This window comes from Spermophilus citellus (genome assembly GCF_964194105.1).
Source record: "Spermophilus citellus genome assembly, chromosome: 4".
Taxonomy (NCBI): domain Eukaryota; kingdom Metazoa; phylum Chordata; class Mammalia; order Rodentia; family Sciuridae; genus Spermophilus; species Spermophilus citellus.
The window spans coordinates 32,602,632-32,674,720 of NC_138185.1; the positions used below are offsets into that span (position 1 = coordinate 32,602,632).

The 72,089-nt window shown below is 38.2% G+C and overlaps 1 long non-coding RNA gene across 3 annotated transcripts; it reads left to right on the top strand.

Annotated features, from left to right (window-relative positions):
• Positions 1-1,270: 1,270 nt before the first annotated feature.
• Positions 1,271-44,420, top strand: LOC308648571. Of its 3 annotated transcripts, none has more exons than XR_014021857.1 (4): positions 1,271-1,509; positions 7,811-7,920; positions 43,276-43,383; positions 43,576-44,420. It is a non-coding gene; the product is annotated as an uncharacterized lncRNA (long non-coding RNA). The 3 variants fall into 3 exon arrangements; XR_014021858.1 differs by having other exon boundaries at positions 43,599-44,420; XR_014021859.1 differs by lacking the exons at positions 43,276-43,383; positions 43,576-44,420 and adding an exon at positions 9,519-9,789.
• The last annotated feature ends 27,669 nt before the right edge of the window (positions 44,421-72,089 follow it).

Consider the following 72,089-nt stretch of genomic DNA (forward strand, 5'->3'; position numbering starts at 1 on the left):
GGCAGGGAAAGAGAAATTTAAATATAATCAGGTCTGTGGCAAGTCACCCTAGGGTGGGCAGTGATGCCCTAGGATCATCAGCATGGGGAAAAAAATCAAAGAAAAAGGATGCAGAGAAGGAAGGAGAAGAGAGTAGAGAGAAATGGAAAGGAAAGAGGTAGTTTCCAGAAGGTCACATGGTAAACACAGAAGACGGTAAGGACTGAAACTCTCCTGCAGGCATTATGCGGAAGATGATGGACACCTTGCCTTCTGTGACTACTTCTCTTTCTCCTCAATTCTTCTGCATATCCTACACCCATGCATGTTCTGTACCCTTGCCTATTCTCCTACTCATCCTTCAAAACCCAATTTAATAGGCATTGCACCCCACAGGCAATCAATGCCTCAATGTCCCCCAGTCAAGCCATGTAGGTGCTTCTCCGTTTGATCCTATTGCTCTACATTCAACCTCTGTCACTTGCACAGGTTGTACCTACATGCCTCTCTGTCCTGCAATTTCTTCAAGATCATTTTGGTAGACTGATTTGCACTAAGGATTTAATTTTTTTTCCATGTCTCTCTCTATCCATTCCTTTCAGTAATGTCCTTTTGGACTTGGGCTTGACTATGTGTGAAATTTGGCCAATGGAATGGTAGCAAACTTGATTTCAGCAGAAGCTTCAAAGTGCTGGTACATTTTAACTTTTTAAAGACTCCTGCCACCATCAGCAGATGTGTCTGGGCTAATCTGCTGGAGGAAGAGAGGTTACCTGGCACAGAACCAGATCATCCTAATAAAGCCATCCCAGACTTGTCAGCCCCTAGCTTACTCAATAGCTGAATTCACATGCATTAAGTTTGGGTCTGGTTTGTTACACCAACAACTGATGCAATTACATATCATGTCTTCAACATTTTTTTTCCTTTTAGCTCCTTCACATTAAGCCAGTGCTTATCACACAATAAAAGTTCCACAAATGTATCTTAAATGAAAAAGACAAGATAGAATGAATATTGCAAAGCATTTCTCTCTCTCTTCTTCAACCAAACATCATGAATATGCCCAAGTTTCCCATGGACTCTTAACCCCTGCTGTCCCAGGAGCCTGCAGGGGTGGTTGTGGGAATTCCAGCATGCGCAGTGTGGTCTGAAATTCAGCAACAAGGCAGCGTGGCTTCCTTCTTGGCCTGCTGCCCCACGCGTGGTGAGCAGAGCAGCCACGCCAAAGTGGCAGCCGCAGTGTGGGAGCCCAGCTCTGCTGCCATAAATTACCCAGGGGCAGGAAGGAGCAGCGAGAGTCAGCGGTTTCAACTACCTAGTAGTTCGTTTTTGTTCTTGTTTTTCAGTTAGCAATCTGTAAAATTTATTGCAAAATTAAGCTCTCTGCTCCAGAGTCAATAATATTCCTGGTGCCAGGTGGTGTAATAATTCACAGAAAGGGCAGAAGTTGGAGGGAATGAGACTGATTTAGGAAGTAGACTTCCAAGGCCTATTTGCTGCTGCTTATTCCCTGCTGCTAAAGGTCAGGTAAGTAGAGGGCTAAGGTTACAGCCTCATAATATCCTTGGAGGGCTAGAATTTCTATTGGGTTTGAAATTTAAAACAAAAACTGTTTCTTTTGCGTGATGGATTCCTTGTATCCTTCCCACCTCTGTTTCCATTTTAGCATAAAAATAGAAACATTCAATTTCATATTTTGTTTCTGGCAGTGCAAGGAAGAGGCCTTTTAGAAAACTTGGCCTTAGGTAAACCTCCTATAGTGCTTTCTAATGCCCTAACATCAGTCTCTTTGATTTGGAGGGGCCATTCAAGATCCCTCTAACAACTTCTTCATTGACAGATGCAAACACCAAGTCTCAGTGTGGTTGAATTAAAGAGTGTTTAGGTCCTGCCTAGATATTTATCTGAGTCTAAAACCTGGATCTGAATCCCAGGTCATACGACAACTTCTTTACTTTACATTTTGCTTACTAAATGGACTTCAGTTTATCACTTTGATCTTTCTCAATTATGTGTGGCTCTTTAAAAATGTATCTGTCTCTTCCAATTATTTCTTAAAGAGTCTTAGATGTCTGATTGTCTAAAAGGGCCATACATAAAGCTATATTTCTGCTCCAGCTGTAAGGGGCAAGGTATTACCAACAATTTTCTTTCTAAAATTATCTTTGCAAATTATGTCCCTGAAGTGTGAATTTTTTTGGGGGGGGGTTACTAGGGGAATCTGATGTTTTTGATGATTAAAATGCTGTATTTAGTTATTCCCCATGGTTGCTTGAATTGCCTACAAAATCATCATTGCAAACTGAGTTGCAAGCTCAATATTTCTTGGTGGACATTTAGCAGTGACTTACACTCTCCAGGTTAAATGTGGATAGATATCGAGTTCAGCATCACCATGTGCTCTTTTAGATGGGATTTCTTTCTTTTCTTTATTTCTAAAAATAATTCTTAATTTTTATTGGTGTTGAAGTTTTGGTCACCAGGTTGGGACTGGCTATAAAACTCAGGTTAGAAGAAATTGCTTTGATCTTTTCAAAGTCAAGAAAGAATTTTACACCTGTCTGAGGAGCCCTTGACTGCAGGTGAAGAATGTACCTCCGGAGAAGTACCAATTAGGGCTAATTGTTCATGATCTCATTGATCCATCAGAGCTCTGAGTTTCTAATTGAATTTGCTATTGTCTTCCTAAAATGAAATTTTGTTGAGTTGCAAATTGTGGAGAAGCTGGATGTTTTTGTATCTGATCACAAGAACAGAATCAATATGATCACCCTTTCAAAGGGGGTTGTGAAAATCCACTCATCATTGTTACAGAATTCCTCTTCCATTACCCTTGTAAATCATAAGTGGCTCAGAGGTGCTGGTTCCCTGACACCTGGGAGGGAATGTCAGTCCCACCTCTCAAGAGCTGATGCTTTTTCACAGCTATTTGCTTTGGGGGTGGGATGGGAGGAGCCTAGATACCAAAACTTTGGGTAGCTTTGTAATATGACCTAAGACTGGGTAAGAGGAACTTGGCATTAGGCTTCACCAAGACCTTGAAACTTGGCCCAAAGTGATTAAAAATCAAGTGTGAGTCTTTTCAAGTGTACTAATTGTGCTTAAATTGTGGATAGACACTGAAAAAAATGACATTCTAGAAAGTCTCATCTTGTGTGAATTTTATATCAAAGCTAATTAAACACTTGTTCCATCTCAAGCTTTGAGTCAAAACTCAAGTGAATGAAGAGTTGAAGAACTAAACAAGTAGGCATAGCTGTCATCAATAAAATGGATACAAACTGCAGTGACATTTATTCTGATCTAGTAAAAATCAAATGCCTGAACTGAGCATTCTCTTTTTGATTCTTTTCACTAGGATGTTCAAAATATAACTGAAAGATTGTTTTCGTAAATTGGATATGATACTGACTGCAGATCTCAATCCATCTTGAAATAGGAATTGCCTACACTCAAACTTGTAATTCTGCCCTCCGTTTTTATATGTCTGTAGTGAGCACTATAATCTTCCATCAGAAGCAAAATTAAATGTCAGGCTATCACACCCTTATCCAAATGTTATTTAAAATTTCAAACTCAATCATCTTTCTTACCTTATACACAAAGACTCACTTTATTCTTCTATGTACCAAGTACCCTAGATGTTTAGTTTCAAGGTGGCCATCTTCTATCATCAAAAGCAGAAAGAAAATGGCAGCATTTCTTCAAATAGCCCTGGGAGTATACATAGTGCCAAGTTTTGTGCAATTAATTGTATGTGGGACAGATGTACAGGCAGAATATAAGGTGGGGCACATGTACCTTGAAAATAGACTGACTGAGCTCAAATTCCTGCTCTCCCACTTATGAGCTTATATAACCTTAGGCAAGTTATTTCAACTGTTGGAGCTCAGTTGGCTCATCTATAAAGTGGGATAATAATTTCACCCATCCCAAGGGAAGTGGGTTAAACAAATCAATGTATATAAAGCATTAACAGGGCTGGGGATGTGGCTCAAGTGGTAGCGCGCTCGCCTGGCATGCATGCGGCCCGGGTTCGATCCTCAGCACCACATACAAACAACGATGTTGTGTCCGCCGAGAACTAAAAAATAAATATTAAAAAAAAATTCTCTCTCTCTCTCTCTCTCTCTCTCTCTCTCTCTCTCTCTCTCTTTCTCCCCCCTCTCTCACTCTCTCTTTAAAAAAAAAAAAAAAAGCATTAACAGTAGTACCATGGTAATATTACCCTTATATACAGACATGTGCTTTCCCATAATTCCATTGATGTCCTAAGAATCCCATATTTGTGAGTCAAGTGGTTGGTCAGGAAGTCGTCTATCATTTATGCAGGATTCATCTAATTAAAATACTCCAAGTTGAAGTTGTCTAGCAGTCACATGCCACCCTCCCCTTGAAATCAAGAACCGGTTACTTGTAGTTTTAGACGTCTTCTACTTGTAAGGAACATATCAGGAAGCCCCCACCTAATACTTTTTTTTGTTGTTGTTTATTGTTTTGTTTTTGCTTTTGCTGAGAGTTAGATAATAAATACTTTTTTATTATCATCACAAAGGGAAAGGATGGAACAGGTTTAGTTAGGGAATAAATAGAAATCAAATAATTTTAGCTGACTCTTCTTCAACATCTGCTCACCCTTCACACACCCCTTAAAAGAGCAAAGTGCTACTTATCTAGTATTAGAGTTTGAATATGGTATGTCCCACAAAGGTTCATGTGTTAAAGGTTTCGTCTCTGCTGGTGGTTCTTTGGGAGGAGGGGCTTAGTTGCAGAAGTAGGTCACTGGGGGCCTGTCCTTGACTGTATGTCTTGTCCTTGAACCCTTTCCCTCTTTGCTCCTCTGCTGCCATGAGGTGTACAGCTTTCCTCTATCTCCGCCTCCTTCTGCTATTATGCATTGCCTTGCCAAGGGCCTAAAGAAACTGGGCCAAGCGACCATGGACTGAAACCTCTGAAACCACTAGCCACAAGAAGTTCTCCTTGAAAATGTTTTCTCTCTCTCTCTCTCTCTCTCTCTCTCTCTCTCTCTCTCTCTCTCTCTCTTTAATACAGTGATGAAGAGTTGACTAACACATCTGGACTCTTTCTTATTAGGGATAGATTTTATAGATTCTCTTGAAAGCTCATCTGAAATCCCATGGTCCTCAAGAGTAAGGTTTCTTGGTTTGGTGATTTGTTTCAGGCTGTATTATAAATCAGTACAGGTACAGTTTTCTTTGGCCCTATTTATGATTCTCATACAGACTGACTGATTCCTTAACTTGATGTTTAAAGAAGATTAAAAGGAGAGGGAAGGGAATAAAAGTAATGGAGAGTGAAGGGGAGGGACAGAAAGAAAAGATTAGATCAGAAAAGAAAAAGAAAGGAAAGAGAAGGACAGGGAATTCCTTCTATTCCTCCAGGCTCTACTCCCCAAGACAGATGAACTTTAACGAAGATGCATCTGTCCATCTATAGATCAGATAAATTCCCAGTTTTCTGTGTGGTGTGATTGTTATTCTTTTCATAAGGAGGAGAAATGATTTCTTAGTTCCCCCTTTTTTTCTTTTGAGGTGTGAACTTTTACATTTTGACCTAAAGCATTTTTTTTTTCCTTCTATGGTTCATGGCTTGATTCTGTGTCTTCATTTTGGAGTCTATTCTCCATAATTCAAATATAATTGTTTTTGTTTTTATTTCAATCCCTTTGGAAATTTCATCAATTTATTAGATAATAAGTTCAAGAATACTTGAAGTATACAGCAAAATAATTTGGAATAAGGTCTTGTTTATCCTAATTTGCTTTTCCTTACACACCATAAAGCTCAAAACTCACTGCAAAGGTGTCAAAAAATTACTGAGTATGAGAGCTCCACTCATTACTAATAAGCACTTGGGAGAGACTGTTAGCATGCATAAGATAAAAATAGAGTGTAAGAAAAAATATTTTTAAAAGGGTTTATCATGTCTTCCCCCAATAGATGTCTTCTCCAAAATTTCTTGATCTTTCTCATCTCCTCTTACTCTATGTGTTATCCTTTCTCAGAAATAAGAGAAAAATCCCCAGTGGCCACTGACTTGTCACCTGGAGCAAGGAAAGTTATTGGACAATATGCTTTTCCTCTACTTATATCTTGATTTTCTACAAACTGTCCCACCTAAATAGTCATAATAATTTAAGTGTGAAACATACCTGTAGAAAGTTCTCTACCTAGATTATTGGTGGAGTTTCTCTATATTTTATCATTGAAATCAGGGAATTTTGGAATAAAACAGAAAAAGCCACTGATAATTGTCCAGGACAGCATAAACTTATTATTCTATACAAATGAGACTGAATTATTAAGAAGTAACTGCAGTAATTAAAATTTTATTCTATGGTTGAGGTTTTGAAAAGGAGAAATAAAAATAGGCATTATTTTGTTGCTATAATATTTATACTGGGTGCTTTCTATCTATTAACTCTTTGCAGTGCCTCTATTAGATAGTGTCACTCTCATTTTATAGACAAGAAAACCAAGGCTCTAGGAAGCAGATGCATTTACTCATGGATGCAATATATGGTATGTAGGGGAAAGTATTGACTTTAGAGCAGTTAGAAATTATTAAAAAAAACTGACCAAAAGTAAATAAATTAATGAATGAGTGTGGGAGTGAATGAATGAATAAATAAACAAAATAATAAAAACAGATCAGAACATTTAACTTGTGAGATGAGGAGAGTCCTGTGCAAATGACCATCTGGTTTTGCAGAAATCTGCCAATTAAAAAAAGTTCATAGCTAATTTACATTTCCTGTACCTATTTTACTTTTACAACACCATAAAGATGATAGCAAGTCCCAGCAGGTAAGAAAAATCTCAAGACCATTACTGTGGGCAATTTCTATAAATGGAAAAATGTATATACTTTTCCAGTCATATACTTACATAGTTGAAAAGAGTTCTTATACTTTTATCTGGCAATTTCTTGTCTAATAATATATATTATTTGAAGCCTTTGTACCCCTTGTGTAGACCAGTTGTTGGATGCTGGCTGCCCTGGGGAGGAGCTGAGTCCTTTGGTTGGAGGATTTTCTCAGACAAGGGCAATCCCCACCCAGAGACTCAGGTAGCTGTGTGATGTTAAGCCAGTTACTTTATCCTGTTTATTAATCTTTTGGATTAATTCTTATCACCTTATGTACTGTACATAGCTATTGTGAAAATCAATGAAATGACACTGTATCTCAAAGTATCTCAAGATATAAACCTTAAATATCAGAGATGCTGTTGTCAGTCCTACAGACCTGGATGAATTATGCCTTCATGTAGAGTCGTTAGGACTTGTGAGGAGCTTTCAAAGTGAGGTCATTCAGGGATACACTCTGTCTTTGGAAATGTTCATAATAGCCAGCTGTGTTGAGTGGATTTCTTCTCTCTGTGTTCCATTAGGCACTATCTTTAGAAGGGTAAATATGGTGGTTGGTGAGTATCCATCACATACTGAGTGTGGCAAACAGACTCTTAAGATGGGTCCAATTAGCCCTATCCCTTGCCATCCTTGCCCATCTGTGATTCTCTTTCCTTAAGTGTAGGCAGAAATTGTGATTTGCTACAGACCAATAGAATATAGATGGGCTGGGGTTGTGGCTCAGCAGTAGAGTGCTCATCTAGCAGGTACGAGGCCCTGTGTTGGAGCCTCAGCACCACATAAAAATAAAGGTATTGTGTTTAACTACTTAAAAAAATATGGCAAAGATGATGGTTTGTCACTTCTATGATTTTGTTACATTAGATTGTATTGTGTTCTTTCTTGTTAGCTGACTCTTGTTAACTCACTTCCTTTCTGGGCTTGATGAAATTTGCAGTTATTGGAGAAAGCTGCACACGTCAAAGAACTGAGGCCAGCCATTGGCCAATAGCCAGCAAGAAAATGATGCCTTCAGATAGCCCACAGGCAACTGAAATCCAACAACAGGTGAGCCTAAAAGCACATCCTTCCCCAGTCACACCTGAGATGAGAACACAGCCCCAGCTGCCAAGCTGATTGTAAACTTGCAGAGGACCAAGTTAAGCCATGGATTTCTAACCAGCAGAAACTAAGATTCTAGGTAATCATTGTCTTAAGCTGCTCAGTTTGTGATAATATGGTTATGCAGAAATAGATAATGAATATTCTGAGTAATAGTAAAAATGAAAATAATAATAATAATAGTCACCATCTACTTTCTAATGTATACATTCCTGAGTAATTTCTCAGAAATGGGATTTTTATAAATTAACTCAATTATTTATTCACTCCAAATAGATGAGATGAAGTAAATATACTTTCTCGAATGACATGATATATGTAAATTGCCTGCACACAGTGGGCCTTAATGGATTCTAGTTAATTTGTTTGCAAGTTTTTTTTTTGTATTGATGAATATTAGTTATATAGAACAGTGGGTTTCATTGTGGTATATTCATACATATTATAATATGGAAGAGGCAAATGCAACTTAATTGAACAAACACACCCTTGATAGGCAAATGGCAGGGAAAGAATGTTTATTAATGGAACTGAGAGCAAAACTCTAGCAGAGGATGCTATAGCTCTTATTTCATTGTGATTAGATTCATCAACTTAGGTGGCCACTGATTAAATCAGTTTGCTTAGTGTAGCCAGGTCTTTACTAATGAAAGAGAGAAATGGTTTGGACATAAATTCTTTGAGGCTATTCAGATTTCTGAAAGGGCTCAGGGGATTCCATGTTCATGACTCTAATGTGCATGTTTCTTAGATGGAAATTTTTTTAATTCATTTAGTAAGTATTTATTAAATTCCTATTATAAGCCTGGTACTTGCTGTGATACTATATTTTTAATTTTATCAGAATATACAATTCTTCACTATTGGCTTTGTTTACCTGCTGTTTCATGATACTTTTTTTTAAAGTTAGAATTGTTTAAGTATTTAATCTAGAATAGCATACTATTCAGCAATACAAGGAATAAACTCAAGATATATAAAACCACCTGTATGAATCCCAATGCCATTTTGCTGAATGAAAACAGATGAAAGAGAAAACACATTTATGATTCCATTCATATAAAATTCTACAAAATTTTATAATAGTAGTTATAACTACTGTCTATGCTGTTGTAATTTCTTTGGGGGATTTTTTTTCTCAGGGGCGAGAACATTTTCATGTCCTACTTAAGAAGTCTGTCTCTGAACAAGGTATGCATTTACATTTGAAATTTAATGGGTATGTGAACATCTGAGTAGACTGATAAAATAACTCATCACAGGCAAAGAGTGGGCTTTGCAAACATAAATTCTTTCATTTCAAATGTTTTGGAATGTATTTGCATTTCCTTTCCTTCACATTGAAGATGTATGAAATTTTACATAAATCTTTTTTTTTTTTGAAGAGACAAAAATAATCCACCTGTTGTGACTATTTGATTTGAGAAATGGAATGATCTGAATGTCTGAGAAATAATTCTTGTTCATTATTTATGCTATTCGGAATTAATTTTTTCTTTTTCTTTTCTGATTTCCGTTTCTTTATCCTTCCCTTTTTGTTATAGGAAAATATCCCAAGATTTCTTCCAGTTTATTTGGTTTTCTGCAATATCTAACCTGATCTTCATTGTTTCCAGTGACTTTTGATTAGACAGTTTGATTTCTCATCTTCAAGAATTCCCTACTGTATCAAAGTGCTGCCCTTCCATGACTGCTGGCTTTTATTTTGTGGATGTAATACTCTTAGAGATATAATCAGGTGACAAATTGAAGATGTTTGGGATTTTCTCCCTTTCTTTCTCTGCTTTTTGTAGTGATACCGATTCTACTTTCTCAGGTGGGTCCTCTTGCTTCTAGGTCTGATGTATTTATGTGTTTTAGTGTGTTTTGTGAACACAGTTTATGTCTTCATTCTACTCTTGGTGAACTTTTGCACTTTTTCTGGTTTGGGGATATTGCAGTTATGGGGATATTTAAACATTTTTTCTGTTTCATACAAACTAACTTGTTTTGGTTAAATAAAAGAGAGTTGAATGCAGGTCATGTATATGCATGTCTTCAATTTTATTTTATTTTATTTTATTTTATTTTATTTTATTTTATTTTATTTTATTTTATTTTATTTTTCATGTCTTCAATTTTACTGGATAATGCCCAGGGGTTACCCAAACTAGTCGTACCATTTTATTGTCATACATTTTACATGCACAGTGGTGAATGTTTTTGATTGTAAGACTCAGCAGCAGAGGTAGTTAATACCCCTCCCATATACTCTGGCACTCACCATTTTCATGCATGACCAAATCAAGGGGCTCCTAACTGCAAGCACCTGTGACTCTTTGCCTGAGGGCTTTCTTTTGCCCTCAGCCCCTACTTAGCTCACAAGTGGAACACACTCAAAATGCTCAGAAATTAACCTTCTCTCCACCTGCCCCTGGAAGTTGCCCTCAACAAATTCCTAATTAAAATGATGTATAATAACTCCATATCTTTCTTCCCACCAGTAAAATGACTCTGATGTGCATCTATCATCTCTTAGGACTTTTTCAGAGGATAAAGCTCTCTATTTGCTTGTAATCATGACTTTCTCAACGATGACCATTTCCTGGCTTCCTTCTCTGTCCCCTACTTTCCTGCTTCTGTATTAGTATTTCATGACCTCCTCTTCCAGGTGAATTATTTGATCCATCACTGAAACTTCTCCACATTTATGGATTTAGCCTCCATTCTGCCTTCCCACACAGCCTTATGACCTTCCTTTTATTATAACACTTCTCATACTACATGGTATTCCATGATGAATATAAGCTCCATGTGGGCAGGGCCATGCTCACCTTTATGTTCTATCTCTAGTTAGTCTATCATGAGTTCCTGGTATGTAGCAGGCGTCTAGTATTTCCTAGAGGAATGACTGTTTATAATAGCATCAGGTGAGTAAAGAGAACCCATAATGGAAAAAAAAGCAGAGAAAGGTAAAGGTTAATATAAGAAGGTCAAAGTCATGGAGGATCTTAGAGGTGGAAAGAGCATGTGCAAAGACCCAGAAATGGGAATGTGACGGACTATTCTAGGGTAAGCCAATAGAACAGTGTACTCAGAGGAAAACACAGGAAGAGTGACAGGAGGCAAAGCAGAGTAGTTATAGATAAACATATTGTGATAAATGAATGAATAAATAAATGCATAATGAAGTTTGAATGAATACCTGTGGGAAGCAGAAAGGTGCAATGAAAATATTATGACTTTAGTGAGACAGACATATCTTCTCTTGACTCAGTTTCCTAATGTGTAAAATGAGAACATTAAAGCTTCATAGAGAGGAGTTGAGGATTGAAAGAGGGTATGTGTCAAGATCAGAATCTATGACCAAGTTAAAAAAAAATCCTTGATGAGAAATGATCAGGAGCAACAATCACAGCAGAGTTGGTAGTCATTCTGTTGGCAGAGGTAATATTAAAATACTCTGGTCATTTTGAGAGGAAAACATTACTTTTATAAACAATGGGAGGGTAAAGAGTAGCTACTAAGAGTAGCTGATTTTTGAGCTTAGTCATGAAAAATATGAAGAAATTATGAAAGCAAATCACCACCAAAAGAATGGCATTGCAGAAATTATACCCATAATAAATAAAGGGATTTCTTTTTTCCAACTGAATCACTTTGATTCCATAGCAAGTTTAGCAAGTGTCAAATATATTTCCTTAAATTAATTTAAATTGGAATCTATTACTTTCAACATAGTAATAGTTAATGTTCAGAGTTCACAACAAATATAGAAATCCATAAAGTAAGTCACAGTAGACCCTATAACAACAATCAGGAAATATGAAAAATATGTTTGATAATGTTGGGTCCAAATATTTAAGGAAAATTGCTCAGGAAATTAGAAATCTCTCTTTCCCACCCACCTTTTATCCTGTCTGCTTCCCATTCAATCTAATCTAACTATTAATGAGATTTTATAAGCTTCTTAATCAAACACCTTTGTTTTACAAGTGTGTCATTAATGTTATCACAGTGAATTCAGAGTTACCTGATGGATTTTGGAGCTTACCTGCAGTTAGGGACTCTTTGCCTTCTGACATTGACAGAGAATACTAAATTCAAACCATTTGAAATTTAAGTAGAACATAGAATAAAATATATATATTTCCTTAAATTTATTTAAGTTGGAGTGTGTGTGTGTGTGTGTGTGTGTGTGTGTGTGTGTGTGTATGTGTGTATTCTTTAGGGAGTCCATAATAAAACAACTCATGGCCTTTGGAATACATCATTATACTAGAAGTTTCAAAGATCTTACATCTATTACTACCTGTTGCTTACAAAATTCAAATTCACACATCAATGATAAAGAATTAGTTACACCAGTGATGGAAGATCTGAGGAACTGAACTTTGGATATTGTGGTAACCACAATATTAGCAACCACAGGATGCTATTACTACCCTGTTTGTTTGAGGAATAAAGAGAATACAGATATTATCAGAACTCAGGAACCAGGTTCACCAGTGGAAGCCAGAAGCATGGTGGAATTTCCTGATAGGAACTGAAATCATTGGAAGAGATAGAGCCACTATTCAGAATGTCATCGAAGGGAGGAAGATTAAGTTAGGATAGGGCTAAATACCTTGGTCTGCCCATTACCATCCCCTCTATTCTTAACTTCGTGCGTGCCATTGGTTAAACCCCCCAAAAGAGTATTTTGGAAGCTTGGGAGACAGTCCACAGGGGTCAGACCACCATGATTCAGAGCAAAGATCAGTAAACAGACTTGTGGACAACCCCAGGAGCAAAACACAAAGGAAGATCAATAGTCAAAGTGCAAGGACCTTAGAGAGAGAGACCTACTTTCTAGAATGCTGTTACTAAAACGTTTCAGCCCCAAATTCTAAGTCCATGTGCCTCATCAGTTTGATATTCAAGGGAGAAATCTAATTTGCTTCTACTCTCCATCCTGATATAATCAACCAAGGTAAAAAATAGGGATCAGTTCATAAAAATATGGTGGGTTGGCATTTAACCACTTGGAGTTTCATTTCAGAGGAAGAGGTAGGCATGTCCTGAAGGGCCATAGGCATCCACTCTGCACTTTGCCTGTCTCTGCTGGATTTTAGTTAGCTGGAATAGTCTGTAGCTCTATTAATTAATTAATTAATTAATTAATTAATTCTGGGTCTGTATTCTTAAGTGAGGTTGGTGTATTTGGGGCTTTAACCCAAATACATATCATTGTTCTGTTAGCAACATGTCATGAAGTGAATAGCTTTGAATATTTTTGAACAGTTGATGTAGGATAGGGATTATCTGTCTGTATAATTATATAACTGAACATACCAGTGAGTTATCTCATTAGAACCATATTTTGAAAACAAGTCTTGAATAACCTCTCATATTTATTCTCATTGTTTCTCTTCCATTGCCAAAATATTTTACCTCCTCAAAAACTTTTATTATACAAATATTTTCAAGTTTTCCTCGTGGCAGTGTGCATTCTCTCTTACATTTTAAATCTTCTCTCTCAGTTATTCTGTGCTCTCATTTCTCATTTTAGTGTGTTTTCTTTTTTGTCCTCCATTGGAATCTTCAAGGTTTGATCTTTATTAAGAGAATCTACAATTAAAAAGAATCCATTTTACTATTTATTTCTGCTTTCTGGATTACTACAAAATTAATGCACTGAGCTTTTCCTTTTGCCTAGGAATTTATTTGACACTATTATTTATTTTATTAATCAGAAATTTGTCAGGATGTGCCAAATACCTCAGTTTCTTTTTAATACATATTGTGAACTTTTAAAAATTTGTTTAGTTGGCCCCCTGTATCACATACAGCCCAAACACACTTTGAATGCTTGTGATTTCTTAGGTTTCATTTTTTAATGAACTTTTCCATTGAGAGATACGTTTTTTTTTTTTTTTAGAAAAAAAAAATTTTAAAGAGAGAGTGAGAGAGGAGAGAGAGAGAGAGAGAGAGAGAGAGAGAGAGAGAGAGAGAGAGAGAATTTTTTTTAAATATTTATTTTCTAGTTCTCGGGGGACACAACATCTTTGTTGGTATGTGGTATTGAGGATCGAACCCGGGCCGCATGCATGCCAGGCGAGCGCGCTACCGCTTGAGCCACATCCCCAGCCCGAGAGATACGTTTTATGCTACTGGTTGGATTGTTTTTCCTTAGTCACTTTTCATTTCTTTTTTTCTTGCCCTTGACATTGAAGTAATTTGTCCCAGTTTGCTCCATATTGACTGGCTGTCAGATGCATGGAATTGTTAGTGCCCAAAGTGGGAAAGTCCTGGGCAATCAGAGGTGATGTGGTTACTTTAACTGCTTGTCACCAATTCAGTTTTTCAGAACATCACGTTTGCATTTTAATCATTCCATTTTTCCAGTATAGGTTTTATTCATCTAATTTAAAACAAAACCCCAAACCGTCATATTCCTTTATTCTTTCAGTTTTATTTTTTTCTTGATACTCTCCTTTTTCATTCTGCCCTATAGTTTTTGGCTTCTGTTTAATTTTTCTCTCTATCTTCTGTTTGCACTTAACTTTTAACTAACAATCTTTTCTTCCATCTATTACAGATGCCCTCAGTTTTGTGTAAATGCTAATTTGGTTTTCCATGATAATGTTCTCCCTAGTAACAGTTCCTTCTGTATTCTGGCACCATATTGCTCATCATTTTTCATTATCAATGTTTTTGAGAGTTGTCACATTTTTAACTGCCTATTTAAACATTTGGATAAGAAATTTTAAAAATTCTTTTAAAGTGTTTGTAAATGTTTGACGGTTTTTGCAATTTCCAAATTGGAATCATAGAAGCTTTTTACAGATAGAAATGACATTTTAAAATTGCAAGTAGTTGAAGATATAATTCCTAAATGATAGAAATGTTTTTTGGGTCATGGTATCAAAAGGGTTAAAGTTAGGATGGGTTTCAGGTCAGGTTTAACCATAACTCCATTTATTCATAATTCTCTTGGCAGTTCCCTTACCTGTATTTAGATATTTTTTTTGGTTTTGCTTCCCTAATATTGGGAGGTTTGCATATTGAACTTTGAACATTAAGCCATACATGAAAAAAGACTGTTATGTCAAGCCCTTGAAAAAATGCCGTAAGCCGCATTCTACTTTTACAACCCCTAAATTTGTCTTAGTTTCTAGGAACAGAATCACTCAAATTTACCTCTGGGACTTTATCTACATTCAGTGCTTCTCATTCCTCATAACTGCTACCTAGGCAGGGCAGGGGCAGGTGAAGGGCTCCAGAGAGACAAACATGTTCAGAGTTATAGATTAGCCACATTTCCTCAAAAAGTATGAAGTATACAACAATGGTCAAGGCCATTCCTCCTTGTTCTGGAGCTTTTAGGTGGGTTGCACTTGAAAACCTTTATTAAAATGTTGCTTAGATGACAATACATCATTCTTTGATCTGGAAAACTCTTTGTCCCTAACTTTGACAAGTCAAGATTCAATTCTTCCTTTTTTGGGAAGGCACCCCTCTTTTAAGGGTCACATCTTGATCTCACCAAATCATGTAAAGATACAAGTCATATTACCCTTATTTCTGTATTTTTTTTTACTTTTGCATTTAAGCTACTTACTGCATTTGTCTTTATACCATTATTAGATCAACAGGGCATGACCCCATACAATGTTTTCAGTTCTAAAGCTTTACAGACTGTTTTATGTGAGTTATCCTCATCTTTCCTATGAAAGTGCATAGTACATAGGGTGTGAGTCTGATAGATACTTGCTTTAATCCCTGAACACCCCTGTGCATGTGGCATTTGCTAAATAAACTCCATCAAATAAAAGAAATAAAAATATTCCACTGGAATGGTAAAATGTGCTCCAATACAATCACTACCTACATAGGAATCTCAAATCTACTCTCTCATCTCCATCCAAATTACATACTCAGTCTTATCTCTTCCCTCTAATTACACCCCCTCTTGACCTGTAAATGATGGGAAGACCTCACTGACCTTTGCTGAACTGGTTTTAAGTTTCTCTCCTGTTTGCAAATCTAATGCACTGAGTGGTTTTTGGCTGAAAGCTGCTGGAGGGCTGGGTCAAGGTCTATATCCTTTGAGTTATAGTGCACATAGCATTATATTAAGCCCAATTTCGTTCATAAGAATTGGTTTATGATTATATGGTTATTTATTATTTATACAGTGTGATTATATAGTGTGTTCTGAACAAAGTCACATAAAGTGGAAGTACATAATATAAAGGAATGTACCTTTAAAAGACTGCATTAATGCAAACCTCATGTAAAAGAATAGAATACAGAGGGGCACTAAAATAGGAGAAATCAAATATATTTTAATATTTTGGAGGTAAAAATAAATTTCCCTTTTCATATACCCTGAATATGTACATATCTATATCATCATTGACCAAAAGTAAAGGATTATATTCAGTCTTGAATATTTTTTCATACTTAGAAAAAGTTAGCTGGCTCTTAAGCCTCATTCCTGAGACTAGTCTTGCATTTCAAACTGGAAAGATCTGTGTGTTTTTATTAAGGTTTTTACGTACTTCAGAATAATAAGTGGCGATTGTTGAGCTTGATGTCATCTCTTTCTTCTCCCATAACAACAGCACCACTGAGCAGCCCTTCCCATTCCTTCCCTCTCTTCGCCCCACAAGCCCCTCCTGAATTCTTCCCAGTGGTTTTAGAAAGGCAGGTCAACTGTGTCTTCTGCCATTTCCCCTAAAGGCACAATGCAGGGAAATAAAAATGAAACTCCATCACAATAAAGAAGTTAAACTAGGACCAAATGAAAACGAAATATCTGAATATCAGGATAGATGAGAAACTCCCGTTATTGAAGTAGTTCAAAGAAGATGTTAGCATTCTGAATCTAAGAGCGATGAATTCTCTTGCATTTCAAAGTACTAATAAGTATGTGTTAATCCAAACCAGAGGGAACCTTTTAAATACAAACTCAAATTCCAGTATTAGCTCTGGGTATTGGATGGGAAAATATTGATGATGTAATCTTACTGTAGAATTCTACCAATGTTTTTTTTTTTTTTTTTTGTAAACCAATTTTTATAAAAACTCCACTGAGAACAAAACTGGATTGGTAACCTAGTGGAACAGATAGCTCAGACTCAAATAAAATTGATAAAATACCCAGTGGCAAGGAGAGTGGTTAACACCCCAATGAACGTGGCAAGTACATGCTTAAATTCAAGTGATAGCAAAAGGCATGATCTTGATTATGTGCTTTTCTGTGACTCAAGTAAAAAAGAATACTGGATTAAACTTAATCTTATTTCCTCTGCAATAATCTTAATCCTACAAAATCTAGGGAATAGTTCAGGTGCAATTTAGTAATTAATTTTATTTTATTCCAAAAGCAGGCAATTAATCCCTAAACCAGACCAGCTGCTTTGCAAATGTTGATGTGAAACAATGGGGTATGCATATCCGACTCTGTTCTGGTTTTGTTTTGTCTCAAAGCCTATGATATAGATAAATAGGGTTCACATAGAGTTAATGGTTTGAGTGATATCTTCATGTGATTATCAGTCGGCTGATTCATTTGAGTGGTAGTAGGAGATGTGCATGTGGAAACCACAGGGTATTTTTATCTAAAGAATGCTCCGTATTAAATGGGGTGGTTGATTTTTTTTTTTTTCAATTTGAGTTGTATCAGAAGAAAACGAAGCAGAGTTTTGAGAGAGAAAGAGAAGTCTGTTGCCAGTCAAACGATAGCAACAAGGACTAGTATTTATCCAGCATTTACTTGTTCTAAACACTGTGTTTTACATGAATTATTCCTCATAGCCTGTGGCAGAAGAATGTTAGAATCATCAGTTTGCTGAAAAGGAAAATGAGTAATAGATTATCCAAGGTTACAGAGCTGGTACATGGCAGAGATGGGCTTCAGATCCACGGTGTCTGATTCCAGATCCTTTTCCTCTGATGAGCCACAGAGTCTGTTCTAGTAAAACGTCACTATCATTTCTAAACCAAGGAATATGCACCAACTTACACAAAGGCAGAAAGTCTGGCTGGGGTTCATCAGAAACTAAAATAGGAAACTGAAGAAACATTAGGAGCCCCAATCTTTCTTCCTAACTGGTATCTTTCTGAAGCTTTTTCTTCTATCTTGCTTCCTTCAATTGATTTCCTCTGCTTTCAAATTTCTATATTGTCATTAGTTTATAACAGTCTGTGTGTTTCTTAATTAATTAAAATACTCAAGAGACATCACTCCAATTGAGTCACCCTGACATTTATCAGTTTCTCCGGTAGATGATCACTTGTCTGATTAAGATGTCAATCTTGATCCATAAATTGGAGAGGGTAAGAGACACACAGACTACATTAGAGCAGCCGTGGACCAGGCTAACGTTAGAGATACAGCAGACATAGCGCAAACCCTCCTCAGGCCATTGGTCATAGGACTGCTGGGTGCCTTGCTTATGGGTAGCTTGGGGGTCACCCTTATAAAAGAGATGAGGACTTTATCCAAGGAAAAATACCTAATCTCCTAGTTCACTTCTTTGTGTATGATAGGGGCTTATTAAATGTTATTCCACCTGGACCTATAGCGACTTTTATTTAGTTAGTTTTGACAAGAGAGCAATATGTTTCCATTATCTGGCTCTTCACATTTGGATGCAAGAACTGGCCTTGAAGGTAAAAAGAGTATTCCTAAACCTCTCAGTGACAGGAGAAATTTCTCACTAGGATCATACCTAGGGATCCCAAAGGATCCAAGTATTGCAGTGGGATCCTCTCTTCTTCTATGCTCTGTTCCTGATTGAAGGTGGGGTGTCTATTAACATTCCTGCTGAGGCAGTACCTACTAGGAGCTGGGCAGAGTACTCAGGGGCACTCACCCTTCTTCCTTGCCCTCTGTCCTTTAGAAAAGGTTTCTCCACTTGTCAAGAGTTCTCTGACCTTTTAGAACCACCCAGCAAAAGTGAGAACCTAAAAGCTACCATTTACTTTTGCATGCAGTCTGGTAAAGTAATTCTTATGTAGTTTCGTTTTCTCTAAGGACAACATTATTTTGTTATACTTCAGAAAATTAGTCTCTACGTCTTCATATGGCATATTGTCATGCTGGCCGAAAAACACTAATATTATAGATCCTTAACATTCTTTATAGATAGTTGAAATGACAATACAACTCCTTTGCCAACCTCTGCTTAGGTGTCTGAGGCTGTCTTTAGAATGTGTAGGCTTGTCCGGCTGAAGAATCAAGAGTTTGCCCTTGCCTGCAATTAACTTAGTGCATGGAGTTTAAAGCCAGACCCGAGTTCCTTGCTATAGTACCTTCAGCTATCTCACAGGCCAGTGAAAACTCGGTTTTTACAAGAAAAAGTCAACTCTTAGCAAGGTTTGAACTAGGATCCTACGAAGCATGTTTTGCTATACTTCCAAAGCAAAGCAATGTAAGGAGACACTGTGGTAGTTGTTTTATTTTTTTCTCGAGTGGACTTATGTTTTCAGTGGCAGAAATCCATGAACCACGAAGATAAAATAATGCTAACTAGAGTGCGAAAGTAAAGAAAGCAAAATGGCTCCACAATTAGTAGCATTATATATGAGTGCTAAGTAACAGCAGATGTGTCTATGGGGAGTGAAGCATTCCTTGCGATCCATCAGAAACCCAAGCCCTCTGATACCACAAGCCACTGTGGTTATCTTGGGCTTGGAGGATGAGGGCTGAGTCCAGTGGGTGAGCAAATGGGGATGCTGTTGAAGGTGTTCCAATCTACCTGTGTCATCCTTCCCGCGCTGCACACCCGTGCTGAGTTAACAGGGTGATGTGCGCTGTAAAATCCGGTTCTGTGAAGACATGCACTAGCCATGAGTCATTAGCAAGCATGCGGAGCTAATTGGCAAAATACTCATAAAAGATTTTGAAGGTGGGTTAATTACAATTCATTACACCGTAAACTGTCCCCAGGCTATTGTTAAAAAATGCAGGAGTTTCAGGGCCCATTATTTTATGATTCATTTTGCCATGTTGTGAAAAACAGACTCTAAATCAAACTACATTTATTATAGGTCAGACCACAAAATCTTTATTGGTTTTTCCAGCATTCCACCCTTGTTATATGAATTCATATGGACTGCACATTTCTGTCAATTGGCAAGAAAGCATGAAATAAAATTTATGATATTTTCTTACCTTATCCTCAATTCAGCCTTAAAAATCACAAGATCTAATTGCTTCCCCTAACTTCCCAAGTTCATGAGAAAAATAAGTATTTCCAAATCAATCCCAAAGTTCTGATGATTGAAAGCAACTAAAGGGTAATGAAGTCAGTCTATCTTCTCAGAGAAGCATTTTGAAGAATGACCTAAACAGCAACATCCAGTTGAAATGTATCAAAGCTCTCCCTCTGTCCCAGTCTACCTAGAAAAATGACTAGAATGTTCTTTACATTTGAGGGATAATTTGAAGTTCATTGGCTTCCAAAGCATTCATCTTGTTCTTATCCCCATCTTTGAAAGCATCTTTCTTTTTGCTTTTAACAAATCAACGAAACAAAACAAGAAACCCCAGCATTTATTTCTTTTAAAAAACAAAACAAAACAAAACAAAACTGTGATACAATTGTGTGCCTCCTGTGATTACCGTGAACAGACTTGGTCAGAATCATGTAAGGTTTCATAAGTAGTCATTCTGTGCCATTATATGTAATTGTTTGTTGATTAATGCTTTCAATTATGTCGATTTTCACTATGTGACCCAAACCACCTTGACACAGACAGCCTGGTATACTCATTACTGGGGATGAGCAAAGAACAAAATGCAAGGTTCACTTCCAGCCCTCAAGAGTTCAGCAGCTCATTTGAACCTTATCTGAACTATCAAAAGTTTTGACTCTGCAGAAACCCATGTTTGGGGAAGGGGTGGGAATGTGTGGTTGGAGGAAGGCTTCAGGGTGGAGTGGAAGAAGGGGGGATGTTGGAAATTATGCAAGAACTAGTTTTCTTGTGAGTGATCCTGTACTTCCTGATTCTGGTCGGGCCAGAAATACCACAAAAGTCTTTCTTGAAACTTCCAAGATCTTTGGAAGGCCTTCCTCTAAGCAGTTTGCCACTTCTGAGTTGCCTGGGTTTTAGCCAGGGCTAGAGACAGAAGTATGTGCAAGGAGAAGCAGTGTAATGGAGTTACCTGGATACTTGAGGACTGTCAAAGGAGGTTTACCTCCAATAGAACAAAACCTGAGTGGCTTGGCCAGAGTCAATGATCTTAACCAGTCCTGTCCATCACAGAAAGAAGGAACTGGAAGGCAACATTAGAAATCATTAAAGCAGCCCACTTATTTTACAGAGGAATTCAGGATATCCAAATAAGCCATGTGACAGTGCCAAGCCAGATGTGGAGCTGTGGGAGAACTAAAGAGGCACAGGCAGAGGAGGCTAGAGAGGAAGAAGTTGCATCTAGCAGCCTTTCAAAGGTTTCAGTCCTATTAGTGGTATGCCCTTGGCCAAGTCACTTTACTTCTGTGCCCTCTTTGTATCATTTCAACCACAAAATGCCAAATTAAATATTTCTGTAGGAGTAAAGTGCTAAGAAAAGGGTAATTTGGAAGCAAGCAAGACCTAGCTGGATGAAAGCAGGGCTGAATTGGGAGGAGAAAGAATGGTACCTAAGCAAGTAGGGGTGATAAACAGAGAAGAGAACCTTGAGTGGAAACAGAGGAAACAAATGAGAAGTGTTTATTTTGTGCAGAGTAGCAGCTGATAATGATAAAAAAAAAAACAGTTTGGGGAAGAAGTAATGCCTAATGCCGTTTGATGCAGTTTCAAAAGAAACCATAATATCTGTATGTTTTGTGAAATAAACAAAAAAAAGAGATAAGCATGAAAGAAAGAAGGTCTCAAAAGAGGGAGAAACTAAACAAATTCGTTTGTTTAACTCTTCTTCATAGGACAAAAATTTCCTCTATCAGTGATCAGATTTTCTCTTGCAAATAAGCTATTGTTTAAAGAGTTTTCTGAGGGGAAAACAGTGCTGATGGATGAATTTGCAAGAAATCAAGAAAACTAGCAATGCTTTAATAAATTAATTTAGTAGGACTCTTGTAAGAGAGTCATACTACAACTACAAGGCCTTGTGCAAGTAAAGTTCTGAAGTGGATATCCTGTGTAAAATACAAATAGAATTTGCATTGTGGCCATTCTGATTGATGGGTAACTTTGACACCCAAAATCTCAGCACTGTGCTCTCTGAAGGAAGAGGAACCAGCTCTTTCATAGGCAATGATGATATCTATGCTCCAGTTAGGATTATGGTCTCTTCACCAAGGTTTTTGGTAATGGGGAGTGGGGTGGGGGGCGTCAAGGTCCAAGATCCAGTCACTTTTTATTCTGTTCCACAGGAACATTGACCCCCACCCCCACCCCAGGAATCTGATTATAGTGGAGGAGCTGGGGAAAAGCAACAATAATCAGTAGTTCAAAAATATAAACACTAGGAACAATTCTTGGAAGAATATTCAGGAAAACAGAAGCAATTAACAAGCAAGAGGCATGATATGGAATCATGGATGCTGATCAATGCAAAACAGTGGCCAAATAGGAGATGATGTTGACACTGGGCTGATGAATGACCTTTCCCCTGTTGATTTACTAGCTGCATAGTGGGTACAGGAGAGAGTGGATCCCTGGGCCTTTGACATTGATAGTTCTGAGATGCCTCTCTTTGACAGGTATGAGGATAATGTCTTTTTTTTTTTTTTTTTTTTTTTTTTTTACCCTGCATTAAGTGACAAGATGATCTTTATTTATTTATTTAGGCACTAGGGATTGAACCTGAGGGTGCTTAACCACTGAGCAATATCTCCAGCTCCTTTTTAATTTTTCCTTTTTTTTTTTTTGTTAATTTTGAGGCAGGGTCTCACTAGGTTACTTATATCTCACTAATCTGCTGAAGCTGGCTTTGAACCTGTGATCCTCCTGCTTCAGTCTCCTGAGCTGCTGAGATTACAGGTGTGTGTCACCATGCCCAGTGACAAGATGATCTTTTCTTTCTTTTTTACCTGAACTCTCCCTAGTTGCTGCTGCATCATTCCTTCCTCAACAAACTTTTAGGCTGAGGTGTGGAAGGTTTCAGCCAGGAGCTGACTTGCTCTCTGCTGGGGATGCCTTGGTATAATAGAGAAGCCTGCTAATTTCAGAGCCAAGTTCACAAAAGCGGTTGGCTCTCAACTTGTTGTTCCAGAGAGCCAAGAGAGTAGAGCTGATGATGGCCCTGGCTGGTGGGAGCCAAAGCCAGGCACCTGTCAAACCCTGCCTTGCCCAGCTTCTCTCTGCCCTGCTCTGTTGATTGCCTGCTCTAAGAAAAGCAGTCCATGCCGCAGACTTTATCCCTCCAAAGAAAGCCATCTGCCATCAATCCCTTACATTTCTTCTCTGGCAAACATTTTGATCTCGAAGCAAGTTTATTTCTCTCTTTGCAGAAGGGTGAAAAAAATGCCCCAAAGGGAAGACTGTGATATCTTTATTTTTTCCTGAAATGATGATATTGAACACAACATACCCATTCTTGCTTTGGGAAAGAGGGGAGGCAGGTGGTTCTCAACTGTGTATGTGAGGGAAGAGAGGTGAATATGCATCTTGTTTGGTGAATCTTGAGAAACTTGAACTCTATATTTGAATTAAAGATTTAGCTAACACAATGCTCCACAGGAAAGGACATTGAAAAACTAACCTTAAATCTACCTTTATGAACTGAAATTACAGGACTGGGATGAAGAGGTTAAGGCTTTCCCTGCCTGGGGAATCTTTGCCACAGGCTTGGTCCTTTGGCTTAGCACATCTGTGCCAGCTGGGGAATCTTAAGTACTAAGTTCAGGTAGATTCTGTTCTGAACACACTAGGACCTTCTGCAAGCTTTTTCCCTTTGTAGGGTTTTGATGCAAATGAGAGGGCTAGACCTCACCTCCAAAATGCCATGATTTCAATGGATTTGTCCATATTTACCAGGGTCATCGTCCCTCACCTAAAACCTATGAACCAAGGAAACCTGTTTTGAGTTACTTTCTATCTTCCCACAGGAGACAAAAAGAACATGATGTTATGAAGAGGGCAGGGAATAGGTCTTGTTTTTAGAAGATAGCCCTGAGATGACAGTAGCATGCATGGCCGGCACATTCCTTCGCCATAACCACAAAGAGCCTGCATATATTTGTTGTTGTTGTTGTTAATTGCAAACTTTTCTAACAATCTGCCCTTTAGAAATGATTGCCCCTCTCTGAGGATCAGATCACAGTCCAGCCCATTCTCAGACAAAATTAAATGAAGAATGCTGAGCCTGGAATCTATGATTAAGATGCCTGACTAAGTAAAGATGACCGTGTACTTTCTCAAATGGGTCAGCTATGGCCCTGGGTATCCAAAACAAGATGGCACGTGACTCACACTGGCTCAGCAGCCTCTCTCAAGCAGGATTTACAGCTGGATTTAGGGCTAAATGTTGGAGGTAAATCGAAAGGAGTAGAAAGGGGCTGGGGAGGGAACCAGAAGGGAAGGGAATTTCCATCAAAGCTTTTCAGAAGCAGAAATCCATTCTACCTTTGTCGATGACTGTGGTTTGCTAGGATCAAGATCAAAGGAATCACCGTGGGCAGAGCCATGACAAATGCAAGGCTCAGTCTGGTGAAACCTAGCATTAGCCCCTCTCTTAGGCTGCGTCTAGACTGGAAGTGAGTGCTTGTGCCAGATGAGGCTGAGCATATAGTCAGGGTGCTCCTTCATGAGGAGGCAAAAGGGGTTTAAAACCCATATTGATTCCTGCAGGATAGGCCCCAGCCAGGGGCAGCAAGGCACAACACAGGTACTGCTGTGATCATTTTGTGGGAAAATGAGAAAAAAATGGATAACCACGGAGTCAGGTGACAAATAGAGACAAAGAACTTTTTTTTTTTTTTGGTAAAATCCAACTTCCCTGACTCATGTGTTTTTCCCTCTTTCTCACGGATGCCTTCCAAAGCCTACTCTAAAACTTTACTAAAATGTGGTTTATTTGCAGGCCTAAGACATTCAGAGAAATTTGAATGGTTATTTATTTATTTATTTTTTTTTGTGTGGCCCCTGTGGCTCCTCAAAGCTTCAACTCATGTTCTCAGACAAACCAAGTAGCAGGTGAGGGATTATTCTGGAATCTTAATAGGTAACACCACCTTCCACATTGTCCGCTACACAATATGTTAGCATTAAGCACTATTTAAGTCTGTATTTGCCTCTTGAGAATATCAAATAGAAAACAAAACAAAAAAACACCAAGGGGAAAAAGTAGGTATACTAGACACTTTTCAAGCATTTAGGTGCACACATGATCTTCTTGTGTGGCATTTGCCTTGATCTAGTTTGGTGAACATGGAGTGTTTTCAAAATATTCTAAGAGGGAAGTTAGAAGAACTGAGAGTCAGGGCAGACTTCAATGCTGCTTCTGGCACTAGCTTGCACCCTTCGAATCAAATCTCATTTTCCTTTTCTAGGAAATCATTTTAAATTAGGAGTACGGGGAGGGTGGGCAAGGTAAATGTTTACTAACCCCACAAGTGATGGTCACCAGACACAATGAATTGCAGCCTTGAAAAATGATGGCTATGGCTATCATCCAGAAAGGATCTTGATCTAGTGCTAAATAAAATGGCAAATACAAGATTGGGTACTAAGTTTACATCTTTGCAAAATGATGTATAAGGGAGGAAGACCACAAGGAAACATTGCAAATTAGAGTAAGGTTACAGTAGGATAATTTTTTCATGTATTTTCATATTTTATATAATATTATTAGTGATGTCATTTTTATAGACCTAAGTATAAATAAATAACTCTGGGAATTGAAAAAGAGAGATCCTCCCAATCTCCACCCCCACGAAGATATTTGTCACTTACTGAAGTCTTGAACAAGTTCTCAACTCTGAATTTCAGTTTCCTTAACATTAAGAAGACCATAAAGATCTTATAAGTATTAAGAATTCACTTTATGCAAGATAGCCTAAGCATTTTCACTTGTACTAACACATTTAATCCTCAGTATAATCCAAAAAGTGGGTCTTATTATTATTCACACTTTATATTAAGGAAACTGAGGCACAGAACCCTTAAACTAGATCAGGTAACTGTGAGTTGAGAATCTAAAAGCAAATCAATAGAGACATTCACATCCCATTGCATGGCAGTGGAGTTAGACAACTTAAAGACATGGTTACACAATTGAATCTTATTTCCTGGGAAAGCCCCAATTACAGAGCTGGACCATCATATATACCAGATCTACTTCTTCCGTGGATTCATTCGTTTTGAAAGCTGATGGTAAATCTATTAACTTATGAAGGTGAAGACTGAACATCTGGGTGCTAAGAATATCAAGGTATAATTCATCATTTAGCTGCTTATTTCATTAGAGTTAGTTAACTGGGATTAGTGACCATAAAATTGGGGTTATCAAGGTTGCTTTTGAGATGCATATGGCTAAATTTAGAAATGTATGTTTTTGTCTAAAGCAGTCATTTTGAACATGTTTTGATGTTGCCTCATTTTCCTAAACACCTAGGACTCAAAGGAAACTCAAACACACCATCTCCAGAAAATTTTCTTTAATCTTTCTCTCTTCCATCAGGTTTTCCTCCAAGAACTTAGATGACAGAGATGTGGGAAGTGGCACTATACCTGGAAAGCAAAAATCTACATAGTTATGACTCCTTTTCTTACAAAATATTTTATGTGAGCTAGTTGGTGTCCCTGGACTCTTTAGAGCTCCCTTCCATGGGTTGCCTAGGTCTGCTTTCTGCAGTAGACACTGTTTGCTTATAAGCCACATGTTGCCAAGATAACTCTTAATACGAAAAGGTTTAGCTTCAGTGGAATTTGAAAATCTTTTTTTTTCCTTCTGGTTTATCACCAGCATTTATAAAAACCAGACCTAGTGAGAGTACTAAGTATGGGGACCCATGCATGATCTTGATATCGGGAAAATTTAGCCTGTCCGGATTATTACAAAATCAGAACAGTGAGAATATTCATAGGAATCTGCAAATCTAAGGGATTAGGAATGAATTTTGGCTACTGATATTTTCTTACATGCTGGCTCACATAGAAGCTGAATACCCTCTACTGAATTGGGCATCTTTTGGGCATTTTTGTATGGATACCACTTCTAACAGACCATGTGAACTGGGGCAAGTTATTTAACATCTGTGATCCTCTTAGCTCTCTGGAAATGGAGTGGATTCTGTCAATTCAACACCAACCTTCTTCCCTGGGAAAATCCTAAAATAAGGTTTAATTATTCTTATTCAAATAGAAATATTGTTACTATTAGCTATTTAAAAACACTATGCTATAGCCGGGTGTGGAGGTGTGCACACCTGTAATCCCAGAGACTCCAGAGGCTGAGGCAGGAAGATTGCAAATTCTAGGCCTTAGCAAATTAGTGAGATCTTGTCTCAAAATAAAAAAAGGGCTGGGGATGTGGCTCAATTTTGGAGTAATCTTGATTTCAATCCCTGTAACAAAAAACAACAACAACAAAACGAAAGCAGGCAAGCTTTATTGTGCACCTGTCATTTAAAAAGGGAACCAGAAAATTGATAGTGATGTTTTGGAAGGTGGGGCTGGTTGTTCCCTAGAATGTCTCTGGGGTTCAAGTTCATAATGCCATAGTTATGCTTCTGGTGCATCCCTCTATTTTCTTTGGCAGGTTTTATAGTGTAAAACAAGAATGTAGGTGATCAGTTATGTAAAACCTCATACTGGGATACCACTCAGAAGTTAGGAAGAAGTAAACTCTAGCAAAGGGCCACAAGTGAAAACCATACCAAGTGTAAGTCTTGCTGAGTGGACACTATTCTATGAAGTTTCTCAGTGATTTGAAAAGCCCACTTCCTCTTTCCTTCAGATTCGCTACCTTTAGGTTGACCTCCCCATACATTGTATGATCCCATTCATTTCTAAACGACTAAAGCAAAGGCTGGCACCCTCTCAGGACCAGCTTGCTAAGTGGTTATTTATTCTCCATAATTTAAGGCTTCCTTTGCCAGAAGTCAGAATCCTTCTCCTCCCTCAGAGCACTTTGAATGCAGATCCTCAATGTCAGCCTGGGGCGAGGGAAGACTGGGGGAATATAATTGTGAACAGTTTGTGAACAGTTTCCTGTGGAAGATTCTGACACCTGGAAAAGGTGCATTGATCTTCACGCCACTCTTCAGAGATAATAGAAAGGGGAGGTTGGTGGTTTGGGAGCACCTCTGCCTTAAGAAATAGAAGAAAGGTAAAAAAGAAAAAAAGAAAAAGGAAAGAAAGCAGTTACTTGAGTAACAGACCTAGAAGAAATGAAGCACTGGGAAAGAAAAGAAGATGCAGGACCTGTTTTTCTTTTTCCCTTCTCTTATCATCACTGTTCATTCAACATGTAACTATGCAGGTAAACCACCAAGGAACGAGAACATTTTTGAATGAACAAATGAATGAATGAATCATAAGTCAGTGTTTCCTAAATCCAGCTCATTTATACAATCATCTGGAAACACTTTTTATAATACAGATTCCTTAATGACCACCCTGGAGTTTTTGATTCTTTAGATCACAAATGGAGTCCCAAAATCTACAGTTTCAAGTTGTTTCCTGAGTGATTCTCCTCATCAGCCAGGTTTGGAGACCCCAGACCTATAGTACAACTATCATCTAGGCTGTGTCTCTTCTCTTTCCTTGGAGATTGGGCCCTGCTTTCCCTTTATTTTGTAGATTGATATTAATTCCCTCATTGATCAGACTAACCAATTGGCCTTTCTGCCATCTATTTGTAAGAACATTTTGTAAGAATTTATATCTTATACTCTTTCAATTAAAATAATCAGAAGGCCCCTCCTCCTGTTCTGTCTCAACTGCTATGGAATTGCTGAATCACAAACAAACCAACAGGCCCCTTGCTTGGCTTGATTGTTCATTTTTGGTTAGAAAAGTGGATGCTTCTGAAATTTATTTATTTTTCTTGTACCAGGGATTGAACTCAGGGGCATTTAACCATTAAGCCACATCCCCAGCCAGCCCTTTTTATGTTTTGCATTTTGAGACAGGGTCTTGCTAAGTTGCTTAGGGTCTTCCTGAGTTGCTAAGACTACTCTAAAACTTGTGAACCTCCTGCCTCAGCCTCCGGAGCTGTTAGGATTACAGAAATGCATCTCTATGTCTGACTTATGAATTTTTTTTTAATTGCCAGAATGCATTTTCCTTTTTATTGTTTAGTCATTTACACTTATCCAACAAGTTTGTACTTAGCATCTCCAGCTTACTGGGAACTCTGGAGATACAGAGATGAAAGATGTAAGGAATTCACAGACCGGTGGTAAGTTAGATAAAAAATGATTTTTTTTCAGTTAGATATGGTACAAATGAGTATAACTTAGGAAAGTTGGGGTGTTTATTGGATCAGGGGGAGGATAAGTTGATGAAACAAGTCTAACTCAAAACTTGGTTGATGAGGAAGGGCTCATATACCATGTCGATAGCCATAGTGATGACATTTGAAGAACTTTAGAGAACTAAAAGCAAAACTATGTGTGTGTTCCATGGAGAGAGGGGTAGGTGATGAGACTGGGGGTGTAGGCAAGGATTGTATTATGAAGAAAATTGAATGTCTTCCTAAAATTTTGGATTAAAGAATGGAAATTCCATCTAGGACTTGAGCATGGGATAGATACAAACAATAACAACCTCAACATATGTTTGAAAAAATGTGCCTTCATGGTTGTGGGTGCAATCACCTGAATTTTTCCAAAGCAGACTGAGTGCCAAGGACCTGTGTGAAGTCATAGCCAGAAGATCTATAGAGGGGACAAAAGTTAAAAACTGCAGCAGGAGAAGGAATTGGTGATCCATCGTTTTGCTTGTGTGTGACAGGCATAGCCATGATAAAGTGGGAGGACATTGGAATGATTCTTACACTTGAAACCTTGACCACCTAGCAAATGGTGGTGTGATTCATGGAAATAGCTGCTTGATTCATTTAATCCATGTTCCTGTGACATCCAAAGAAAAAGAAAATGCTGGCAGCCTCCGAAGGTGAGGATCCTGATGGAAACACGTGAACAAGTGGCGTTTTTTTTTTTTTTTTTCAAAGTTCTTATCAAGGTTGAAAAATCTTCTAAGCACACATGAAAGAAACAACAGGGCCAAGACTACTTTGAACTTACTGCACATGATTCCTTTCATATAAAATGTAATTGACAAACACTAATTAAGTCTCCCAGCTTCTCTTTGAAGTAATGTAGGAAATATGTACAGGTGGGTAAACTGAGGCCCCAGGAACTGGAAGGAGAGCCCGAGGATATATGAGGGCAGGTGTAGCATTTGGAAGGACCCTCATATGAGGCCCCTGTTTCTCTGATGAGGCCAGACATAACGTGCTTGTTTCCAAGAAGAGGTCTTCTATCAAGTTCTATGGACCAGGCAGAATGAGGGAGACGGGTAATTTACTCCAAAGGCCAATTTCTCTAACCTTGAACCTGGCAGCCTGAAGCCTCAGAACACGCCCTGCATATTCTTAATTCAGATCTACCATCTGCTTCCTGAAATATTTATTCTCTATTGTATCTCTTCTCATGTTTGCTTTGTCCTCATAACTGGCTGGTGGTAGGAGAGACAGAAGGTGAGAATGTGTGACTTAATGACTGAAAGAAGTAACTTGGGTCATTTTTGTCCCTGATTTTTGCCTTTTTAATATTTTTTAAATTATTTTTTTCAGCTTGGATTCTTTGGTTTAGCATGCACAGATGTTTATTACATAGCATGTGTGGGCACATGGGGAGTTGAACTGTGATACAGGTCCCTCAGCAATTTTGGCCAAGTCCATGGGGGCACTCTGAAAGTAAAATGGTCCTTCCCTGCTATTCTCCGTTGGTTACTTCCACAGATCCATCACTGGGTCACCGGGCAGGGAAGGGCCTATGGAATTCATCCCTGAAGAAGCTGAGGCTGAAGGCTGCACACAGTATCCATTATGAAGAACATCTTCCATTCCTAAATTAGATGCATTCAGACAGATGGACCTTGATCAGTGGGATCTGCTGCTTAACTATTGATTCATCCTACTTGATCCATTAGTTATTCAATAAATATATATTTTGCTGCTACAATGCAGGAAATTTTCTTAGGTACTATAATAATGTGAGATAGAAAAAAATCTCTTTGCTCAGGAAACTCTTAGTCAAATGAGGATGATACAAAATAAATAGAAAAGCATAGAACACAAAATCAGTTAAAAATGGGTAAACGCTTGAGGCAATAAATGAATCAGGTAGAGAGAGAGGAGATGAAAAGTAAATAAACACACACCCATATTTTTTTTTTTGAGAGGAATCAAAGATGGGAACTACTTTATTCTCATCCAATAAGATAAGAAATTTTCCTAATAATCCAGCAAAATACACACATAATTATCAATGTAGGAGGATAAAAGGTTAAGAAACATATTTGAAATTTAGAGAGAGCAACTAAAATGTTATTTTCAGAATATAATCAACTTTCTTTCCGGAAAAGGGAGTGAAATACTTAAAAATATAATTTCTCAGAGAAAAGAACATAATTTTAGAAAGGAAGATATGAAATTAGCTGGATCATAAATAATAAGCATTCTGTACAACACATCAGTACTATCAGGTAAATATATTTAGTCCTCCTTTACTGACTTTTTATTTTAATTTATTTTTTGAACCCATTCTGTCTTTCTTGTTAGAGAATTTTTTTTCACAAAAATTTCTCAAATATAGGTTTGATTGCAAACATTCAGTTGCCCTACTGAGTTTGATAGACCCTTGAAAATTCTGTCTCAGTTAACATTTCCAAGGAATCCATTCAGAGGTGAGTGACATCTTAGACATTCTGCTCATTAGTGTGGCTAACCATTGGTTTTCTATTTCATTTACTACATTTTCCTTTTTCTCTCTGATTTAGCTCTCCGAAACCATTCCGGGAGTTTGCATGAAAGGGGCTATATCATAAATGCTTTTAAGGACTATGTGATTTATACATACAGCACTCATGATTCATGTTTCAAATGGCCATGTTGGTGGATTTTTTTTATTAAATTCCTGATTTATGTGAAATAGATAAACACACGGATCATTCAGAACAAGGGTGTCTATGTCTGGGGGTGGGGAGGGGAAGACAGGAGGGATTTGGATGCATGAATAACTCCCTATTGGTCCTAATGGGATTTACACAGGAAGACTCCTGTATTCCAAGACACAATCCTCTTTCTTTCTCACATGTGGTTAACTATGTTATTGATATCATAACTTTAATTTCCGAGCCTTAAATCGATACATGTTTTAGATGTCCCCCTTAAGGAATAAAGCATAAAAGAATATGCCTTTTTTTCTTCTCCCTCTTCCCACGTTGTACTTGGCAAATAACCTTGACATTCGAAAATGTCTTATCTACCTCTGTCTGATTTTAGATAGCTTGAGGGCTTCAGGTTGGTCTTTCTCTGTGTTAGGAACAGTTTCTTAGGTTTAAGCAGAATTTGCCACCATCTCAGCAGAACATGAGAATGCTTCTTCACAATGAGAGCATTTCATAAAAGATGATCCTTCAACAGGGTTTCCTGCAATAGTAATGAAACCTTTTCAAGCTCCCTCCCAGCTGAAGAAAGGAACTTTCACCCTGCTCAGAGGCGGAGTTGTGTGAGAAAGCGTGCATGTGCGTGTTTCAAATAACCAAACCAATAAGTTCTATTTCTCTCCTTATTATAATCAAGGGAACAACCATTCTAATAAAATCGTGTTCAACAGTTCCTCTATAAACTCCCTCCCTCATCTTAGCTCCACCTGGTATAATATAAAATGTAATATAATTTGGAGGCATTTTTAATAAAACTTTTTTCAGATGACTCTATGTGGCAACACAATTCATTTATAGCTTCCTATTAGTTTGCCTTTATAGAAGTTTTAGACTTTTCTATCTCATGAGGTAAAAAAGTCACTTTTTTTTTTCACAACCACCATGTATGTATTCCTATTGATTTTCTCTGTTTTCTTAGTAGTTTAAATATAAGAATTTAGCTTGCTCATACCACTGTGATCTTAAGATTGGCATTATATATGGGTCTTACCTGCCCTGTTTTTTTTTTTTTTAAATTATAAGGCTGTGTGCTAACGCTACTATTTATGAAGGTAGAAAAAGTAGAAGGAGCTATTTTATAATTATGATTTGTTTTTATTAAAATAGCTGCAGTATTAATCTTTGTTATCCTCAGGGTCAAGATAGGGTCATTTACTCAAAGTGACTTCTTGTGTAGGTCAGATGTTTTAAGGATTTGAGTGTCTTCATGAGAAGAAGGACTGGTGTGGAGCATCACAACAGCATGAGAGAGGGGACTATCCAAATGAAGAAGGATCACTTTCAGCAACTGGCTAACACCCACTGTCAACATTTTGACATCTAACTCCTTCCATTCTTTAAAGGCATGGTATCATGCAAAAGAGGGGAAATGTGTTCTCTATGCAGGCTCTTTGCTTCTTAGATTTTCCACCAATTCTGCTTTTAGCCTCACCTTAGTGAGGCTGGATTTGCATGAATGGTACCACTGCATCTGTTTGACTCATGACCATGCTTCACATTCCTCAATATTGGGCTTCGCATCCTTCTCCTTAGATTTGAGGCCCTTTATAGATGTTAGCCAGCAGAGCTGAGTCCCAACTCAATGTTATTAAAGACACCCTCCACCCCCACAAATCTATGCAATCGGTGGCTCAAGATGCATCCACAGTACTGCCTACTTAGTTTTTGGTATTCAGTACAAAATGCAATAGCAATCCTCTGGTTTGAAATTAGTAAGCATTTAAAAATAGTGAGCACAGCATTAAGCCAAACACGGGGTCTTTATAAATGTAAGATATAATATGACTATACAGGTAACACACCCATGAAGCTAGCCCTGACCTCGGGTACCCCTGGATATGAGAGAAAGAGTAAGGCTGAAAATAGGAATTCTGGTTAAAGTCTGTCTATGGAGAAGTTAGACACCAAATTGTCATTTCTGCTCTATACAGTGGGCTTTCCCCCCCTCTTTCTTTAAGAAAGATGAAGTTGTTTATCATTCAGGATTATGGCTTTGAATATACTCCTGATTTCTGGGCATAAACTTATTTCTCTAATCTCCAGATTTCTTATTTCTAAAATAATGAAATCCAAGATACCTACAAATTGAATTTAATATTCCTAAAACTGTTCAAAAACAAGAAGAAGCTTTCAGAAGTGATCATCATGGGTTTTGAGGTGACCTCCTGGAAAATTTTGGGAATGAAGAAGTTCTTATAATAACCAATCATTAACATTTCTCTCTAATAATGGTTATGGTTTCTCTCAAAATATAGCAATGTAGAAATAGGTAATGGCAATTTGGGAAACTCTGAGATAAGGCAAATCTAAAATGAATGGAGGCTCAGGCATTAAAAGCTATGTGATCATGAGTAACCATTTACTGATGTGCTCAGTAACAGTACTTGCATCAGAGGATTGCTGATGGAATAAATAAGATGGTACATGAATGTCCCTTCTCAGGATGCTTGTAAAATACTATGCATTCAGAAAATGCAACTGGATATGGAAGAGGAAGAAAGAGGAGGAAGAAGAGGAGAGGCTGATGATGGAAGTCATAGTTGTCAAAAAGGTGGGGGGTGAGTTGAGACCAATCTGTGCTGTACTACATGTGAGAACCCTTGACCAATAACTTAACCTCTCACTTTTGGTGTCAGTCAGTTGTGAGTAACAAACTACTCCAAAACTCCGTCACTTCAAAGAATTGATTTATTCTTGCTCATGTGATTGTGCAAGATTCAGTCAGTTTAGGTTGAGTGATTATGCTTCCAGTTTCAGATCTAATTGGCCTGACCACTGACTGTCAGCTAGACAGTTACCATTTCAATACTCCTTTTAGATTAGTGGTCTGGCTAGAGCATACTTTTCATGGCAATGGTGGAAGCATAAGAGAAAGACTCTTGGTGAAAATCCATTTCAAATTCTGCTGACATAAGGCTGTGAACATTCTCTTGGTCAAAGCAAGTCACATAACTGAGGCTACAGACAACAGACAGCTGCAGGAAGCATACTCTAATAGGAGATTGTATGGCCAATGTGTGGATACATAGAAGAAATAGAACTAGGGCCAATAATTGATTCCTTACATGTAATATGGGATTGTCTTTTTCTTTTCTTTTATAAAATGAAGTACTTGAGACTGGATAATTTTATAAGGAAGAGAAGTTTATTTAGATCATAGTTCTGGAGTTTCTGAGACATGATAGTGGCATGAACTCTGCTCTGGTGAGCTCCTCATGACAGATGGCATCACAAAGGTGGGAGTTATATGAAAGACAGCACATCATGTGACAGGCAGCCAAAGGGGTTGAAGAGTAGTCGTGCTTGTCCTTTTATAAGGTAACTCTCAAGAGAACTAACCAAGGGTCCCATAAGAACTGTTAATCCCTTCTGAGTCCTATGTTCTCTACGACTTTAGGCCCCACCTTTTAAAGGTCCCATCACCTGTTAACATTGCCACAATGTGGATCAAGCTTCCAGCCCATGAACCCTTGGGGGACAAACCACATCCAAATCATAGCAGGGGGTTAATAAAATGACGGCCTCAAGTCAGTAGACATGAGGATTAAATGAGATAATCCATGCAAAGCATTTAGCACAGTGTAGGCCCATGATTAGCACTTAATAAACGGCAGCTGTGTTTGTAACGATGACTCTGGCCACTAATAAGAGATTTTTTTCAGAAGAGAAAAGCAGATGTAGGCAAAGGGAGTTGGAAAAGTGAAGCTCTTCACCAGGCCTTAGAAGATGAACAGAACTTTCATGAAAAGAAGGGGGAAAGTGTTCCTGGATGGGGAAAAATAAAAGCAAAATGCCCAAAGGCAAAATCATGTGCTTAAATCATGGAGTGTGTTAGGAGTTTTAGGTGAACTCACCATTCTTTATTTCCATTCACTGTTCTTTTAAAATCCTTGAAGTGACTTGTCCTTCCCAGCCCTGCTGTTTGTTTGGAAAGAGAACAGAACATGTGCATATAATAAACCAGCTGTCAACCTGTGTGCTCTGCTAGGGACTTCCTCCAGCATTTCCCTTCTCTGGGCAGGTGCTGCTTCCCATGGATCTGCTTCCATCCTGAATGGAAAGATTGTCCACAGAACTCCAGGATGCCAGAAATTATGAAAAAAATTCCTTGAGGGCTCAATTCCACCTTGCATGCTCTCAAGAATAGTTAGTGCTTAGACGCAAAGCCCCAGGGAGGGTTCTGGGTCTCTGACTTCTGTGGTCCTCCATGAGCAGTGAGGATTTAAGGACCCTGTGAGCAATTCATATGGTAAGCTCTTCCATTCAAGCTTCTTGCATGTATCATGTCCAGTTTTCCCAGCCCCCACCATTGGGGCAGGCCACTGCCTTGATTGCACCATGAGGTACTGATTAACTCCCAGGGCCAGGTTGTCCAGGCAGGTTAGCATCCCCCTCAATAGTCACAGCCTGATGAATGACAAGGGGCTTCTCTCCCCTCCTATGGAACATAGGTGCACTCTGTGGGTGTTCTTATGAAGACAAACCTTTAGAAAAATCATACATAGAATATAGTCAAGCTTGGCACCAGAGCTTGGACTTCTTCCACCTTTAACACTGTCCTCTCGTCTTCCCTCTCCTGTCGTTCTTCCCTACCTGAAGAAGCCCGATGGAAGAAGTCCAAGCTCTGGGCCCAGCTTGACTATATTCTACGTATGGCCACCAGCAGTTATTAACAAATTTGCAGTGTTGCGGATAATGTGGTGTGCCACACAGAGTCCCCTCTGCAGATCTGAGGCACTCAGTCCCCTAGTTGCTGGGAATGAGCTGCTGGCTGCTGATGCCTCTCAACTTTGTACCTCTCTGATCACTGTCCTCAGGTCTAGAGAGCTCTATGTCCAGGGTTGTTTTGCCTTTCTGGGGACTGCCCACATCCACGACTAGTAGATATCTGGGTATGAAGGACAACAGCTCCTTGCCTCAAAGCAAGACAGCTTCAGAGCTGCCCTTGGGGTTGGCTTTGGCTTTTGTTACGATTCATGCCTCACTTGGTCTAAGTCCTTTACTCCTCAACATGTGCTCATCCTGATAACACTCTAGTAATTTCTCAATTTCCCTAGAAACCTGACCTAAGACATCTACGTGGGCTAGGCATGGCTCTTGGCACTTTTCAGACCATGCCACATTTAATTCTGTTTCTAATTTACCTTCTTTGTGCCTATGTCTTCAGTAACTTTTCTACATCAGACACTTTCAAGTTTCTACCTCCAATGCACACCTGTTTTTGAGACTTTCTCAAATGTAATATGCTCAAAACTGAATATGTGACTCCTTTCACCATCTTGGTTCTCTCCAGTATTCTTCCCATCACTGAGTAGCACCAGTCCAGTTGGGAAAACCAGAAATAAAAGAAACATTTTTGACACCTCTACCTCTCTCCATTTGTTCCCTTGTCTAAGTAAGTTATCTTCAGATATAACAGATTAAGCTTGTAAAATATCTTTCAGATTAATTTACCTTACTTGACCCCACTGATGATGAAAGATTCCAGGAATTCTTCCCAGACCTTCTTTTAGAAGTTTCAACAAGTACTTAGACTTATATGAACAGAATTTGATAGCTGTGCCATATTCCCTCAGTTATGGATTCATTATAACATCTCTACAATTAAGACTGACTGAAATGATTCCCAGCCTCACCCTCAGTCATCCTGTCCTGCTCAACACTGGGTTGATCTCCTGAGATTTTATGCAGACCCTAACTCAAATGTTGCTTTCTTAACTTTCTTGTTCCCACAGATCATATGAGGACCCCATTATATATTTTCATATCACCTGGTACTTCCTTGAGTATTATCACAATTACAATTAATTGGCTTCAACATTGTCTCTGCTGTGTTATAAAGGTAACCCCTACAAGGGCAGGACCTCTATGTTGTATTCATTACTCTATTTCTGATGCTTGACTAAGAACATTCCCATAGTTAGTGCTCAATCAATATCAACAAATACATGTTGATTCCTTTGTTACTTAGTGGGAAGTTAGTTGTACACTCTTATTGCCTGGGGTTAGAAAGCTGGACTGTCACTTGTATCTGGATCAGGAAATTGGTAGGGAAACGAGTTTGATAACTTGTTATTTGCATGGGATCTTAATCCTCAAAACAATAGGTTTCTCTAATAAAACAATAAGTTACTGGAAATGTGGAGTTTTCAAAACAAACTCTTGCTGTCAACCTTTACACTTTTGTTATTACAGGTGTGACCTTCCCAGCTGTTCTATAATATTTTAAATATGCTTGAAATTATTCATTTACTATTTTAAGTAACTTTCTGAACACCATTGTTGTTTTAAAAATATTTTAGTTAAATCGTTGTTAATACACTAATTATTATTTTGCAGAACTATGTTCCTCCAAGAGTTCTTGTTAGACTCTCATGAGTGCCATTAATGATCATGGTTACTCATTTCCAAAAAGTGATCCTTCAGGAAAATGTTCAGAATCAATTATCTGTATTTATCTAAATAAAGGACACTATTTACTAACTATATTATTCAAAAGTGGCACCTCTTCTATGTCCTTTGTCGTAATTTCCAAATGTGGATTGAACAATTCCCACACTGGAAAGCAAAATGAAACTCTGGACTTGTCTGACATATTTTGTCCTTGTCTATTAATTGCTCAACTGACCTTGTAACTAGCTTCCTCTCTTTGATCTGATGCTTTCTTATTTCATGCTTGCAGATGTTTTACAATGTTCCAATATTTCCCCCCTTGGGTAAACGAAATTCTTTGCAGTGGTTACTGACATAGTTTGCTTGGTCATATGGCTGAATTTGAAAACTTTTTCTAACAGGAGCAACATTTTGGTTGAGGATGAGAAGATTCATCAGGATATGCAATAATTTGAGATGTTCTTTGGATTGCCTGGTTAATGAGTTAACATATATTTTTCTGCAGAAAGGAATTGCTGTGTATATGCTGTAAAACCCGACCTTTCAACTTCATAATGAATATTTTTACAAAGCAAAACTGGTTGTTTTTTTTAATTTTTTTTAAAAGAGAGAGAGAGAGAGAGAGAGAGAGAGAGAGAGAGAATTTTATTTATTTTTTAGTTTTTTCGGTGGACACAACATCTTTGTTTGTATGTGGTGCTGAGGATCGAACCCGGGCCACACGCATGCCAGGCGAGCGCGCTACCACTTGAGCCACATCTCCAGCCCCGCAAAACTGTTTTAATATACTTAAAGAAACACCAGGTTTTTAAAGATTTAGAAAATTGAATTTAAAAAAGTAAGTGTCCCAGGGGCTGGGGATGTGGCTCAAGTGGTAGCACGCTAGCCTGGCATGCACAGGGCACTGGGTTCGATCCTCAGCACCACATAAAATAAAAAAATAAAGATGTTGTGTCCACCAAAAACTGAAAAGTAAAAGAAAAATTCTCTCTCTCTTTAAAAAAAAAATCCTGCCCCAGAACTCACTCAATGCTGTGAGTAGGCATTAATAATTCCCCCATGATGGTCAGCCTTCATGATCTAAATACCTGATAATGGCCTCACCACCATAGAGGAATTAAAGTTCCAACATATGAAATTTAGGGAGACACCCTTAAACTAAAGCATGGTACCAAAGAACAGTTATTAAATTCTTGAAACTGTTAAAGAAGGCATTCGGATTCAATGTCATTATAACTTCAGTTATTATACATTTTTAAATGGCTGGGAAAAAATCACCTTCTACTTATTTTCTGTATCAAAATGGACCCTGGTCAGTGTCTCTTGACACAGCTTGTGTCTGCTGGGGGCAAACGTTCCACTCTTCACCTGTCTGGAAGGCCTGCTGTTCAATGGATGAATTGGGAACTCAGATCTGTGCTTTAAATGCAATCCTGGCCTTGGCATTTAATGGCTTTGATTCTGGCACTTCACCTTCATGAAGTTTAGCTTCCTCCTCTCCTACTAATAAGAATAACTACACCTAATTCTTCAGATACCTGTGTAGATTACATAAAATAATGCAAGAAAGTATACCTTGTTATAAATCTTTAATCAATGTTAACTTTTGATAGTCTTTGAATAAGCTCCATAGACTTTGAATAAGCTCTCTTGGTTGGCCCTCAGCCATTATATCTCTTGATGCAACATTATAGACAGAAAGCGGTATAATATTAGCTTTAGGAAGTCTGCGTTTGCTAGTGTCAGGGTCCTGGTCACATAGCACTTGGGTTTCTCAGAAGTAAAATAACTGGGACCAGATTTGCAGCTTCTGCCAATAGAAACAAACCACTTTAACTTCATTAGCACAAGTTTGCAAATAGGTTTTCAAGCCGGCAGGGCAGTAAAAATCCTATTCAGCTTGGGGCTATTTTGCATTATCTCTAAGGGATACTTTCTCCCTGGAGTGGCCACCTGCACCTCATAACCTGAGAGGGTCTCTCTGCTGAGTCCTGAAGTGTCTACACAGCTGCTGCAGGCAGACCCACGTTCCTTGCATTTGGTATCACAAAGGGAGCTCAAAGTCCAGGGTAGATCTTTGCTGTCATTTTCTCAATTTCTTGCCTGTTTCTTCTCAGGCTTCCCCCAAATTTTCATTAGTCCTCAAACTGGAAGCCAAGAAGCAAAACACAACCAGAATATGCAGTAGTCTTTCTAATTAAACTTTTTTTTTTGTAGTTGTAGATAGACAGAATGCCTTTATTTTATTTGTTTATTTTTTATGTGGTACTGAGGACTGAACCCAATGCCTCACGCATGCAAGGCAAGCACTCTGCCACTGACCTACAGCCCCAGCCCTAATGAAACTTTTTATCAGGGGTAATTATGGATTCGCAGACAATTGTTAGAAATGACACAAAGAAATTCCATGTACTACTTACCTTTTTTCTTCCAACAGTGACCTCTTCTAAATCTCAAGAATAGTATCCAGAATGTTGACATTGATACAGTCAAGATTCAAAATAATTCCATCACCGAAGGATTCCTCTTTTTGACCTTTGATAACATATCCTCTTTTAATTTAATTCTCTTCCTTGACTCTGATTCCAGGAAAGTACTAATCTGTTTTTCATTTCTATAATTCTGTCATTTCAAGAATGTAATTTAAATGGAATCGTATAGCATGTACCAATGTTGTCTTTTTCTCATTCAGCATCATGCTCCAGAGATTCATGCAAAATATCATGTGCATCAAGATTTCATTCTTTTTTACTATTTAAGTAGTAATTCACAATATGGGTATACCATTGTTTTTTTTTAACTGTTCATTCATCTGTGTTGTTTCCATATTTTTCAGATAATATGAATAGATTTGCTGTAAATGGTTACATACAAAATTGTGTGACCCTGAGTTTTTATTTTGCTGCAATAAATGCCCAGAGTGCAATTGCTAGGTTGTATTGGAATTGCATGTTTAGTGTTTAGAGAAACTGCCCAACTATTTTCTAAAGTGACTGTACCACATATATTTTACCAGCACGCTATCGGAATGTAGTCTACTGCACCCTCACTAGTATTTAGTGTCATCACTATTTTTCATTTTAGCTATTCTGATAGACGAGTAGTGATATCTCATTGTGGCCTTCATTTGCATTTTCTTAATGGCTAATGGTGTTGAGTGTCTTTTGCAATCATCTTTTGCAGGTGGTATAATTTAAGAGCTGGAAAGAGCCAGAGGGGGATCCACTTCAATAATTAAGCCCCGAATTTATTTATTTGGATGAGAGTCAGTTCTAAAAGAGAAAACACACGTTTCAATTTGAGTTCATGTCTCCTGAATCTAAGACCAGTGATTTCTAAACAGACCCCACCAGGGCTGCTTTGTTTGATCTGTTTGATTTGGATGATAAGATAGAGCTGTTTGATGGCTGGTTAAGAATGTGTACTAGTGATGCAGTGACACTCCTGCATAGTATCTGGCAAACTAGTACTTACTGCAAATACAATAAATCACTAAATATTTTTGCATACATGCATATGCAAATACATTCATATCTAGTCATGTGCCACATGACATTTGGGTCAACAACAAACCACATATATGATAGTGGTTCCCTAAGATTATATTGAAGCTGAGAATCTGGGTTCAGTGGTGCATGCCTGTAATCCCAGTTTCTCAGGAGGCTGAGGATTACAAGTTCAAGGCCAGCCTTGGGAAACTTAGCAAGACCCTATCTCAAAATAAAAAGTAAAAAAGCCTGGGAAAGTAGCTCAGTAACAGATCACCACTTAGCTCAATCCTCAATACTATGGAGGGGGGAATTATACCGGAGCTAAAAAATGCCTATTGGCAAGTAATTTTTCCCTGCCTTTTTAGTGTTTAGATATTTTTAGATGCACAAGTTTTTACCTTTGTGCTACAATTGCCTATATAGTCAACACAATAGCATGGTGTACAGGCTTGTAGTTTACTAATAATAGATTTTACCATATAACCTATGTGCATAGCAGGTCATGTTTTTTAGGTTATATAGGTACACTCCACAATGTTTTCTCAATGACAATAACTACCTGACAAAGTATTTCTCAGAGTGAATCTTCATTGTTACATGATTATATATGCAAATTTCTGTGTGCATTTGTGTGTGTGTGTGTAACCTTTCACAGCAGGAAAATAACTAAGAAAAATCTTATCATTTCAAGTTAATAAGTTTATTTTATTTTATTTTTGTGGTACTAGGGATTGAGCCCAGGGGTGCTTAACTACTGAGCCACATCCACAGAATTTTTTTAATTTTTTTAAAATTTTGAGACAGGGTCTTGCCAAGTTGCTTAGGGCCTTGCTATGTTGCTAAGACTGGCTTTGAAATTGCAATCCTCCTACATCAGCCTCTCCATATGCTGGGATTACAGGTGTGCACCACCATGCCCAGCTTAATATCTAATTTTCGTAGGCATCCCTTTAAGTACTATCAAAAAAGAAAAACTCCATCACATATCTCTTCACAGGAGATATCAGGAAGCACAAAACATTACCTCACATGTCATGCACAAAATCTGATGCTAAGCAATCAGATACTAATAAATTAAGAAAACATTTATAACAAAAAGTGTTTATACTCTTCAAAATTATCCAAGTCATGGAATTCCAAGAAGAACAGATACACTTCAACATTAAATGTCGAGAGCCCTCTGTGGGCTATATGTGTACTATGTTAGTACAACACAGGTTAATGAATGGGAGAATCTGGTGTCTGGGAACTTCCAGTGGACATTTCTTCTGTTTGACTGCCCAGACACACTGTGAACCCTATTCTGCTCTGTCCCACACAGCACTGGAGATTGGGCCACCTGCTATAACCACCTAGCCACACTATCCCTCTGAGATGGGTGTGACCTACCAAGACACCAGTCAATATGCTGACTGCAAGACACAATGAAGTAAGACACCACCCCTAAAATCTTATCCCTGACTTTGATGTACCCCCTTAAATAAATTATGGGAGACATTTTCTAATTATCTAGTCCAGCTCCTGTGTGGACTGGACCTATCAGGGGCTCCAACTTTTTGAAACTATCTTTCCAACTTTGTCTTTTGTTCTTCACTAACTATTCTAGACTTTAATTTCTTAGGTGGTTTACACCCTCTTTGGCAGGAAGAAGAAACCCCTAACAAGATGCTGGCCGCCTTCCCATAATTAAAGAGACCTGAAGAGAATTTATTTGGAAGAAGACTGATGAGAAACAAAGGTCATGTGTAATTGAGACATCTAAAACTTCAAAGATGCTATATGAAAAATTGAGACAATTGAAGAAATTAGAATATGGATTACAAATTAATTACATCTTAAGTTTCCTGGTTTTCATCATTGTATTGTGCTTTGATCTTTGTATGAGTGGTACATTGGCACAAAGTTCTTGATTTTAGCAAATCAGTACTAAATTATTCATGTAATGTAATGTATGCAATGTATTCTCAAAAGTTTTAAGACATAAAAATGTGTGTGTGTGTGTGTGTGTGTGTGTGTGTGTGTGTGTGTGTGTTTAGAAAGACAGGAAATCATAAGGCAAATGGAGCAAAAGATAAATAACTGGTATATCTGGATAAAGGGTACATGAAAGTTTTTTGTGGTATTCTTGTCTGTAAGTTTGGATTTATGATAAACCAAAAAATCCCCTTATTCTCAAAAAAAGAAAAAGAAAAAGGAAAAAGGAAAAATAAAAATTGTTCAATCCATGCTGTAGGTCCTAGTATAGAATAATTACTGGAGTGTGTAAGAAGTTCAATGTCCTGATTTGCATATAGGAAACCAGCTTGAAGAAATGGACTATCTATTCAGTTGCTGCTTGGGAAGGTGATGAAGGAGGTGTGTTTTTTTTTTTAATTTTTAATTTTTTTATTTATATATGATAGCAGAATGGATTACAATTCTTATTACACATAAAGAGCACAATTTTTCATCTCTCTGGTTGTATACACAGTATATTCACACCAATTCGTGTCTTCATACCTGTACTTTGGATAATAGATGATCATTTTCTAATGGGAGTCCTGTGGTCCTGCTTGAACTCCTGCCAAACTCACACTCAGGGTAGGGATAAGGAAAGCTGATGGCGCTCTTTAATGATGGGGAAGGAAAAAGAAATGAGCTGAGCTGGTCATTGCAAACCTTTCTGGGAGGTCAGGGGAAGGGTCAAAGTTTACCTGCATATTGTGATTTCTTATCCTGGACCCCCTAAGGGATATCATGTATTTTTGGTTTTGCTAAGTGACTCACCCATGCTGTGCAGACCCATATTACAGGTGGATGAAAGAAATTAAGAAATGTGCTTAAGACAAAAAGGAGTGAACAATGCATATAACTGATTCAGAAGGAAGGTGACTTACTTGGCCAGTACAATATGCATTTGTGATCTGGAATAAGATATTAAGTAAACCAAGGAGATGTAACCTCAAGAGAGACGTGGCATTTGCTGCATTTAGACTTATGGAACAGTTAACTAAACCTTTCAAATAGTGATGCTACACTCAGAATTTCTTCAACACACAGTCAGCCCTCAGTACATGCTCCTAGACCACAGGTTGGGAGACACCCAGTAACTGGGGTTGGAGGGTAATTGTTCTTTAGGTACTTGCCTGAGAGCAGGTCTCTGGTACTAAACTTGAGGGCTAGCGAAAGTGACTCAGCATCTGACTGTTTTAGTAGAACTTTCCTGTGTTTTACCCTTTACCTCTCACAGAATATCTCCACCCCAAGGTTATTAGAAGAAGAAAGTATGGAATCCTCTTTCTAGATTTAAATCAGTGCCAATCAGGGCTCTTTTCAGCCCAAGGTGAGGCCAAAATTCCCAGCTATGCTCTCCACAAGCACCTACTGAAAGTAAAGGCCAGGAAGACGTGTCCTTAAAACAAACAACAATTGTGTTGCCACTACTTGAATATAGGATATTATTATACACTGGTATCTCATCTCCACTGAATGCAGAGATATTCTAAATCCATTGGGAGGAACAATGAATTATCAACTTTCAATCAATTATTCGATATTTATTGAGTGTTTACTATATGCCAGACACAATGCTTATCCGCAGTTCTATAATCTTGACCAGTGTATACACGGTTCTGGTGTTTGTGGTTCAAAGGCTGGAGGGGAAATAGATATGAAGGAACATGTGGCATGTATTTTAAAGGAGAAGCCCCAAGAGACAGGAGGTGGAAGATCAGGACTCTGACTTGAAGACCAAGGATGCTTTCTGGAAGAAGTGAAATACAAATCCTGAGTGGGGTATAAATGGACAGAGAGCTTCTTTGGTACAGAGAACAGGAATAAAATTATAATTATAGGACCTGAAAGAAAGATTCACTATTATAGAAACATAGCGAGAGCACTTATGTTGCAGGAAGTCAAAACCTTCCTTCTCTAGCTGGGCACAGGGTAATCTCAGCTACTTGGTGGGCTGAGGCAGGAGGATCACAAGTTTGATGTTAGCCTCAGCCACTTAGGGAGACCCTGTCTTGAAATAACAGACAAAAAGGGCTGGAGATGTGTAGCTCAGTGGTAAAGTGCCCTTGGGTCCAACCTAGTACAAAAACAAAAAATAAACAGAAAAACAAAACATTCTCTCTCCCAACCACAACACACACACACACCATTCGTCCATTCCAATTTCCAAGAAATCTCATTAATAGGAATCTTCCATAATACATCTTGAAATTATTCATCCTATAACCTTCTTAGCTCCAGGAAGTGTTCAGATTCACGATCTGAGGCAGAGGCACCAGTCCTGAGTATTGTTTGTAGATTCCTGGCTGATTCTAAAGTCCAGTCAAATTAGAGACTCATGGATTCAGAGGCGCTTTAAACCCCTCTTTGACCCTTGATGTTGGTTAAGATAGAAAAGAAGCCAGCTCTGGCACCAGGGGAGGGGATGGTAGCAGATGTGCCTCTGGCTCCTGGGGTTTATGAAATAGCTTACAGAAGCAACCGACACCCACCTGAGCAATGTGAGGAATGTCCAGAGGGTCCAGGGACATGTCATTATTTGGGGTCTTTGAGCATCTGTATCTGGCCATGGATTTAACTTTGAGCATCTGTATCTGGCCATGGAAAGATTCAGGAGCTCACGGTTGGAGAGGTCAGTGCTGACTTTCTCAGGGTTGTTGTTGAGGAAGGAGTGGCAGTAGAGGGTGTGAGCCACAGAGAATTCCCTGCTGCGACCATCTTCTGATAGGAAGCAGTGTGGCAAAGCTGCTATTCCGCTAAATTCATTCCTTGATAACAATTATGTTTGTTCCTGCGTGGCCTGAAGCAAAACTAGCAGATGTAATAGCTGCTGAAAAAAAAAATTAACTGGCATGATGACTGATTTATAGCTTCGTCATAACATAAATTCTAACAGGAGATGGAGGGAATGGCTTTTTGGAAGCACTGCTTCTCTGCAGAAGTGCAAAGCTCTTGCCCCTTCTCCAACTATTGTTAAATTTGCTAAAGGTAAGGCCTGTGGTATATGTAAACATCGCCCCTGCCCCAAAGAAAAAAACGGATTATTCAGATACTAGAGTCAAGAGAGTCAGATGTTGGCCTAAGGCGTTAAGTTCATGTCCCTGACAGGCTCGGAGCTTGTCAAAACTGCTCTTCAATCGCCTGGCTAATAGCATGGTGTGTTTCAGTTACTGAACCGGTCACGTAATTAGAAGCATACTCCTCTGGCTGGGAAGAAATCTGCTGGTACACTCTAAATTAAAGAAAACCGACTAGTCGTGCCAGGTTATATAATTTAATGAAGAATCTGTAGAAGGAGCCCTTTAAAAAGTGTGATGGTACATTCATTTTTTGGTATACTATTAAGCACTCAAGCTGAACATTTCTCTTTTAAATTCCCAGCCAAGGTTTGCTATTGAGTCAATGAATTCAATGCAGACTTCTAAAAGGGCTATTTGCAGGACAGGGCAGAGTCCACCCTGACCAAAGTACGTGAGGTTTATTTGCTCTTTGCTTTCTTGGATCTCAGAAAACCATCGCTGATGTCCAACGTGGGAAGTGAACATTTCTGCTTCCTCCTTGTAAGCCACAGTTTCTCTCTCTCTCTCTCTCTCTCTCTCTCTCTCTTTTTCTCCTTACCTCTTCTCTATTTGTTCTTTAAACAACAGAAAATCTGGTGGTAATTCCGTCTGACATTATTGAGTCCAAACAGCACCTCCTCCTCCTTGTTCTTCCTCTCTGGCCACTCCTTTATTTTTCCTCTCCCCGGCCCCCCTTTCATCTGGCTTCTCCACCCAAAAAGCCAAGGGAAGTGAGGTAACAATAACTTTGTTGCATTTCACCTGGCCCACCCAGAGAAAATCTATTTCTAGGCAAATGCGGAAAACCCAAACCTCGGGGAACTCAACCGGCCCTTTAATCTTACGTCCTCTGTGCGCTGCAGAGCCTAATGTTTAATTTGAAAAACAACCTGAAAATAGCATGAAAGGAAACGTGGAATTTGCATAGCTATATATATGTTTAAGATAGTCGTTTTGGAAAATAGAGTGTTTGAAAGCTGACCCTTTACTTGAAGTTGCCGGAATTTTATGGACTCCTCTGAGATAAGGCGTGTAATTTGCAGAGGAGTGATGGTTGCTTTTCCACACCGTAGTCTTGGTGTTAAGGAGATAGATGTCAAACCCTGTCATTTGGGAAAACTGAATGCTGATATTCAGAGCTCTTCTTCCGACCAAAGCTAAAGTAACAAAGATGTGATTTATTTCTAATAATCAGTGCATGGTTCCAATTTTGAAAAATCATCAAAATCTTGTTTTCTGTTGGTTTCCTTCTTTTATCTTCCTGTCAACTCTCTCTCTCTCTCTCTCTCTCTCTCTCTCTCTCTCTCTCTCTCTCTCTCTCTTTCTCTCTCTCTCTCTTTGACATATTCATGGCCTCCCACCACTTCTTCCTTTTCGAAAATCTTTTTTGGTGTCTCCTTTCAAAGTTTAAATTTGCATTAAAACCTTACTTTTTACAGGAAGGCATTAGTTTGGTTAATTCTAACCCAGCTGCCTGCAGATGGATATTTTTCACCATAAAATCCTTTGGAGACTGACTTCCATTTCCAAAGCTCTAAATTTTGTAGCTGGAAAAGTCTAACAAAAATCGCCATCATTTCAGGCTTCCTGATGTTTCTATCATATTTATAGTATCTTTTAGAACAATTAGTGACAGGTGCTGGGAGTTTAGGTGTGAAGCATCAGCTCCTTATTTAGTGAGGGATGCCCTACAGAGTAGGAGGCAAGATACAGAGAGTGCCGACTTATGGGATGAAAAACATTATTGAAAATTTAAAACCAGCATGTATGACTCTAGGAAAAGGGTTCTTATTTGGAGGTCCACCAAAGGGGCATGGATAGGTGTCAGGAGTCCTTGAACTTACACAGGAAAATATTACCTCTTTCTATTTCCTAACCTTTAGTTGAAATGGAACTTTTTCATCATTCATATAAATGGACAAAAACCATGGTCATAGCAGCATTTTGTCACATATCATAGACCAATTGTTGTTTGAGAGATCTAGTCTCAAAAAATCCTTTATGCCCATTACTGTTGGGAAATTATGTAAATATGAGACCCACCACTAGATCTTTCTATTTAGGCATCAATAAGGGAGCACATACATTACTATCACAAAATATTAAAATATTAAAATATTCTATAACAATTTCAGTGTAACTGGTTTCCTTAATAATTCTATGTATTTTACTTGACACATTGAAAACCATTGTTCTGGGAAGCAGTTAGTGGGCTTCACTGAATTGTGAAAAGCAGCCACAGAACAATACAAGTTAATAATTTTTGCTCAGAGACTAAAGGATTTTTCCAAGTAGGTACTAGTGGTCCTTGATTTTGGAGAAGGGGAGGAGTACAGAGGGAGAGGAGATAAGGGATCTTGAGGTTCATTTTGAGCCTAACAGACCCCCTGCTTGCTTCTGCTGATGCTGTGTCCAGAGTCCTTATAACGGACTTGAACTCATAATATGTGGGAGAAAAAAAGAAAGAAAGCTCATGTTAGATGGGGGGACACCGAGGGAAGTAACAAAGCAAAACAAACCATCTTATCACAGGAAATGTTTCTTATAATTAATTCTTCCCTCTTTTTGTACAGTTTTTTTTTTTTCCTGATGCTAATCCTGAAAGGCTTTATTTATTTATTTTTGTTAGCAGTTTTAGTAACATAATTTTGGATACATTTTAGAAGATTCTCATCTTTTCTAATGTGGCTCTGCATACATACAAGTTTGCAAAGCTATTGTGCTCTTGCTTGAGCTGTGTTTTAAAACTAACAAGTTGTCCTGTGTATGTCTTTACTAATATTCGTAGCTGTAATAAAAGAGGTTAGTTTATTTGCCAGACCTAGGTCAGTAGGCCTAGGGATGTAAATTGATATCCATTGTATGTGCTAAATTCTATGAGCTCTGGGGGGTTGAAGTAAAGGGAGACCAATGGGACATCATGTTTCTCCAGAGTTTCTGTTCAAATAATCTCATCGGAGTAATATTGAGAGGAAAAAGATATGTCAGAGAAAAGCTGATTTTGTGTTTTTTTTCCTTCTATGAAATCTTCTGATTCTAGAAGGTGGTAAGGAGAAAGGGAGGGAGGAGGAAAGTGGGGAGCAACTGTGAGAGCAGTGATGGACTGGGGAGATAGATATAGTCGTTGAAGTTAAAAAGAGCTAGATTTTAAATCCTGGGTCTGCAGTTTTCCTGACTATACTCTTGGGCATGTAACTTAACTTCTCTCAATTTCCAGTTCCTCATCTGTAAAATGGATGCAGGAATGGTCCCCACTTATGCAGTTATATGAATTCAATGACATATAACGTGTAAGATATTTGGCACCCTGCATGGTACCACATAATAAGAAGTTAATAGAGCAACAGCTGCTGGAGGGATGGTGCCAAATCCCCGGTGAGATTGGCAGCAGGAGAGAGGTACTTGTATATAAGCAGCTGCTGTTTTGACCCATATGATGGGTGTGTCTATGTGATCAACAGCTCATCCTGCTCAGCTGGGAAAGGGTATCCTTACATTGGCTCACCAGCAGCGTGGTTTCCTTCCATCGATTTTAGTAATCCTGGTTCCTTTACTGAACAACTGGTTTGCATTGAGTTTTCTAACTAAAAAAAAATATAAGTTTTAATAATAATTACTAACCACCTACTTCACATGTCAGATTAACCAGCATGTACGTGAAATCATGGTATTTCCCCAAATCAAGATAGTGACTCTTCTACTCCCATAATGAGACCACAAGCATTGAGATAAATATATACAGAGATGTATATCTATATCTGGGCTTTTCTTTTTGCATGTAGTTAATGTTTTAAATGGGAGAATCATTTAACTGATAAATAAGATAATTTATGTGAAAGTCTTTGTAAACAGCAAAGCATTTTTAAAAGCCAAGCTTTCTTCTTATTGCTGTTGTTGTTCAGAATAAAAATGATCTGACAGTTGTCTGTCTGGAATCCTTTAGCCCACCAGCAAGAAGTGAAGTCCTTTAGAGAGTATGAGGTTTCCTTAACCTTAATCAGTCACTAAGGAAGCAGGGAAGTTACTTACTTAGAATATTAAATTCTTCTGTAGAATAAGAGCATAAGACTGTCCTGGGTTTGATCCCTGGACTTGCCTTTTTAAAACTTATCCTTGGAGAATGATGCAAAAACATGGTTGAATGGGTGAATGGCAGATAAATATTCCTTACTTATTCTAGTAGTACACAATATAAATCTTATGAATGATTTAATGCCATTCTTCAATCTCTTTATTTCTTAGTAATTTTTTTTCTTTTTAAGTTCAGAAAGCAGTTGGAAACCCTCATAATGATTTCCAAGCTGGTCTCTAATTACCTGTATGCTTATTTGAACTAATTAATTATAAATGTATTTTGCACAAATTATTTTTTTACAGCTAAAAAAACTGTTTCTTCTCTCTCTCTCCCTCTCTCTCTTTCTCTCTCTCTCTCTCTCTCTCTCTCTCCCTCTCCCTCTCCCTCTCCCTCTCCCTCTCCCTCTCCCTCTCCCCGCACCCCAACACTCTTTTGTACTGTGATTGAACTCAAAAGTGCTCTACCACTGAACTACATCCCCAGATGTTTTACTTTTTTATTCTGAAAAAGGGTCTTTTTGGAGGCTGGACTCTCAAACTCGTAATCCTCCTGTCTCAGCCTCCCAAGATCCTGGGATTACAAGTGTGTGCCACCATGCTGATAAACTGTTTCTTATTTGTTAAAAGCATTCAGCAACAACAAAAAAACATAGTTCATCTACTTTTGAACGAGGTGGACATCTGGTTTGATGGTGGCATTAGAAATATTGTATGGAGTTTCAATTTCCCATTTATTTGTTGTGTACAAAATGGTCTTCGCAAGCTACTGGGAGGACAGCAAAGAGGGGTGAGATATAGTTCTGGCCTTTGGGATATATAATGAATCATCGTCTAAGTGATTGTCAGTACCTTATCAAGTCAGTAAAAAGGAACTGACTGGCTGCAGAATCAGTGGTTTTCATTTGTCTCTGACCTCCACTGGCATGCAGAGTGGAAGAGGTGCCTGCTTGGAGGGAGATTCTCTGAGCAGGGTTAGTCTCATGATGGTTATTACAAGTAGTAATAAGCTAGTTTGCATTGATCATTCTCAATTCCAAGTGCTGTTGTACCTGCTATCAAAATAGTTCAGAGTGATCACTTGTTGGCAGACTCACCCTGGAGAAATCACAAAGGTGCTGCTCTTTCCAAAACTGATAGCCAGTAGGTAGACTGGGCTTGAAAACCATGCTTTGTCAGAACCTCATTTCTTGGGCTTGGCTAGAACGGTTCAAAAATGCCAAAATATAAATTACTGCTTTTAAGTCCAAGATCTGGCTATACATTTAGGTCAGTTTATGCAAAACTGGCAGAAGTTGGTTTCTGGCTTTTTTTTAGTGTCTGGATTTGATCATTTCCCTCTGGTTAGTGTGGAGAGAACTAAAGCCCTCTGTTCTGACCAAACAACCACAACCTAAATAGGCCAAGAGACTAGGAAAATACCAGGACAAGTGGAAGGCAGAGAGCCATTTAGGACAGCCAAGCTGAGGCAGGAGTTTGAAACCAGTGCTACAGTTTGCCCGAGAGGTTTCTTTATGGCATTTCTTATATGAAGCTCCAAAATGGAAGCTGCTTCTATCAAGTCAGAAAAAAATGTACCAATACTACATACCTCTGTCTGCTATGTTCCTCCTTCTGTTATTTTTGCCTGCATGTTCTATTTTGATAACAGTGTCTTAATTTTCCCCTGGGGACCCATTCCATTCTCACTTTCAGTCCCCGAGGTTTGGATGGGACTGACTCATTCTCTTCCCACCAACACCAACTTCAGTGATGGTCACATGACCCAGGCCTCACCAATCAGAGCAGAGTATCCGCAGAAGTGTAATGAGTTTGGGATTTGTTCTGGATCTTTCATCCAATCAGCAAGACTTAGTCCCAGGAATTTTTGCTAGAGATTTTAGGAAGGAGATGCTCTTATTCTTTTAGATTAGACATGCTAGTGGAAATGCAAATTTACCACTGTATTCCTGGAGAGGATCTTTGACACCATATGGAGAAAGCTTCCCTGTGATTGATGCCAACTCAGAGGAAAACAAGAGTGGAGAGATAATAAGGGGTATATTTCTGATCACACCAATTGATTACTATTAAATTTGGATGTAAGTCCAGTTTTTTCTAAAGCCATAGGCCCAGTTAATTGATTTGTTCTTCACATAGGCTAGTGTGAGTTGGGTTTCTGTTATCAGCAATGGGAGGTGCTTTGAATAATATGCCATCTCTCACAAGGACTGAGTATAAATCAGCTCTTGTCACAGTAATGCTGCATGGTAAAATACTAAAAATAAACTTAAGGGCATCCAAAATTAGCCATATGTTTCTTTCTTACGTATTTGTAAGTTAGCAGAGATTGGGTTAGTCTGAGCTGGGTTCAGCTGGGCTTGGCTCCAGGCTTTGGGTTGGATCATTTCTACTCCATGTATCTCTTATTTTCTTTGGACAAGTGGCTGTTTGGGACATGCTATTCTTCTCACAGTAACTGGCAGGAATGCCAGATAGCAATCCCAACCACAGGAGACAAGTCAAGCCTTTACTTGTGCCACGTCCACTAACATCCCATTGGCCCAAGCAAGTAATTTGGTTAAATCTAATATCAAGGGATGGAAAAGTGCTCCTTCCATGGAGATGGAAAGGTAAAAGTGAATATTTATGACCAATAATCTAATCTCCCACAGGCTAAACTTAAACCAAAGAAATAAGAACTACTTATTATAAAATCATGTAATTCTAAATCTGCATGGATACACATACAGTAACAAACCATGTAAAATGTTTTAAACAAGTTAATTTAACGAGTGACAATTGATGATTTTTGCCCTGAGATCTATATTTCTGAAAGATTCAAGTTTCTGTGTTCGTTTCTAACAATAATGATACATTAGTTTTAAAATAAGAACGTTGTATGGATATTTTATTTTAAGGGAATATTTCCGTGATACATCATTGATAGAGCCATCAATGACACTGGCATTCAATGACAGCTCCTTAATTTGATTTTGAAATTCTCACCCCTCAGCATGCAAATGTGCAAATCTTGTGAACTCCATAGGGAGTAGAAAGGTAAAGGAGAGTGTCTGAATGCACCAGAAGAACACATCATCATAATAATGGATATTGCTCCTTTGAGTGCCTCCTGTATTTCTGGTACTATCCTAAATGAGCTTCAATGATATTAAGTCACATGACCAAATTTGCACATCTAGGAAAGGCTAGAGAAAAGACATCAACATGGGTCTATCTTGTCTCAAAGCTTGAGCTCTGATGGCATTGTTATAAAGACTTTAGATGAGATGGCAAGGATGAATTGACAGCTTATTAAAGGCAGCCATGTAATACCAATTCTAGAACATGTTACAGTACTGTCCCACTTTAAAGCAGAAAGTTGGACTAGGTGCACAGAGACTTTAGTTAGAGTAGACACTTGAGGGAGGCCATTTGGTACAATGATGCAATGTATAGAATTTTCTGAGACTCACATTTTTCTATCATGCACAATAGATAAAACATTGCCCTGACAAATCATGTTGGGCAGATAATGTATTACCCATAAAAAGATCTTTAAATAGCATGTTCATGAATATTATGAATGCAGTTATTATGAAGTTCAATTACAAACAAGCAAATAACAACAAGATAATTCTCTACCCTAGTGATTCTACCCTAGTGATTCTATTTCCAATCTAAAAGACAGACTGACAACTGGGCATGGAGGTACATGCCTCTAATCCTAGCAACTTGGGAGCCTGAGGCAGGAGAATCGTGAGTTCATAGCCAGCCTCAGCAACTTTGAGGCACTAAGCAACTCAGTGAGACCCTGTCTCTAAATAAAATACAAAATAGGGCTGGGGCTGTGGCTCAGTGGTCGAATACCCCTGAGTTCAATCCCTGGTGCCAGAGAGAGAGAGAGAGAGAGAGAGAGAGAGAGATTGACAGCTGCTTGTTAATAGATGAATGGATCAGTAGAGTTTTACTCAGCCATATAGAAGAATAAAAGAAATGTCATTTGCTGGCAAATGGATGGAAATGGAGATCATCATGCTAAGTGAAATAAGACAGACTCAGAAAATCAAGGGTCAAGTGTTCTCTCTCATATGTGGAAACTAGAAGGAAATAAAGGAAAGAAGATAATAACAGGTGCGTTTGGATATCATAAATAAATAGGAAAGATAAATGGATAGAAGAAGGATAGAGGAAGAGAGGGGAAGAAATATGGAATGAATTTAGCAAAATTATGTTAAATGCATATTTTACATGTACCAAAGGGAATTTCACCTTTAGGTATATGTATAAAGTATCCATCAAGAATAAATAAAAGAGTGAAAGGAGTATCAGAGGAGTAGAGGAGGGAGAAGAGGGGAGGGAGGGAGAGAAGAAAACAGGGGGATGGGGATTGAAGTCAAATTTCTTCATGTATGGTTTTGTCAAAATGAACTACTATGTATAATTATAATGTTTTAATAAAAAAAAGAGACTGACTTTGGTAATCACTTAAAATCACTTGTCATGGGCTGGAGATGTGGCTCAAGCGGTAGCACGCCTGGCATGCATGCGGCCCAGGTTCGATCCTCAGCACCACATACAAACAAAGATGTTGTGTCCGCCGAAAACTAAAATATATATATATATAAAATTCTCTATCTATCTTTAAAAAAAATCACTTGTCACCAATAGCATCTGGGGTTGTTCTGATTTGGGGACTTCTCTAACTATGTGAAAAGATATGTATTTTAAATTGCAATATTGTCTTGCGTTTTTGTGCAGGTTCCAACTGTTGTGATCATGCTGCATAAATGATCACAAGTGAGCAGTAAATTTCCTGAGAAAACAGAAACATTAAGTGGCAGATTCCACATGAATCCATATATCTGGTTTCACGGGTTTATATATGCATTCAAATTAAGATCTTTGGATAGAAAACATGAACTATTTTAACCTTTATTTTGACTCAAGGTTACAATGGATTTAGGGACAAGTAAGAGAGCAATTGGCAGCAGAAATGTAGTCCACCCCCAGTCAAGAAAACAAAACAAAGGAAAAACACCTTTTCAGAACTTATCTTGTCTCTGACAATTTATGACTGATAGTGTGGATGATGGCTATGATCATATCTATAGTACTGTTAATATAAGAATATGATTCTGTTTACAAGGCACTTTTCAAACAAGGTAAGCACAACTTGAATATAATTGCAGGAGAAAGATTATTCCAGACACGTGGAGGCATGATTCTTGACTCTAATTTGGGCATGGAGGCAATTAGCTTCAAAGCATGTGCCCACTTTTCCTGCTCCATGAAGGGAAGGAAAACTTGATATATTTTTGTAAATCTCCTTCTCCTCTTCTATTTTTAGGATGAGAGGGTTGCTTCACCACTGGGTGAAGACACTGAGCAAACACCAGTGTTTGGAATAATAAAAAACCCAGAAAACTGAGTCATGCACCTGCCTCTGGCAAAATCCTAAGTGAATAGGTGGGTGTCTTGAGTGGCAGCAAGCAGGTGATCTGTCAGAACATGAAATGGGAGGAATTCTAAAGTTAGGGACTTGCCCAGAGAATATCCTGCCTCCTCCCCATTTCTGAAGGTTTGAATCTGAGGGACCCAGAAGGAGAATACTGTGTTACTCCTGAGAGATCTTCTTAAGAAAGAGAAATGAGGTCCAGCACCTCAATGACTTAGAGGAAGTCAGAGTGACATCACCCCGCCATGTTACTGTTTTAGTGACTTCTACAAACTCATTTAACAATGCTTTCATTTTTCCACTTGAAGAGATGTGGGTGATGGGCCAAATCAGTGGTTTTAATGTCATGAGCCCTGGAGCTCTGGGTTCTTTACAAAGTCATTCCCTCCACAGGCTTATTAGCATGCAAAGAAGGCACAGCAGCAAGAATTCAGCTCCCTGCATTCCCTTTCATTTATGTATTTTTTTTTTCTTTCTAGGTTTGGGTGTATAACTCTAGACCTGTTCTTTCTGGAAACCAGTGTACTTACTAGATGATCTTGAAGCTTCCTTTCAGCTCTACCATCCTTAGGGTTTCTGAGTGCCAGAACCGGGTTCAGGATTGATCCATCCTGAGAAGAAACAAAGTCCGGCATTATACATATTTCATTAGGCCCTAGGGACATAAGGAAAATAAAAGATATGATCCCTGCCCTCGAGGATTTTCCGGTTGAATGAAGAAAAGACCGGCAAACCTATCATTATGTTACAACAAGGTGATTGATTAATTGGAGGCCTATGCCAAGAAGAGAGGTGTAGAGAGGGTGGATTGCTCAAGTCCAGCTGAGAGTGAGAGGAGGCTTCAAAGAGAAGGAGGCCCTTGTGCGGAGACTGGATGGTTAAAGGGGTGATGTTTAGGCGGGTGTGCACAACCCAAAATAGAATTTATGGTATCATTCCTCTGCTTGAGATTCTCCAAAGGGCTTTCCCACTGTATCAGCCTCCTAGGGTTGTTATCAGGGGTCTGCTGCAATGTGGCCTCTGTTTTCCTCAGACATCTGCTCACTCTTTCCAATCTTTTCTGGGCTGATGAGTCTTCCCTCTTCGTTCCTCAGCTCTCCAAGTGCTTTCCCACCTTGTGAAGTTTGCCTCTGTGCATTCCTCTAACTGAAATGCTTTTCCCCCAGAGTTGTCATTAATGCCTCTTGCTTACCACTCAGTCCCCACCTGTTCATATTTCTGGTTTACCTCCTTCTGGATAGAAGGGAGGGATTGAAAGGTGCTGGCTCCTTGAGATTAGGGAACACCACGTGACTTTTTTGTCCAGTGGAATGTGATGGAAATTCCACGTGTGACTTCAGGGCTGTTGTATGTACTTTCTGGAGTCCATGATGCTTTCTTCTTCTGCCATGGGCACAGGGGAGAGATGTGATGATGCAGAGGAAAAGAGTTGAATTACCACATCGTGAACAGGTCACTGCAGAATCTCCATAAGAAACTCTGCCTAAATGAGAAACAAATGTTTGTGGCCTTCACCTTTGAAATTTTAGTGGTCATTTTGATAGTATAAGTGGATCTATCTAATTGATGATCCTTTCTAATTACCTGTCCTAAAGTAGACATCTGACCCTATTCCCTTTTTGCTACAAATTACTATTTACATTTACTTTTTTTAAAACTGCATTTATCTGAAATTGTGCTGTTAGTACATTTATTTGTGATCTCCCTCCCTCTCTCTCTCTCTCTCCATGAAAATACAAACCTTATGAGATCAGATCTCTTACATGTTGTTCCACACCAGACAAATCTCTTATTCAAAGTAGGCCTTGTTAGACAATTAGAGAACACAAAGTATTTCTATGGCACACGGGACAGTATGGCTAACCTCCAGATAAAGGAAACATGAAAAATTAGGCATAAGAATGTTTGAGTTGGGCTGGGGACGTGTCTCAAGTGGTAGTGTGCTCACCTGGCATGCGTGAGGCGCTGGATTCGATCCTCAGCACCACATAAAAATAAAACAAAGATGTTGTGTTCACGGAAAACTAAAAAATAAATATTAAAAAAATTATCTCTCTCTCTCAAAAAAAAAAACCTGTTAAAAAAAAAAGAATGTTTGAGTCAATGACCCCCCACTCTCAAAAAATTTAGGAAAATAAACACAATATGCATAAATTATTTATATAGCTTTTCTCAATCGCAATTTTCTAAGTCTCAAACACTAAAATGTAACAATTTTAAATGAATATAGTATTTGCCTTTAGACCTTATTGAGTCTTTATTGGTAAAAAAAAAAAAAGTAGCTGTACATTTTGGGTTGAATTTGCATTATAAATTTCCTGTATTATAGTGAACAACAATTTTCTTTTTTACTGTTTGTTTTAAAAGTGAGCTTTATTAAAATTTAGTACCTTAAGTGGAATAGTATAGCAAAAAACCAAACCAAACCAAAACAAAACGAACAAACAAACAAAACCCCTTAGAACTATGAAGCTACCAGGGTCTTATATAATTTTTCTTTAAAGTCTAAGAATTAAAATTAGGTCTTATTTGTTTTATTCATGATGGTATCACTTACCTCTAACATATTTCTTGGAAAATGCTTTAATTTTTTTATATTCATCATGTTGTCGATTTTTTATTTGTCCTTTTTATTTATTCATGACTGCAGAATGTATTTTGGTATATTATACATACATGGAGTATAACTTATTCTAATTAGGATCCTATTCTTGTAATTGTACATGATATGGAGTCACCCTGGTCCTGTATTCAAATATAAGGCTAGGAAGTTATGTCTGATTAATTCTACTGTCCTTCCTATTCCCCCTCACCCCTCCCTTCCCTTCATTTCCCTTTTCCTAATCCAATGGACTTCTATCCGTCCCCCTCTCCTTGTTGTGGGTTAGATCCACATATCAGAGAGAACGTTCAGCTTCTGGTTTGGGGGGATTGGCTTATTTACTTAGCATGATATTCTCCAGTTCCATTAATTTACTGGCAAATGCCATAATTTCATTCTTCCATGTGGCTGAGTAATAGTCCATTGTGTACATATACCACATAGAAAATGCTTTTATATATGAATCCCCAAAATAAAAGAGCTGAGAATTTCAGTTGGGCAAAATATTTGGTATAAATAAATAATTTTTAAAATAACCGAGTAACCTGTAAACAAAGGAGAACTTTCTAAAGAATTAAATAGTCCATATAACAAAGAAATAAAAAAATTATTTTGAAATAAAGCTTTTCATTCAAATGGCATTGAATTGCTGATCTTTCTAAAAGTACAAAGACTCTTTGCAGTCTGTGGCATTTAACTTCATTAAGCCATCTAAGACAATTCAAATGATTTCCAAAGGAAAGCTCTACTTTATTTCTTAATAATAAGAGTTCATTGAATATCTTAAAGGTGACCTTCCTCTCTTAGGCAGGTGTCTTGGAGTTGATAGCCTTGAACATACCAAAGTTTAGAGCTGCAGGTCTTTTCAGAGTGAGATGATTTGTTCTCCATTTGGGGGCTTATACTTAGGTGCCACCCACTTCCACCTGTATTAGGAAAATTTGAAATGATTTAAATCTTTTGGAATTGATGAAATTAAATCATTTGCATCATTGTCCAGGAAAAGCCCAATATTATGAAAATAATTCTCTTAGTAGGAAATCGTAGCATGGAAACCTAGGTCAAGAAAAAGGTTGTTCGGGCTGGGGATGTGGCTCAAGCGGTAGCTCGCTCGCCTGGCATGCGTGCGGCCTGGGTTCGATCCTCAGCACCACATACCAACAAAGATGTTGTGTCCGCCGAGAACTAGAAAATAAATATTAAAAATTCTCTCTCTCTCTCTCTCTCTCTCTCTCTCTCTCTCTCTCTCACTCTCTCTTAAAAAAAAAAAAAGAAAAGAAAAGAAAAAGGTTGTTCTACCTTTCATCATTACAATCATCCCTAAGTAAATTTCTTTGTCCCCAAACTTTGAATGTCTTTGGGGTGTGTCTTTCTCATGTCATCTGCTGGTTTGTCAACAACCCGGCAGTATGGTGGCACTCTGTTGATAGCCAGACCTGGCTGTGTTTGTACTCATAAAGAGAAAAAGGAAACTATTTCCACTTCACTTATCTGATTTTCTGCACAAGTGGGAACTCCAATCTTTTTCCCCATCAAATGTGTAATACACTGTTGAGTAGGCAAAATTATACTTGGGCACCAAGAGATATCCATGGGTATGTACTAAGTCCATGTTGGCATTGGACAGGAATGGTCCCATGGTTTGCTTGAAGCCAGAGGTAAAAATAGTTATTATGCTGTCTTTCATATTTTTTTCTTATACAAAGGAGCTGTTTTCCTTTAAAATGATCTTTGCAGCAAGTAGGAGAGAATAGAAATCCTGCCCAAGGAAACCTAGTCTATGAAAGCTTCACAAGAGAACATGTACCCATGCATGCAGGTAATTAAACAAGCTGTGTAAAGTACAGGTAGATCATCACATGAGAATATTACCTTGTTTGTGAAGTTAGGGATGGATGTTCACTCTGTAATTGGCAACAGAATGGATAACATATGGGCATAAGTTGTATTCTTAGAGACATTTGAAGGTTCTCCCAAGCTTTGTCAGCTTCTTAGTAGGTGCCCCAAAGCCACTACCAAAGGGGTAAGCTTAGGCAGACATGTTTATAGCAGATGACCCTGTTCCAATAGCTAACAGTGACTAGGCCCAACAAGGACCCATGGTCAAACCTGAACCAATGTGATCCTCACTCTCAAATTTGAACTAAAATATACAGAACTAACAGCAGGAACATTTGCTAGTGTCCCATGTTCTCTGACTCCATGTGACCTCAGCATTGTACAACACTATGGTGGGAATTCCAAAGCTTGAGTGTTTTCTCTGGTAGCCACGAACATCTTTGCTCATGATCATGGAAGTCTAGAAACACTGGGCAGTTGATGTCCCCTGAAAGAGATTTTGGCTAGTGACTTACAGAAGTTGGTATATTCCCCAGGCATGGTGACAAACACCTATAATCCCAGAGACTTGGAGGCTGAGGCAGGGAGATTGAAAATTCAAAGCCAGCCTCAGCGATTTAGCAAGACCCTATCTCAAAAGGGCTGGGGATGTGACTCAATGGTTAAGTATCCCTGTGTTCAATCCCAGGTACAAAAAAAAAAAAAAAAAAAAAAAAAGAAGAAGGAGGAGAAGAAAGAAGTTGGTATATATAAACATCCCAGCTTTTGTGCCCCTTATCTGGGATAATCTGAGACACATGTTCTTCACTGATTTCCAGAGTTCCCAGTAAGATTAATCTCCAGTTACCCACATGGAAACTGGCTTGATAATACACATTTTGTTGATTATTTTTTTTTTTAGCCCTCTCATTTCTCCAAATCCTTATTAGTATGTCCTTGGATCACCTCTCTAATAAAATACTTGCATTATGATCACTCCCTCGGAAGCTACCCCAATTTTTTTTTTCATTTTGAAATCAGTGCATACCATGCAAAATGGTGGGTTTTATTGTGGTATGTTGGTAACCGCCTGTAATATCATTCGATATTTTCACTCCCTATTAAATCTCCTTGATCTTCCCTTTTCCCTGCCCTAGTTCCCTTCCTCTACTCTAACCATCTCCCTTCTACTTCAGAATCCATACTTAAGGAAGCCTAAATGAAGGCAGGAGTAATAGTGAGTTCGTCTTGAGGTCAGTGTTGGGTCATAGCAATGCAAAGCCATATATGTTCAAGTCAAAGTTCTGGGTGGGGGACTAAATTAAAAAAAAAAAAAATCTCAAATAGTTTGCAAAGAGGATAACAGAGGGATAAGCAGTGGTCAAAGAAGAGCCACTATACAATAAAAAGGACAGAGCCAGCCAGTCGGCCAGAGACTCTCTGATAACTATCTAGCATTTGAGCTCTCTGAGACTCTAAACACCTTCCTTTTCTGGAGATATGGTGAGGTGTATCTGTTTCTTGCTATCTAAATATCTTTGATAGAGACAAAGGTCAGGAATCAACTGAACTGGAAGGTTCAGAGTTTTTTTAAAAAAATGTTGTTTGTAAGAAAACTTAGTGCCCTTTCTGGGAGTAAGGAACACACTAATCACCAGTAAAGAGTTTAATAGAGAAGAACTAAGGCCCCGAAGAAACTGGTGCACTAGGTGAGAAAACTGAGCTCTGGCAGGGAAAAGGATGCTGTTTCTATCAGGATAACAGAATTCTTCAGTTTTTTTTTCTTTCATTCCTTTCTATTATTTTTTTTTAAATTTGCTATCCTTAATGCGTATTTAAGCATGTTTTATTCATGCAACGAAATGCAGAGTTGATCAATATCTCAATCCTTCCCCAAGTCAATACATGAAAGCTGATCAATTCACGCTCATCTGTGCTTTCTCTTCTATTTTTTTAGTGTATTATAATTATGCATAATAGTGGGGTTCATTTTAACAATCATACAAACATTGAATATAATTTCTCCACTTCTGTCCCCACTTCTTCCCCTTTGCCTCTTCTCCTCCTTCTTCCTGTTCTCCTTCCTTTATCCTATGTGTCTTTTTTTTCTATTTATTTAGAGATTTTTCTTAAAGTAGTGCTTCACAGAGACACATAAATAAAAAATTCACTGTGATACATGCAAACATGTAAAAAACATAGTTGGCAATTTTATTTGACCTTTTCTCTTTTGCCATCTCTCCTCTCCATTCTCAATTCCCTTCCTTTGCTCTACTAATCTCCTTCCCATTTACGTGGGGTCTCCCACAACCTCCTTTCCCCTTATTTTGGTCTAGCTTTTGCATATGAGAGAAAGTATTCCACCCTTGACTTTCTGAGTCTGGCTTATTTTACTTAGCATAAGTTTCTCTAGTTCCATCTATTTACCAGCAAATGACATGATTTTCTTCTTCTTTATGGCTGAGTAAAACTTTATTGTGTATGAAATATATATATATATATATATATATATATATATACACACACACACACACACACACACACACACACACATATCACATTTTCTTTATCCATTCATCTGTTGTTGGGCTTCTGAGTTGGTTTCACAGCTTGGTTTGTTGATTGTGGTTAAATTGCTATAAACTTTCATGTGGCTATATCACTATAGAACACTAATTTTAGTTCTTTTGGCTAAATACAAAGGAGTGGGATAGCTGGGTCATGTAGTTCCATTCCTAGGTTTTTTTTTTTTTTTTTTTGGTAGTCTCTGTACTGCTTTTTAAAGTGGTTGTACTAATTTTCAGTCCCAGGAACCATGTATGACTATAATGACTGTATCTTTTCCCCCCACATTTTTTCTAGTATTCATTATTGTTTGTATTCTTCATGATTGCCATTCTGGCTAGAGTCAGATGAAATCTGAATGTAATTTTGATTTGCATTCTCCTGATTGCTGGAAATATTGAACCTTGTTTTGTACATTTGTTGGCCGTTTGCCTTTCTTTTGAGAAGCATGTGTTTAGTTCTTTTGCTGATTGGATTATTTGTTTATTTGGTGTTAACTTTTTGGGTCCTTTATTTATTATGTTAATTAATAATACTCTGTCATAAGAACAACTTGACTGGGGTCTCAATATCCCCTTCAAGAGTACCTTCCCAGTGACCTAACTTCCTCTCACTAGGCCCCACCTCCTCAAGTTTCCATCAATAGAAGCACCATCTTGTGACCAAACATTTAGCAGGTGGGACTTTGGGAGACATCTAAGATCCAAACCATATTAAAGTATTAACCTAAAATTTCCTAAGTTTTAAGATGTAACAAATATAAAACTAACCCTCTGAAGAGCTCAGTTTTGGAAATGCGTTTTCCCAATTCTTTCCATTCTTAAAACTATCTGGTGATATTGAAAGGGCAAGCTGATATTCAGTACACAAATTGTAAAAATGAAAGTGAGAGACACAATATTGGAAAATTATAATCTTCAAATTAATATCCAGATGGCAGCTAGCTCAGAGCTACTTCTGCTATCTAAGACTCATCAATATTTATTATGTACACAGTAAAAAAATTAGCCTTTGAGAAAATGCTCCAGTGAATTTTTTTTAGATATTGTAAGGATTTAGGATAGTAATAGGAAATTACTAATCAACGTTTAAAGGGATTGTGGTCAATTTTATTTGCAGATAGTCACTGCAATATTTTCTGTCTTGCTTGCCATTCTTATAATGTATGATTTTAATAATCTTCTTACTGAGTTATGAGGTTGATGTTCTTTCCTCTGTGTGCACTAAACTATGGTGGAAATGATGATCTGTAGCTTCTTAACTGGTTTATAAAAGGGAGTTGAAGTGCCTTCTGTTTCTATTGAGATGCTTGCTCTTGTTCCCTGGTGCTATACATTGAGAAGTCCAGGTCACATGGAGAGGCCATGTTTAGATTCCTGGCCAACATCTCCTAGCTGACAGCTAGCATCAACTGCCACATGTAAATGAGGCATCTGGTGGGTAATGTCATCCCCAGTAACCATTCGACTGCAACTCAGAGAATAAGACCCATTTACTGAGAAACCCACAACTGTGAGAGAATATGAGAATCATTTTTGTTGTTTTCTGCTAGTAGTAGTTTGGGATAGTTTGTTACATGCCAGTGTTTGACTAATACAGAGATCAAATGTTTCAATACAAAGCTGAGAAGTGACCCTATTAGACCTTCCTGTTATTTAGAACCTGGAGAAATAGGGAACATAGACTATAGAATCAAATAAGAAGCATTTTGAAACTTTCCCTGTTTGATTTTAAAAAAAATGACACATGCTTGGCCCAGAAGAGATACATGAAAAATCAGGAAAGTACACAAAGGGTTTGATCATCATGTAGATTTTAGCTATTGGGAGGACTCAAGCAATGAAGACTGAACCCAAACCATCAATATGCAGTTGCAGTGGACAAAAAGATTATGGAGTTAGTGCACGGCATGTTGGATTGGATAAGAAATGTGAAGGGTGCCATGATACAAAGCTGAGACTTGAAGGATGAGAAGGTTTAATTGCATGAAGGGGTGGGGGCTGAGCATTTGAGGAAGAGGTCCCTGGATTTGCAAAAGCTCTAAGACAGGTCTGTTAAGTAGATAGAAGTAAGCGTGTAAAGAGTAACTAGGATAAGGGAGAAGTCAGTAGGGTCTTATAGCAGAATTCTGTTGACAAATACCCCCTTAGTTGGACATCTAGAGTGTTTTTTTTTATTAACCAATATTATAAACAGTGCTGCTGTGAACACTATTACATGTATATTATGCATATTTTTCATATACATCTCTTTTTTCTTTAGAATAAATTAAGTGAAGTGAAAGTGATAGGCCAGAGTTTGACCCCTGCACACACTTTTTTGTACTAGGAATTGAACCCAAGGATATTTTACCACCGAGGTACATCCCCAACCCACCACCCTTTTTTTTGAGTCAGAGTCTAGGTTGCTTAGGGCCTCAGTAAGTTGCTGTGGCTGGCCTTGAACTTGCAATCCTCCTGCCTCAGTCTCCTGGGCCACAGGGATTCTAGGCATGTACCACCAGGCCCAGTGAATTTGTCCTTTTTAAGGTTTGATACAGTGGAACCTCCAGACCTTTTATTCAAATTTAATTTTTGCAGCCAGCTAGTCTTGCCTGCCTGCCTTCTTTCCTTCCTTCCTCTCTCCCTTCCTTCTTTCTCACTCTTCTTATTATTATTCATTGCTTCATCTTCATTTCACCTTCTTCATTACAAAAAAAAATAATAGGGAGATTAAATTTAATTAGAGCAAATGGCTTTGGTTTGCTGATATGAAAATATTGGCATCTCTTAGCTTTTCCTCTTTAAAATACCTGGATATATTTAACATATATGAAATGTATCTATTGATGTCCTTGGCCCTTTTTCCCACTTTACTTTATATTTGTCTTCATTTTTGTTTTTTTTTCTGATTTATTTCCTGTTAACAAAGAAGTGTGGGTGTCCTTGAATACCAGTATCTGGGGGACCTAAATTCTCCATGCCATACCCCTGAACTGGAACTATCTCTAGAAGTTAGTGGTTCTCTAAGCCAAACATACATTTTTGGAGAATCACTGGATAATCCTGCCCGTGCACAAGATATATACAAATGCATCTTAGAGACACCAGAAAATCATTTGCTAAAACCCCAGACAGAAACATTTTAAGGAGAAAAGAGTAGAGAGTAAGAGATTTTGAATCACAATTGACCAGTGGGCATGTTTACAAAATCACCTGCTATCTCCCTAAGCTTCCCCTCAAACAAATAATTGCATCCCCACAAATGAGTGGGATAAATATTTTCACATTGGAAATGTTTGCAGGTGAAGCAAACAATTCTTGGAAGGGGCAGACAAATAGAGACTATTTGCTGAAATGTTTGGGAAGCATTTGCTATTGTATGCGAATTTAACATCTGACCTGTATTATTGATTCTTCTGAGCAAAGAGGGGTTGTATATGAATCAAAGATTTAAAAGGAAGAGATATATTTCCTACGGGCACTGCCCCTATGTTATGGATTCTTCCAATATGAATGAATGAGTTATTACTTAATTCTAGGTTTCTGGGTGAGTTGCTTTTTTTTTTTTTTTTTTTTTTTTGCTAATAAATGCAGGATTTGTATGTCAGTGTGAAAACTTCTGATGTTTCCAATGGTTATATATTGGAGTTTATTGATGGTGATTCCATTTGGCAACAAATAAACTTGACCCTTAGACAGGAATGAAAAATCTTAAAGTACATTATGATCTGTTCTTTGCTCAAACTTTAGCCCAGTGAGAAGTCATGTGGGTCAGTCTTGTGCCAGACTGAAGGCATGATTAGAAATCACAGCCTTTTCAAGACACTTACTGCCATCTGCCGAAAAATCATCACAATAAAAATACAAATCAATGATGATCATGCCATGGAAGGCGCCCTCTATGGTTGTGCAAGGGGTAACTGTTATGATCACATCAGGCTTAATTAAACCATCTGCTAGAGGCTGACGTGTAAGAAGTAGTAACCACAAAGGCTGTATTTGAACAACATTAATTTTGAACCGAGGAGGTTGGATTTCCCAAGTGATCCAGACTGTAGGTAACGTTATTCCATTTTGTACGGTGTTGACGAATTGAAAGGAATTGCCCACGATTTTTCCATATTCAAACAACTGACTTACATGAAAGTTGCTGTGGGCAGGAGACAAGGATTATTGAGGGTTGGGTCTTCATGATCAACTCCTCTGTAGAAGCCTCATTTTAATATATTAAATTGCTGATAACATATAAACTGCAATTGTTGGCACAAGATGGGAAGTCTCTAGGAAAAAAAAAAAAACCAACAACCTTGGTTAACCATTTCTTTCTTTAAAAAACATTTTTTCCCCTTTATTCAATGCTAGGTTGGAGGTAACTGGGTAGATCTGAAAATGGAGCCTGATTTAATTAGGCAGAACTTTAAGGAAGCCAAGTAACAAACGACAACTTAATTAAACATAATTAAATATTTTAGAACTTCTTGAGGCCTCTTTCAACAGGGTGACGATTGCAGCCTGAGAAGGCCACGGAAAGCCAGGCAAAGGTGCTTTCATTTTTCCTTCCTCTTGCATTTGGGTCTCAGCTGCTTTTTTTTTTTTTTTTCTTTTCTCTTCACTATTAGAAATGCAGCTGGATCCTATTTATAATCCATTTTCACATTTGTTTGAATTAAAATCCCAGATTGTTGTGCTTTCAAGGTTGAATATGCATGGCAGCCAACGTTTATCCATCCATTTCAGAAGTTACTGGGTAACTGGGCTCCAGGAAAGGAGACTGCGCCACGCGTCTGAGCCACAGGGAGGAGAGAGAAAACAGACCCAAACCCAGACCCTCTGACATCACTGTTGTGTGGAGAGGGATTGTTCTGCTCTGAACATGTACTGTCTACTTAAGGCTCTAATTATTCTAAATTACTTAAATTGGCTCTAATACCTATGTTTTATTATTTGATATTAAAGGACAAACCATTTAAAAAAGAAATTCGTAATGCAATCAAAATATTGGCAACCAGTGCACTCAGCAGAAAGCCTGGGCTTGAAAATACCTATATTCTCTACTTTACCACCTAAATGCTAATCTGAGGGTTGCCATGTTCTGTCCCCAGTCTTTTCCAGTATCCTGTTTATGTCTAATTCCAATAGTCCAGCCATGCCAGCTTGTTACCACATGGAAAACTCCATTGCCCAGAGAAAGTTATGAATCCCTATATTCTTTATGCTTTAAGATCCACTATGACATCTCAAAGTAATTGCCAGGTAAACCTACCAGATGGTTTTGGGGGGATGAGGAATGGACTAACAATTTCTATTAGCATAATATTGTTATTATAAAGATTTAACGACTTCACTGATGTGGTGTCCTGTCCTGGTGGAAAGTTTATGAGCCAGAAATAAAATAATACTTATGGGTACCCATGTGGCCATTTGAGAGAAGTACTAGAGAGGTTAATGAGATCTCAGGTCTCTCAGGCTCCTAAGAGAATGTTCTTATTTGAGCTGAGCTAAGGGATCTGGGGGGGGGTGACATGGTAGCTGCAAGGCATGCCAAACACAGGCAAAGGAAGTTCAGTGACAGTCCCACCTTGGCTGCTGCATTCCAAGATAAAATTGGGGCTCTGATCTGATTTCAGAATACCTGAGTTCCTCCCCATTCTGCACTAAATCAATGACCTGGGCTGTGTTACTTGAAGCTCTCTGTGCTGTGTTTCTTTTATCTTCAAAATGAATATGATGATACTACCTCAATCAGTGAATGTCATAAAGAATGAAATGATTTTCATAACTATGGTTAGATCAGTGCCAGAGACACATCAACACATACTGAATATTCACCATTGCTATTTTAGTTGATAATATAGGATTTTAAACAAATTACCAGCCCATGCTAGATTCCAGTTTTCTTATCAAACAAGTAAATAAGATTTGCCTAAGTCTGTCATTCTGTGATTCTATGAGTTAGAATCCTGATCTAATTTAAAGAGAATCTATTCTCAGATTTAAATGTGGATCCTATCTTCGAGACCCATCGCCAGACTTTGGAAACCAGGTTTTATTGATAGCAGGTGTTAAATATTTAGAACAAGAGTTAACAGGAAGAATTACTGAAGAAGAAGAGGTACCTACATAGAGTCAGAAGGAGTCTCTCTGCCTTATACAAACTGCTTGGAAGGCCATTAGATCTTCCTTGTCTGGGGGTCATAGAAAGAAAAGGTGGCTAGTTTTTATGTTTACTTAGAAATGGATTGTTTAGGCTAGACATCTAGAGTTATCAGATGCAAGACTATATCCTTCTCTGATAAGGAAGCAACGTTATCCATTTTGCTCTTTTTCTACAAAAAAGGAGATTATACTTTGGAAATACTGGGTAATGAATCAGGGACTGGATGACTCTTTCTTTCCAGAAGTCCCAGTTGCCTGGGTTTTGTAATATAAATAACATATGCCTCTTGTTTTTGTAAAGACTATTTTGGTTTCTAAATGTTTGACCATAATCAGTCAATGGAGTTGGTTATGCTCTGGGATACATTTGAATGACCCATTAGACATTGACTACTCTGTTTTCCATCCACAGAGCAATTATTCTTTTCTCCCATAAGTCAGAGAAAGTGTCCTTTACCCTTCCCATGGGAAACCCCAATTTAGAAGTTTTCTGTCCCATTATCTGTAGTTTTGCTGGCAAAGAATACAAACACTCTTGCTTTGCACTAGGGCAGCCCTCTTCAGGAAGACCCTGACCATCAAAATTGTGCACTGTTAGAATGAATGGAGACAAGCTCCTTGGCAAAACAGTTTTTATTTTTAATGTCTATACTTTTTTTATCTTGAAGCAAAAGCATAGTAGATATCCTTGTCCTCTGCCCCAAATGCCCTTACCCTCTTGCTCTGAGTCTGTAGAGACGTGGTATGTCCACAGTCATCACAGAAAGAACTTCCCTCCCAAAGCCACATTCCCAGGAAAGCAACACATTAATAAGTGAAGGCAAGGGTCATTAAAGTTTCTTTTAAGCACATTGCCTGATTTCCTTAAGGGGCAATACTGACTGTTTTTTCCCCCTTACTTTATTTATAAACCCTGTGTAATTCATGTGGATAGCTTACGTATCTTTAAACCAGCTGACATGGTATTTATAGTATTTCTGTCTTTAGCTACAAGTGCTTTGAGCCACTGTCAATCTGCATTTGAGTATTTGCAGTTAGTCCTTGTGGTTCATTCAGGTTAAACACTCAGCCCCATGAAATTCCAGCAGTTCATTTCCTATTCAAACAAGTTAAATGCAAGAGACAAAATGAAGATAAATTCCTCAATGGACCAAGATAAGCTGGTTAGGTAAGGGGACAGATAATTAGTCAGTCTTAAGCCAGCTCTGATTCTTCCAGGTTTTATCTTTGCAGCTTTTGGTGATGAACCATCTGTCTCAGACGTTGAGTGATTTCTATCTTCCTCTCACACCTGAGGCATTTCAGCAACAAGGTCGAAGGTAGCTAGAAGTGTGCCCCCAATAATCTTTTCATTGTGTGCATGTCTCCTGGGTATGTGGGGAGGCAGAGGAATGGCTTTGGAGAGAAGCAGAAGGCTTGCAGGACGTTCTCTCTGTGTGAAAATACAGGCATCATGATGCTTTTTGGGAACCACACTTAAAACCAATACCCCTGATATATTTCAGGTGCCATAATTAGTACATTGGTTTTTGATGATGGTAGCAAATCAAGCTCTTTCCCACTGTTTATATATTCCTCTAAGCAAAAAACTGGTGTGAAATTTCAGTATTCACCTCTGTTTTTCCTGAATGCCTTGCTCCATTTATTTCTGTTTTTCAGACTTTTGCACTTTCTCTACTCATCCTACACATTACTTTCTGGAAAAAAAAAATAGCAGCATACAACTCTTTGGTCTATAAGCCATCTAAGAAGTATCTCCTGGGCTAATCAATGTGTGTTAGCAGACAAATAGCATCAACATCTTTTCCTGAAAATTTCTTACAAATGCAGAGTCTCAGGGCCTCCAGAATCAGAATCTGTCTTTTACAAGCTCCCCACATGATCTATATGCACATTGTCATTTTGTTCTTGAGTCATTATTGGCTCGTGGTCACAATATTTAACATTTGTTAGTCCACAGACCCTTGTTGTCAAATTTGGGCATTTAAAGAAATGATAGGCTACATTAAATAGGCTGAATATAAAAACAACAAAAAAGTACTAACTATAGAATTTGAAAAAGTTATTCTCACACTCCCTTCATATACCATCAGTCAGCTGGGTGGCCTTGAGGAAGTCATTTTACCATTCTAGGTCTCAGAGTATTGGTACTGATAACATTTGCTGATTCTGAGTATAAATCTTAATGGCTAACTTAGAACACTTTTAATTATATGATGCATGGGCAACTGGTTGACTCACTGAGAAATAGAGTTATAGTTAGACTTCACAGCATACACAAGAATAAACTTCAAACATGTTATATCCCTAAATGCAAAATTAAAAAGAAAACAAACACTTGTACCAAAAAGCACAGATGGATTTGTCCTTACCCTCAGTTTAGGGAAAGATTTTCTAATGAATCAAAGTCCAGGAGAAAAAAATAAAGGATTGATAAAATTTACTACACAAAAT